The 72,089-nt window shown below is 46.0% G+C and overlaps 1 long non-coding RNA gene across 1 annotated transcript; it reads right to left on the bottom strand.

The window, feature by feature from the left end:
• Positions 1-44,395: 44,395 nt before the first annotated feature.
• LOC138667464 (uncharacterized) lies at positions 44,396-66,726 on the bottom strand. The gene is made up of 3 exons (XR_011318771.1): positions 66,532-66,726; positions 46,982-47,187; positions 44,396-45,445 (listed from the first exon to the last, which is right to left on the bottom strand). It is a non-coding gene; the product is annotated as an uncharacterized lncRNA (long non-coding RNA).
• Between the last annotated feature and the right edge of the window lie 5,363 nt (positions 66,727-72,089).

The raw sequence follows: 72,089 nt of genomic DNA, 5'->3' as shown, positions 1-72,089 counted from the left end.
TATTATTTTTAGATTTTATTTTCTATAACAGAAGAAAAGATAATATATAGATTTATTAGTCGCATCGAAATCTGGTAATATAAAGAAAATGTAATAATAAAACCTCTAGTAGAACATTAAATCCCTAGTAATACTATAACACTGAAACAACGTATTAGCAATTATAACATAATGATAAGAAGAAATTATTAATGATGACTCGTTTCACTGTGCAGGAGAAGCATTTCCACTTTTTTCATATTCCTGGATAATATTTTCAGTTATTGGCCCTCGCTCCTCTTTTCTACACCAGAATGTTATTTGGGGCTCAGTTTAGTTAATGGTGGGCAGCACAGTGGCTCAGTGGTTAGCTGGGGTCCTGGGTTTGCGTGGGTTTCCTCCGGGTACTCCGGTTTCCTCCCACACTCCAAAGACATACTGATAGGGAATTTAGATTGTGAGCCCCATCGGGGACAGCGATGATAATGTGTGCAAAGCGCTGTGGAATTAATGGTGCTATATAAGTGAGTAAAATAAATAAATTGCCATAAAAAATCATCACTTAGTACAAACAGTTTTTGTAAGAAACCAACATAGGAAAAGGGGAAAGGAGTTAGTCAGTGCTCACCAGAGTATCACAGGAGCATGGGTGCCGGGTTCAATGTGACTGGATTCCACTTGTAAATGCAGGCAAAGGAGAAAAAACCAGCGCCAGGTGATTTCCATAAAAATTTTACATTTTTCTTTTATTTAATCCATAGCTTGCAAAAAGTTAAAAACATATGTGTCATTAAATGTCAAGGGGCAAACACCCCCCGCACGCCTGACGTGTTTCGGACTTCATGTCCTTCCTTACTCATAGGCATTCTATGGATTAAATAAAAGAAAAATGTTAAATTTTTATGGAAATCACGTGGTGCTGTTTTTTTTCTTCTTTGCCAGTTTATGTAAGAGTGTCTGCACGTGCCAACTGACCCAATTAAATATTTCATCATATTCTGCAAAATTTATCACGTTTTTCCCATTGCAAGACGGACATTACACTGGTCTTCAGGTTGAGGGGATCTGCATGGTCCAGCCTGATTAGTGGATGTCACATCATCCTGACTAATCCTGTAGGTATCATCTTCATCATCAATAGATGATATCTAGTGAACACAAATTTTGAAAACCTTTGTGGAAGTTATGGGGATTATCAGCAGTATACTAATGCTGCGCTGCACAAGGATCACGGCACGAGGAATCGCACAATGTTTGCAAGAATCTTTAGGGTATATGCCCACGTTGCGGATTCGTCTCTGGAGCTTTCTGTGCGGATTCTGCGTCTCTTGGCAGAAGACGCAGGTGCAGATTTGATGCGTTTTTCTTGCGGATTTTGTGCGCTTTTCCTGCAGATTTTAGGCTATGTGCACACGATGCGGTTTTGCTGCGGATCCGCAGTGGATTTTTCCGCGCAGAAACGCTGCAGCTCCGCACTGTGATGTACAGTACAATGTAAATCAATGGGATAAAAAAATAGCTGTGCAGTAGAGAGTACAGTAGAGAGAGGACCCTGCTGACCATAAGAGGAACACTCTACAGCAGAGAGAAGACCTCACTGACCATAAGAGCTTACACTCTACAGGAGAGAGAGGACTCCGCTGTCCATAAGAGCTTACACTCTACAGGAGAGAGAGGACCCCGCTGACCATAAGACTTACACTCTACAGGAGAGAGAGGACCCCACTGACCATAAGAGCTTACACTCTACAGGAGAGAGAGGACTCCGCTGACCATAAGAGCTTACACTCTACAGGAGAGAGAGGACCCCGCTGACCATAAGACTTACACTCTACAGGAGAGAGAGGACTCCGCTGTCCATAAGAGCTTACACTCTATAGCAGAGAGAGGACTCCGCTGTCCATAAGAGCTTACACTCTATAGCAGAGAGAGGACTCCGCTGTCCATAAGAGCTTACACTCTATAGCAGAGAGAGGACTCCGCTGTCCATAAGAGCTGGCACTCTATAGCAGAGAGAGGACTCCGCTGACCATAAGAGCTGACACTCTACAGGAGAGAGAGGACTCCGCTGTCCATAAGAGCTAACACTCTATAGCAGAGAGAGAGGACTCCGCTGACCATAAGAGCTAACACTCTATAGCAGAGAGAGGACTCCGCTGACCATAAGAGCTGACACTCTATAGCAGAGAGAGGACTCCGCTGACCATAAGAGCTGACACTCTACAGGAGAGAGAGGACTCCGCTGTCCATAAGAGCTGACACTCTATAGCAGAGAGAGGACTCCGCTGTCCATAAGAGCTGACACTCCATAGCAGAGAGAGAACTCCGCTGACCATAAGATCTTACACTCTATAGCAGAGAGAGGACTCCGCTGTCCATAAGAGCTGACACTCTATAGCAGAGAGAGGACTCCGCTGTCCATAAGAGCTTACACTCTATAGCAGAGAGAGGACTCCGCTGTCCATAAGAGCTGACACTCTATAGCAGAGAGAGGACTCCGCTGACCATAAGAGCTGACACTCTATAGCAGAGAGAGGACTCCGCTGACCATAAGAGCTTACACTCTACAGGAGAGAGAGGACTCCGCTGTCCATAAGAGCTGACACTCTATAGCAGAGAGAGGACTCCGCTGTCCATAAGAGCTGGCACTCTATAGCAGAGAGAGGACTCCGCTGACCATAAGAGCTTACATTCTACAGGAGAGAGAGGACTCCGCTGTCCATAAGAGCTTACACTCTATAGCAGAGAGAGGACTCCGCTGACCATAAGAGCTGACACTCTATAGCAGAGAGAGGACTCCGCTGTCCATAAGAGCTTACACTCTATAGCAGAGAGAGGACTCCGCTGTCCATAAGAGCTTACACTCTACAGGAGAGAGAGAGGACCCTGCTGACCATAAGAGCTGACACTCTATAGCAGAGAGAGGACTCCGCTGTCCATAAGAGCTTACACTCTATAGCAGAGAGAGGACTCCGCTGTCCATAAGAGCTGACACTCTATAGCAGAGAGAGGACTCTGCTGACCATAAGAGCTTACACTCTACAGGAGAGAGAGGACTCCGCTGTCCATAAGAGCTGACACTCTATAGCAGAGAGAGGACTCCGCTGACCATAAGAGCTTACACTCTACAGGAGAGAGAGGACTCCGCTGACCATAAGAGCTTACACTCTATAGCAGAGAGAGGACTCTGCTGACCATAAGAGCTTACACTCTACAGGAGAGAGAGGACTCCGCTGACCATAAGTGGTTACACTCTACAAGAGAGAGAGGACTCCGCTGTCCATAAGAGCTTACACTCTATAGCAGAGAGAGGACTCCGCTGTCCATAAGAGCTTACAATCTACAGGAGAGAGAGGACCCTGCTGACCATAAGAGCTTACACTCTACAGGAGAGAGAGGACCCTGCTGACCATAAGAGCTAACATTCTAGTGAAGATTTAGTCAGTGACTCTGGATATGGAAAATGACTCCGCCATTCAAACTGTGCTCCACTTGGAACCGCTGATCTGTGACGGCCCTGGTACTGACCACCGCTGTACAAGGTATGATAATCCGCTAGATAACTGTATGTCATTATGGAGAGGCGAGGTCAACAATGCAAAATGACGTTTGCCAGCTCTTTAATGCTCCAGCAATGCGGAAAAATGGCCGGGCACTTTTTTTCCAAATTGCGAATTGAATGTCAAAATGTTTCCATGTGCTGGAACCACACATTTCCGGTAATTTGACTTGAACTCGATCCTCTGTCAACTGATTCGGTTATCTTTACTTAGGGTTGTCCACCTTACAGGACAGTTTTGTTTTTTTCACTTAAATGCATGTGTTTTAGTCTAAAAATCATTTTTGCAATCAGGTTTCATTAAATCTGTCAGAAGGTTACTGGTAGGGAATCTGACAGCTGTGTGATGTACTGAAAGTCAGCCTGATTCCAGCGATGTATCACTTACTGGACTACTTGGTGCAGTTTTGATAAAATTACTTTTTTTCTCTGCTGTACATGTAGCAGTGCTCAGAATGCTGAGCTGTGTATAACCCTGCCCAAACCACTGAATGGCGGCTTCCTGTGCACATTATTGGCAAGCTGCCAATCAGTGGTGGTGGTGGAGTTACACAGATTACTTGGACTCCCTGGCACAAGAACCGTGGTTCTACAGTGATAATCTCCTTCTGATGAAGCACTCATTTCTTTGAAACTATCAGCAATCTACTGAGTACTGAGCAAGTGACAAATCCTTGGAATCAGGGTCCCTGCCCCTTCAACATGCTGCTCTAAGATTACGGTAAATAGTGAAAACCTGCTGACAGATTCCCTTAAAAATGTAGCACGTTTTTGTTTCTCTGCACAGGAAACTTTGATGTGATCTGTAGTCACAAAACAGAGAGGAGCTCAAAAAAGAGAAATAAAAGAGTCAGGTCTTGTGCACACATTGAGTATTTGCATCGTTTTTCAGTCCGTTTTACTGTAACAGCAAAACTAAACAGATTTCTGAAATCTCATACACTTGCTACTGTTTTTTATATTGTGTATCTTAATTATCAATGCATTTTTTTTTAAAAATCCGTAACATGTCAGTTCTTTCAGCGTTTTTGCGGCATTTTTCACCCATTGAAAAGAATACATGAAAAATGCAAGTAAAAACGCATAAAAACGGGCTGATTGTACGCTCTATTTTTCTGCCAAAAATTGTACTGCAAATTATCAACGTGTGCACATACGCTTGCATACTCCCCATGAGACCATCATAGTTAGCCGACTGACAGATTTTCAGTTAGCCCATTCTGCAGCCGGCAATAGACTGTGCAATACAGAGGATATAGAAAGCAAAAATTGCTTAAAACAAATGACTTTTAGCCCCAATTGCATGGATTTAAAAAAAGACCTGAAAAGTGAACAACACCATTAAAGGGAGTTTGTTACCAAGATTTTGCTACCTTATCTTAGAACGGCATGGTGTAAGAAAAGAGATCCTGATTCCAGTGATATATCACTGTTTACTGGGTGCGGCAGTTGTGATACAATCATAGTTTTCTCTGCTGTAGCTGAGCTCAAAAGCTGCCCCCGCTCACACCCTTGATTAGCAGTTTTACACTGTGTATTGGCAGTAAGCTTCTAATCATGGTTGGGGGAGTGGTTGGGCTAGGGGGCATGAGATAGTCCTGTAGTGATAATCTCCTGCTGATAAAACACTGATTGTATTAAAACAACAGCACACAGCCTAATAAGTGACACATCGCTGAAATCAGTGTCTCAGCCCCTACTTTATGCTGACAGATTACATAGCAAAGATCTGGTGACAGATTCCCTTTGAGGTTGTGCCTGTACCTGGTACCAGAGCTCAGTCCAAACCCAAACATTGGCAGTTCTACAAATCAGACCTGTCCTGTATCTTTGGCTGTATATATTTTTTTACCTTACATCATCAATATTATAGGGCTGTAAATTTTTTTCATAGAGTTGCTTGGTAATAAACTAACATAGAAATGAAGCAGCTAGAGAATTTTCGATTTGCCACTGCTCACCTACCATAAAACCCTAGACTCAATAATACTGCAGAACCATAGCACCCAAATCCTCTGTGCAAATATGATGAAGAAAGATGCTGTCAGGGCACAGCAGGGGGCGCTTTACCAGGTCCTCAGTGGGGGCACTTTACACTTGCCGGACTCTGCATGAGAAGCACATAAAAACATAAGTAACACATCTGCCCATTGACTTACGACCCCGCTCTAGTTTCCTATCTGATCATAATAATGTATAATTAAGACATCCGTTAAAAATCCATAACGCTAATTTAATGAGGAAAATCTAATAAAACGCGATTGGAATTTTTACGTTAAATTAACTTTAACTGGCTTTTAATGTGCGTCTTAATTAGATCTGATTATTAATGACTATATGGAGCAGATTAGAAATGCGGCTGGATAGATTGTGTCTAACGGGAGCAAGATGCCACAGACGAATGTCTCAAGACGTTGCATCAAGTCCAGGCAATAAAAGGCAATGGGTGGATCCAGCACAGTGGACGAAACGCGTCGGTGAGCAGTGGATACCAGGGAATTTGAGTTTTATTATTTTGTGGCTCTGGGAATTTGTATAATGAAGGGATACATGAGTAGTCAGAAGGTAGGTGGTGTGGGCCTGGGACCCCGCTGATATCCGCAATGAATGTCCTTGGTTGATTTTAATTGAGAGATGCGTCAATAGTATAGGGATTGGATCAGGTAAGAGATAGGGGAAAGCTCTATAGTGCCCCCTATAGACAGCATTTTAAAATCGTATTCTAATCTTATGTAACCCATTTAAGTCTTGTACAGTGAAAAGTTTTACAAGTTTCTAATAGACTTTAGCCCATTTCATCATTCTTGTTTCTCCAGTTTTCTGAGGTAATTTGCTCCTTTTTAGTGGCGTTTTTATTTGCGCCTTATTTTCTATACTTTTTGGGTAATTTTTTAAAGTTGTCTCTCTTTTTAAAGGGAAACTGTCAGGTTCCCCATGCCCTCCAACCCAGCACCATTCACTCATGTATTAGTAAATTCCCTATCGAGCCCGGTATAACATTTTTAGGCACAAATTAGGTTTAAAAAAGCTTTGTTAGCGTCCTCATTCTCTATGCTAATTAGGGCTTTGACGAGTCCATTTTGGCGTTGATTGCTCCAGACTAGTCAGCCTTCTTTCCATGTTATCCGGGGCGTGATAACATAATTTGCAGGAGCTGTTGTCGTCATCGTCAGCCAGTGAAATTCTCGCGCAAGCGCGCCACATTTCGTCAGCGTCACTGCATTTCTGCAGCTGGGTGTACGCATCCCGGCTTCAGAGGTACACAGAGGTACACTGTGCATGACCGGAAACCAGGAATGGACTGGGGCTGAAATTCATTCCTGGCATTTGAAATCACACAGGCCCATGTTGTCCCCGTCCCCGAGCACCAGATGGGATATATTACTAATATTGCCCTGGATGGAGGAAAGCAAGATTTACTACAAGTCCAATATTTCTAATGATACCCGTGGCCTGTTGGGGTAAGTGACGGAGTCAGTGACATTGTGCTCTGTCAAAACTTTTAACAGTATGGGTGTCTTGAAAACACAGATTCTGTTAATAATGTAGGAGATGTAACATCCCAGGTAACTGGTTGTTACAGTGATGTTGCCTTCCTCTCGGGGAGGGAGATATCATGCTTGGAGGCAAGGAGGATTTCCTTTGTCAGGTAAGCACCTACATTCAACACAGTCTGAATCCAGGCCAGAAGGGGGAGCTCTGAACCCGGATTCAGGAGAGCTTCCCCACCTTTAAGTATTCTGGTCTGGAGGCGGAGTCAGACAGTTGGTCCAGGGAGACTGTTGTGAGTTCTGTTTTTGGGCTCCCTCTGGTGGTTACTGATGGTACTGGGTGACTTGTCTTTCCTGGGTTTCTGGGTTCCACCTGTTCCATCAGCATATGGGAGTTTCCTATTTAACCTGGCTTTGCTGGCATTTCCTCGCCGGCTCAATGTATCCAGTGTGTCTTGTTACCTCTGCTCCCTGCTCCTAGTACCTTCTGGACAAGCTAAGTTTGGATTTTCCTGTTTTGTGTTTTGCTTAATTTGGTTTTTAGTCCAGCCTGCAGATATGTGATTCTCTGCTGCTGGTTGCTCTAGTGGGCTGAAATTGCTTTTCATGTACCATGAGTTGGCACATGAGTTCAAGTAATTTCAGGATGGTTTTTTGAAGGGTTTTTCGCTGACCGCGCAGTTCACTTTTGTATCCTCTGCTATCTAGCTTTAGCGGGCCTCATTTTGCTGAAACTGTTTTCATACTACTTATGTGCTTTCCTCTCATTTCACCGTAGTTATATGTGGGGGGCTGCTATTCTCCAGTGCTGGTGGAGGGAGAATTGGAGTATGTTGTGGAGAAGATCTTGGATTCTCGTGTTTCCAGACGGAAACTCCAGTATTTGGTCAAGTGGAAGGGTTATGGTCAGGAGGATAATTCTTGGGTGGTTGCCTCGGATGTTCATGCTGATGATTTGGTTCGCGCTTTTCATAGGGCTCATCCTGGTCGCCCTGGTGGTTCTCGTGAGGGTTCGGTGACCCCTCCTCAAGGGGGGGGTACTGTTGTGAGTTCTGTTTTTGGGCTCCCTCTGGTGGTTACTGATGGTACTGGGTGACTTGTCTTTCCTGGGTTTCTGGGTTCCACCTGTTCCATCAGCATATGGGAGTTTCCTATTTAACCTGGCTTTGCTGGCATTTCCTCGCCGGCTCAATGTATCCAGTGTGTCTTGTTACCTCTGCTCCCTGCTCCTAGTACCTTCTGGACAAGCTAAGTTTGGATTTTCCTGTTTTGTGTTTTGCTTAATTTGGTTTTTAGTCCAGCCTGCAGATATGTGATTCTCTGCTGCTGGTTGCTCTAGTGGGCTGAAATTGCTTTTCATGTACCATGAGTTGGCACATGAGTTCAAGTAATTTCAGGATGGTTTTTTGAAGGGTTTTTCGCTGACCGCGCAGTTCACTTTTGTATCCTCTGCTATCTAGCTTTAGCGGGCCTCATTTTGCTGAAACTGTTTTCATACTACGTATGTGCTTTCCTCTCATTTCACCGTCATTATATGTGGGGGGCTGCTATTTGCTGTGGGGTATTTCTCTGGAGGCAAGAGAGGTCTGTGTTTCTTCTGATAGGGGAAGTTAGATCTTCGGCTGGAGCGAGACGTCTAGGATCATCGTAGGCACGTTCCCCGGCTACTTTTATTTGTGTGTTAGGTTCAGGGTCGCGGTCAGCTCAGGTTCCATCGCCCTAGAGCTTGTTTGTATCTGTGCTTGTCCTTTTTGTGATCCCCTGCCATTGGGATCATGACAGGAGACCAGGAGAGAAGCAAGTCGGGAGAGACAGTGGAAGAGTGAGGACTGAGACCAGACAGTGGGGATGTGCAGCCACGAGTGAGCTGCAGCTTCAGGAAAGGAAGAGAACCTAAAGGGTTGGATTGCAGTGAGCATCTGAGGAAAGAAGCACAGGAGAAGGAAAGGGCTTAGAGGGGAACTGTGATCTGGCACCCTCTTGGCTGAAGCGCAGGAAGCTGGCATTGGGAGCCCAAGGCTGATTTGTACTCCAGGTCGCACGGCAGAACCGCACCCACACCTGAAGGTGCAGCAGTACACGAGGAGCCCAGGTCGTGATAGACACCCTATAAAAAGGCTCACACTGCCCACCATATGGGTAACTGTCCCAGGACAGGAGAGAGAGGACTTTGCCAGCAAGCTACAGGCAACAGGGACTTCGCATATGAGCGTGAGTAGGAAGGCTTACGGACCTCACCTGGGAGAGGGATCCACCTTTGCCTCCAGGTCGGCTGGACCATATCACCTGTTCCTGGTACCCTGGACTGTGGCCTGCTACCACCAGTAAACCACCTGTGGGAAGCGTCACCATCTTTGCTGCAGTAACATCACCCCAGAGGACTCCTTTAAGCAGCGTCTGTCCCCTCTGACCTAGAACCACAGGTGGTGTCACGAAGACAAACTTTATTCCTATAATCCCTTTTAAGACTTTACCCTTAACTTGGGTGCCCAGGGCCACAGACATCCCCTTTAAGTACTGGACCCGGTACCGAGTACCCCAAAGCCTTGGCGGGCGACTCACAGACAAGGCAGCCCACAACCCGACAGGCCCTTCTGGCATTTGCCAGAATTACCAGATGGCCAGTCCAGCCCTGCTGGAAACTATCTTCTAAACTTCTGGCCTTGCGCAGTGAGCCTTAGAAGCTGGGTGTATGAATGCCTGGCTCAGAGGCGCCCTGTGCATGACCGGAAGCCATCTTCTGAACTTCCCGTCATGTCAGTGCGCCTCTGAAGCCGGGAAGCATACAACGGCTACAGAAATGCAGTGACACTCATAAAATGAGCAGCGCACATACGTAACATTTTCAAGGGCTGGCGATGACGAAAGCTCCTGCAAATTATGTTGTCACATCAATAGAGGCGCGATAACATGGACAGAGGTCTGACTAGCCTGGGGCAACTAACGCCCCATTGACTAGTCAACACCCTGATTAGCATAGAAAGCGGGGACAATATAAATGCTTAACCTAATTTTTACCTAAAAACATTATACAGGGCTGGTTAGGCAGGGAATTTACTGATAAATAAGTGAATGGTGCAGGGTTGGAGGGAATGGGGGACCTGACAGGTTCCCTTTAAGTCTTTTTTAATTTTTTAACAACTTTGCTTATCCAAACATTTTAGACAGATTTATGAAATGTGAATTTACCAAATGTTGGATTTTTTGGCGCTTCTGGAATGCCCGCCACGGCCATGGGGTACTCGGTACCGGGTCCGGTACTTAAAGAGATGTGTCATGGTGGCGACCTGGTCCGTGGCCCTGGGCGTCAATGTAAAAGGGAAATTGATTAAAATTTATGTTCGTGACGCCACCTGTGGTATTCGGCCAGTAGGGACCGACGCTGCTTAAAGGGGTCCTCTGGGGTAATGTTATGGCAGCTAGGATGGTATAACTTCCCACAGGTGAAGTAGGTCTCCAGGGCTCCCGGTGTATAGGTAAGGTTGGTGAGAGAGGTGCAGTGAAGAACGAGGACACAGGTTTGCAGTCTTTTTACCTGGTTTACTGTAGGCTTCAGGCAACCGCAGTCCAGCGCACCAGATAACAGGTACAGGCAGGGTCCGGCCTGCTTGGAAACGAATCCAGAGTCCCCTTTACCAGGAGCAGATGAAAGCCTTCCTCAAAGCGCGGTGGTGTTGTAGTTCCTTATTGCCTATGGCTTCTGATAAGGTCCTCACAGTTCCTCTCTGTCCCACATATAGGTTAGGACACAAACCCGTATGACAGGTGACTGGAGCCTTTTTACAGGGTCTCTATCACGACCTGGGCCCTATATGTCACTGTGCCTCCTAGGTGTAAAGGCGGACAGGTAACTTAAAGTCCAGATGTCCTGCCGGTTTCTGCTATGCCCCTTAGAGTCCAGCATGGCCTCGGTCTTCCGGCTACCGGAATCTGCGCTAGCCAGGGAAGTAGCCAAATCACTGCTCTGCTCCCCTGGTGTCACTCTCCTGTGCCTTTTCTCTCCTGCACACTTTCCACAAGTTGATCTTTCCTTCTAAGTTTCCTCTCTCCAGGAGCTGTAGTACCTCTGACTACACGGCCCCTTCAGACCTTCTGACACTCTATGTCCGTCTGTCTTCATCTCTGACAGAATGCTCTCTAACTTCCTCTCCAGCCAGAATATATAAGGGAAGTTCCCCTTAAGCCGGGTTCAGAGCTCCCCCTTCTGGCCTGGAGTATGAACATGTTGTGTGTATGTGATTACCTGGTGGAAAGTATCCTTCAACTCTTTCAAGCGTGACATCACTCTCCCCGGGAGGAAAACAATGCCACTGTGACGACCAGGGCCCTGGGGCATCACACTTTTCACACCAGGCCCTGGTTACAGTAAAGTTTCTGGAGGTGTTATCAATTTGGCCCATTTTTGCAGCTTTTTAAAGGACAAAATGCTTTTTAGTCTTGATTTGTTAGGCTATGTGCACACATTGCGGATTAGGCCTCACCGCAAATGCAGGTAAATATAGGTCAGTGATCTACTTTACCTTCATTCTCCGGGGTTTTGATGCAAGGAGCAGCCTGCATTAGCGGAACTCCTTGCTGCAAAATGTTTTAACCCCTTCAGAAGGATTTATATCGTTGGACTTTACAGATCTGCGGAATGTAAGTATATTGTTGGTTTATTATGTTTTTTCTTTTACAGAACGAGGGTCTTCAGTGATTGGATTGGGCGTTAAATAAAATATTACAACAACCTTTGTTTTTATTTCATTAAAATAATTTTTAATAATGTGTGTGTGTTTTTTTTTTAACCCTTTCATTCAATTGGATTAATAATGGATAGGTGTCATAATTGACGCCTCTCCATTATTAATTAGGCTTAATGTCACCTTACAATAGCAAGGTGGCATTAACCCTTCATTACCCCATATCCCACCGCTACACGGGAATGGGAAGAGAGTGGCCAAGTGCCAGAATAGGCGCATCTTCCAGATGTGCCTTTTCTGGCGTGGCTGGGGGCAGGTGTTTTTAGCTAGGGGGGGGCCAATAATCGTGGACCCTCGCCAGGCTATTAATATCTGCCCTCAGTCACTGGCTTTACTACTCTGGCGGAGAAAATTGCGCGGGAGCCCACGCCAATTTTTTCCGCCATTTAACCCTTTATTTTAAGAGCTAGAACGGCCAAATTTTGCAGATACACACTACTAACATTAGTAGTGTGGAATATGCAAAAAAAATGGTGATATGAGATGGTTTACTGTATGTAAACCAGGTCTCATATCATGTCGGGTTTAGGAAGGAGAAAGCAAAAGCCGGTAATTGAATTACCGGCTTTTTGCTATCTCGCGCTGTATGAAGGAATAATATATATATATATATATATATATATATATATATATATATATATATATATGTGTCTACTGACACATATATATATATATATATATATATATATATATATATATATATATAGACAGTATATATGTTTTTATTTTTTTTTTAACACATGGATCCCTTGTATAGGCGTATGTCGGTTTGGCAAGCCTGCGATAAAAACACGCAGTACGGCTGCCATACGGATTACATACGGAGGATGCCATGCGCAAAAAACGGTGACACACCCTGCCTACGGAGGAGCTACGGACCACTATTTTCGGGACTTTTCAGCGTATTACGGCCGTAATATACGGACCGTATTTGCATACGCTGTGTGTGACGCCGGCCTTACAGCCTGGGCTACTATCAGTGAGGATATTAATGGCTGTGTGAGAAATGTTCTGTCACGCTTGGGCAAATCATCAAGATCCCCAGCTGGCAGCTTCTGTGCAATTGTCAACCAATGAGGTCACAGATGTGCTCGACGGGAGACAAGTCCGGAGACGCTCATTCACACATCAGCTTTTCACTTATAGCACTCGCACCTGTGATAGTCTATGGGGCTGTTCAGTTGTCCATGATTTTTTGTAAAACAAGTGGTCCATGCAAAATCGCGGAGACAAGTCCAATGTTAATCCGAGTGAAATGAAAGTCTATGGGTCTGTGAAAGAGATCAGAAAGCATCAGATACCATTCATTTTTCAATGGAGCCATAGATACCAGCAGTAGGAAAAAGATTCTTTTATTTACTCTCCATAAAAAAAATGAAGAAACTGATGAAAATCACTGATGAAACTAGGACCGATTTTCTTGTCCAAGAAAATCATTTCCGTGTGCAAGAGCCCTTAGACTAGGTAGTCTCAGTCCGCACTGCCTAAGAATTAGGCGTTTTAATAAATCTGCCCCAAAGTTTTTTAGAAAGTTTTCGGACGTCTTATTATGCACATGTTAAGGGCATGTTTTTAGAATCTCAATGTAAATAAGCAGCAAAGATATTGAAAATGTCACGACACAAAATCTATTAGAAAATTGCAGAACTTCTTTTTATATGATAGGTTACGTTCAGTTGGTTCTGGCTGGTGACTTGTGGGGTTCCAGCTCCTGTACCCACTAGTGATGATCATGTGACCCCTGACTGACAGGCCAGACTTAAGCAGAATGGGTAAGACCCCTCTCACCATGACTGTTGCTGAGAAATGATGGAGGTGATCGGTTTCCCCCCTGCCGAGCGTGTCACACATCTCTATCTCTAATGCTTTTAGTGTCATCCTTGCTGCCGCCGCTCTCCTCGCCTGTCTGCCATGCTTCCCTTCTATGTATAAGAGATTTATTAAATTTGATGCACACTCCAGGGAGAGGAATATTGAATAATTGTCAGGTTCCACAGCATTACTACACGCCAGGAATTGTGCGCATGATTTATGCCCCTCTGTGTCATGGATTCAATCATTCGTAGAGGCGTTTCCTGTAACGCACCTGACACCCTTTATGTGGTGCTGACAACATCAGCGGAGGAGGGGTGATTCTATCCAATGCAAACACGGCACAGTTGTTGATATTATTCTGCTTATCCAGTAAGATGCAAACATTTTTACATTATTGCTTACATTTACTCCAGTCACATCCGGAGCTGCATTTACAGCTCTGTGAGCATAGAGCTGACAATTCAGAGGCGTAGCTAGAGCTTTTGCCGCCCGGGGCTGCTCCCGAGTTTGGGGCCCCCTCTCCCCCCCCCAGTACACACAAAGTTTACCAAAAATAGTTTTCCTGTTTTGTAGAACTTAACCTGGGCCTAATGGTGTCACCCCCACATGCCAAACCTGTGACTTTTAATTAATTAATATCAGAGAGAACAAGTGACCGCCATACACAACAGAATCCACTATACCAAGACCAATAATATCACATACAGGAAGAAACACCACCACACCATGACCAGACCACATAGTGACCGAATAATACTATATACAAGGGACAAATACCGCCTCACCATGACCAGATCACATATTACCACCACTTGGTGACCAAATAGCACATACAAGGGACAAATACCACAACACCATTTCCAGACCACATATTACCACCACATAGTGACTGAATACTACAATACTGATCAGTAATAAAAAAAAAACACAATACTATCACCATAAGTGCCAGTATTCACAGGAGATCTGTACTTAGTATGCAGTGTCTGTGTAGAGGTAATACAAAGATCACTGGTGGTATTATACACAGGAGCTCTGTATATAATGTATAGGTAATACAGTGATCACTGGTGACATTGTACACAGGACCGCTGTATATAGTATATAGTGTATAGTGTCAGTGTATAGGTAACACTGACTCACTAGTGACGTCTCTAGATGAAGTCCTTCATTCATCTTTCATCCAGCACAGACCGCCATCATTTCTCCCAGCCAGCACTCGTTTCTGCAGGAAATAACACAGTTATCTCGAGCTCCGCTTGCAGAACACATTAATTAATTTTTAACAACTTCTACATTACACCACATGAAGAAAAAAAGGCGATATAGTGTCACTCTGCACAGTAACAGGACCGCCCCCCCATTTAAAACAGTATACTAAAAAAATAAATTAAATACAGTTAGGGCCAGAAATATTTGGACAGTGACACAAGTTTTGTTATTTTAGCTGTTTACAAAAACATGTTCAGAAATACAATTATATATATAATGTGGGCTGAAAGTGCACACTCCCAGCTGCAATATGATAGTTTCCACATCCAAATCGGAGAATGGGTTTAGGAATCATAGCTCTGTAATGCATAGCGTCCTCTTTTTCAAGGGACCAAAAGTAATTGGACAATGGACTCTAAGGGCTGCAATTAACTCTGAAGGCGTCTCCCTCGTTAACCTGTAATCAATGAAGTAGTTAAAAGGTCAGGGGTGGATTCCAGGTGTGTGGTTTTGCATTTGGAAGCTGTTGCTGTGAGCAGACAACATGCGGTCAAAGGAACTCTCAATTGAGGTGAAGCAGAACATCCTGAGGCTGAAAAAAAAGAAAAAATCCATCAGAGAGATAGCAGACATGCTTGGAGTAGCAAAATCAACAGTTGGGTACATTCTGAGAAAAAAGGAATTGACTGGTGAGCTTGGGAACTCAAAAAGGCCTGGGCGTCCACGGATGACAACAGTGGTGGATGATCGCCGCATACTTAATTTGGTGAAGAAGAACCCGTTCACAACATCAACTGAAGTCCAGATCACTCTCAGTGAAGTAGGTGTATCTGTCTCTAAGTCAACAGTAAAGAGAAGACTCCATGACAGTAAATACAAAGGGTTCACATCTAGATGCAAACCATTCATCAATACCAAAAATAGACAGGCCAGAGTTAAATTTGCAGAAAAACACCTCAAGAAGCCAGCTCAGTTCTGGAAAAGTATTCTATGGACAGATGAGACAAAGATCAACCTGTACCAGAATGATGGGAATAAAAAAGTTTGGAGAAGAAAGGGAACGGCACATGATCCAAGGCACACCAGTGTGTCCAGCAATCTGCCCCAATATGTCCAGCAATCTGCCCTAGTGTGTCCTGCATTGCCCCCAGTGTGTCCAGCATTGCCCCCAGTGTGTCCAGAAATCTGCCCCAGGGTCTCCAGCATTGCCCCAGTGCGTCCAGCATTGCCCCCAGTGTGTCCAGCGATCTGCCCCAGTGTCCAGCATTTCCCCAGTCTGTCCAGAAATCTACCCCAGTCTGTCCAGAAATCTGCCCCAGTCTGTCCAGAAATCTGCCCCAGTCTGTCCAGAAATCTGCCCCAGTCTGTCCAGAAATCTGCCCCAGGGTCTCCAGCATTGCCCCCAGACAGACAGAGTCAGACAAAGAAAAAAAAAAAGTAAAATCCTCACCTCTCCCGTTCCCAGCGCAGGTCCGGTGCACTCAACGTCTCTCCGGCTCTGCAACGCTCAGGACAGAGAGGCTGAGCGCGCAGTGATGATGTCATCGCGCCCTCTGCCCTGAGACGTCGCAGAGTCAGAGAGCGCTGAAGACGCTGCAGCTACCGCGCAGCCGCAGGAACCAGGAGAGGTGAGTATTAGCGCTGGCACGGGGGGGGGGGGGGGCGCCCGAAGATTTTGTGGATTTTTAAGAAATTGTGTTTTGTCTGATTTTTCTTTTTATGCTAGAGGATTTGATGCCACCTACATGAAAATGGGTGAAAATCCCAAATTGCTAAATTTTTTTTAGAGTAAAAAGTCACAGAATTCTTTCAACAGAGCGTGTTAGTCGTATATTAGTCTTCAATAGTGCAAAAAAAAAAAAGTTTAGTCCGCTAGGGTACTGTAGTACAATTTGTGCGAAAAAAAAAAATCAAGCTCTGTACAGTCGTCCTATGTTCGAAAAATTAACTGCGCACTACATTATGTGAGCTGAGCTAAGCTGATCGTATGCTAGACAGTAGGACAAGATAGGCTACTTTCACATTAGCGTTTTCTGCAATCCGTCACAATGCGTCGTTTTGCAGAAAAAACGCATCCTGCAAAAGTACTTGCAGGATGCGTTTTTTCCCCATAGACTTGCATTGACGACGCATTTGCGACGGATTTCCACACGTCGCATCCGTCGAGCGACGGATGCGTCATGCTTTTGCGGACCGTCGGGAGCAAAAAACGCTACATGTAACGTTTTTTTCTCCTGACGGACCACTTTTTCCGACCGCGCATGCGCGGCCGGCACTCCGCCCCCACCTCCCCGCACCTTACAATGGGGCAGCGGATGCGCCGGAAAAATGCATCCGCTGCACCCATTGTGCAATGCAGCAAACGCTAGCGTCGGAATCTCTCCCCGACGCATTGCGACGGGGAGATTCCGACGCTAGTGTGAAAGAAGCCATAGAGTTATTTTTTGCTGCTTTAACGAGGTGAATTAGAATTAAGTTTGGGAGTAGCCTACAGTGGGGGGGGGGGAGGGGCTAAGTTGAAGGGAAGAGAGAGAGTTTCCTGGGAGTGCTTAGAAAGAGGACCTAAGGTCCATTGTGAGCAGTGTTACATTTTAGAGTGTGCCTAAAGTGGGAGGAAACTAAAGGATAGAGATAGAGTGTTGTACCAGAGATGGGTCCTGGGAGAGAGCCTTAAGGCCCAGAGTTTATAACTCTCAAAGGTAACGGGCTAAACAGGAATGAGTACATGAGACAAATAGATTGTCCTGGACGGGAATTTCAGCCCCTCAGCTCTAGAGAAGATAAGGATAGCCCATACCGGTATCCTGAGTGGAAAGGAAATGCGGAACCCCAGATCGAGTAAAGGCATCTGCTAAACAGAACTGTAGTCTTAAGCTGGGTGGTAGCGAAGTAGTGAGAACAAGAGGATGAGTAGAGAGAGTAAAAAAGAAAGGTAAACAGAAAGAAAAAAGGAAGGAAACTGTGTGCAAAATGCTTAAAGTGATAACGATGTGAATACTTTTCTGCCCAATGATGACAGACATATTCTGGGAGTGATACCTTTATTGGCTAACCAGAAAATTTTCTGTAATCTTGCCTGAAGAAGGAGCCTCTGTGCTCTGAAAGCTTGCAAACATATTATTTTCTGGTTAGCCAATAAAGGTATCACTCCCAGAATACTTCTGTCATCATTGGGCAGAAAAGTATTCACATCGATTTTTCTGGCTAACACGGTACCACAATACAATTTGTTATTGTACATCATGATAATAGAGTTATAATGGAAATGTTCATAAGACTGTGTGCCCACTTTCTCCTGTATACAGGGTCAGACTGGGGTGTCTGGGGCCCACCAGAGGAAGGGACTCTAGGGGCACACCCTACAGCTATATGCAAATATCTGTCATTATAGCGGAGCATCAGCTGTAAAACACCGGCGGCTGCTGCAAATCTACTGTGTGCCCCAATAACTGAGATGTATAATTTCGGTAGTTTACATTAATGGGGTTCTTGGTTAAAACAAGTTATTATCACCCATCTATGGGCTCCACAGGATAGGTGATCGCTTAGGTCCGACCATTAGAAACTGTACTGATCGGAAGAATGAGGAAGTTTTAGTGGTTAGCACTGCAGCCTTGCAGCGCTGGGGTCCTGGGTTCTAATCCCACCCAGGACAACATCTGCAAAGAGTTTGTATGTTCTCCGTGTTTGCGTGGGTTTCCTCCGGGCACTCCGGTTTCCTCCCACATTCCAAAGACATACTGATAGGGATTCTAGATTGTGAGCCCCATCGGGGACAGTGATGTTAATGTGTGCAAAACTGTAAAGCGCTGTGGAATATGTTAGCGCTATATAAAAATAAAGATTATTATTATTATTATTCCTGACAGGACACTTTTATCCCTATTTTAAAATGCAGCGGCAGGTGGGATGTCTGACCGCAGCTCCATTCATTCTCTTTGGGGCTTCCAGAAAAAAACAAGTGCAGCCACTGAGGGAATGAATATGGACCAGTGATCTAGTCGGACATGCCACTCCAGTCTAATGGGAATAAAAAGTGCCACATTTTGCTGAATGGGTCAAAGCAGTCAGACCCCCACCAATCAGTACGTTATCACTTATCCTGTGGAGAGGTGATTACTTTTTTCCACAGGAAACCCCCTGTAAGTGCATCTCCGCCCCTGTGTACAAAGCATTAAAACTTTAATGGAAATAAAGAATCTTCTCCTAATTAATATCAGAGAGAACAAATGACCGCCATACACAACACAATCCACTATACCAAGACCAATAATACCACATACAGGAAGAAATACCACCACACCATGACCTGATCACATAGTGACCGAATAATACTACATACAAGGGACAAATATCACCACACCATGACCAGATCACATATTACCACCACATAGTGACCGAATAATATGACATATTAGGGCAGCACGGTTCAGAGGTTAGCACTGCAGCTTTGCAGCGCTGGGGTTCTGGGTTCAAATCCCACCAAGGACAACATCTGCAATGTATGTTCTCCCCATATTTGCATGGGTTTCCTCCAGGTACTCTGGTTTCCTCCCACATTTACAAAGACATACTGCTAGGGAATCTAGATTGTGAGCCCCATTGGGGACAGTGGCAATAATGTCTGTAAAGCGCTGTGAAATTAATAGTGCTATATAAATTAATAAAAATAAATATTACCAGCATATAGGGACCAAATGATACCACATACAAGGAGAAATACTGCCACGCCGTGACCAGACCACAAATTACCAACACATAGTGCCCGAATACTACAATATTGATTATGAATACAAACCACAATACTAACAACACTGCTATTACCACCAGTGACAATATACACAGTACTTCTGTATATAGTGTCAGTGTACAGGTAATACAGTGATCACAGGTGACATTATACACAGGAGATCTGTATATAGTGTCAGTGTACAGGTAATACAGTAACCACCAGTGACATTATACACAGGAGCTCTATATATAGTGTACATGTAAATACAATGATCACCATAATTATACACAGGATCTCTGTATATAGTGTCAGTGTACAGGTAATACAGTGATCACCAGTGACGTTATACACAGGAGCTCTGTATATGGTGTATAGTGTACAGGTAATACAGGACCACCGGTGACATTATAAACAGGAGCTCTGTATATAGTGTCAGTGTACAGGTAATACAGTGATCACCAATAACATTATACACAGGAGTTCTGTATATAAAGGTGCAGGTAATACAGTGATCACCAATGACATTATACACAGGAGCTCTGTGTATAGTGTACAGGTAATACAATGATCACCAGTGACATTATACACAGGAGCTCTGTATATAGTGTCAGTGTACACATAATACAGTGATCACCACTGACATTATACAAAGGAGCTCTGTACACAGTATACAGTATATAGTGTAAGTGTACAAGCAACACACTGACTCACCGGTGACATCTGTAGTTGAAGTCTTTTTTCTTCATCCAGTGCAGACCGCCATTACTTCTTCCAGCAAAGACTCATCTCTGCAGAAAATAACACAGTTCGCTATAGCTGACCGCTTCCAGAGCACATTCACCACTATTTTCCTCGATTTCTATACTATGTCAGATGAAGAAAAAAGACAGCGCCACCCTGCACAGTAGCAGGACCCCCTTTTGTTCTCCCAATGGAAGACAGTAAGATCAAAAGTAAATTACAGCGGTAATAATGTCCCCTGAATGGCCCCTACAGTAATTATGTCCCCACTTGCCACCATAAACCAATAATGTATGTTCCTCATCCTGACCTCAATACAATAATTATGTCACACCTTTACTTAAAGGGAACCTGTCACCCCGTTTTTTGAGATTGAGATATAAATACTGTTAAATAGGGCCTGTGCTGTGCGTTACTATAGTGTATGTAGTGTACCCTGATTCCCCATGTATGCCGAGAAATACATTACCAAAGTCGGCGTTTTCGCCTGTCAATCAGGCTGGTCTGGTCAGGTGGGCGTGTTCACAGCGTTCTTTTCTTCCCCAGGTTTCCGTTGGTGGCGTAGTGGTGTGCGCATGTCCAAGGTCCGGATTCCCTGTGCCCACGTGAAGACACAGCGCGCGATCTGCGCTGTCATTCCTTTCATCGGTGCGGGCGGCCATCTTCCTGGGGCCGCGCGTGCGCAGATGTAGTGCTCTGCTGCACGGGGCTTCAGGAAAATGGCCGTGGGATGCCGCGCGTGCACAGAAGAGATCGCGGCGGCCATTTTCCCAAAGCCGAGATGCAAACTCGGCTTTGGGAAAATGGCCGCCGCGATCTCTTCTGCGCACGCGCGGCATCCCGCGGCCATTTTCCTGAAGCCCCGTGCAGCAGAGCACTACATCTGCGCACGCGCGGCCCCAGGAAGATGGCCGCCCGCACCGATGAAAGGAATGACAGCGCAGATCGCGCGCTGTGTCTTCACGTGGGCACAGGGAATCCGGACCTTGGACATGCGCACACCACTACGCCACCAACGGAAACCTGGGGAAGAAAAGAACGCTGTGAACACGCCCACCTGACCAGACCAGCCTGATTGACAGACGAAAACGCCGACTTTGGTAATGTATTTCTCGGCATACATGGGGAATCAGGGTACACTACATACACCATAGTAACGCACAGCACAGGCCCTATTTAACAGTATTTATATCTCAATCTCAAAAAACGGGGTGACAGGTTCCCTTTAATAAGGTGCCAGATCCTTGGCCCCTTTATTTAATGTCTCCATCTTGGACCCCAATGTCCACCTTAATAAGGTCCCTATCCTGGGCCCTTCCAGTAATAATGTCCGCATCCTGGGCCCCTTTATTTAATGTACGCTCCCTGGGCCCCTATGTCCTTCCCTATGGCCACTACCTTGCCCAATTACAGAGGGGGGATTCTTCTCACCTTCTTGCGCTCCCCGCCATCCTCTTGTGGCTTCATATTTGGCGTGGTCGTTACAATGGCTGTCAACTGCAGCTGTGACAGGGCGCTCTGCGTTGTCGGCTCCAGGTTTTCATGGGCCTCGGGCGAAAGAGTATCAGTGGGCCCCTTTAACACATGCCACAATTCCTGATGCACAGATAAAAAAAACATAGTACAATATATAGGCACCACACAGTGCGCCATACAGTATTATGGTCAACACATAGTGCTCCATACAGTATTATGGGCACCTCATAGTCCTCCATGCAGTATTATGGCCAACCACATAGTCCACCATAAAATATTATTGGCCCCATATAAAGCTCCTCCATACAGTATTATGGGCACCTCATAGTCCTCCATACAGTATTATGGCCGACCACATAGTCCGCCATACAGTATTATTGTCCCCATATAATGCTTCTCCATACAGTATTATTGGCCCTATATAATGCTCCTCCATACAGTATTATTGGCCCTATATAATGCTCCTCCATACAGTATTATTGGCCCCATATAATGCTCCTCCATACAGTATTATGGGCACCTCATAGTCCTCCATACAGTATTATGGCCAACCACATAGTCCACCATACAGTATTATTGCCCCATATAATGCTCCTTCATACAGTATTATGGCCAACCACATAGTCCTCCATAAAGTATTATGGGCCCCATATAATTCTCCTCCATACAGCACATCATGGGCCCCCTGTTCCTACATACAGTATTGTGGGCCCCGTGCTTCTCCACACAGTATTATGCCCCCCGGCTCCTCCACACAGTATTATGGGGCCCCCGCTCCTCCACACAGTATTATGCCCCCCCCAGCTCCTCCACACAATATTATGCCCCCCCGCACAGTATTATGCCACCCTGCACAGTATTATGCCATCCCGCACAGCATTATGCCCCCAGCTCCTCCATACAGTATTATGGGCCCCCGCTCATCCACAGTGCTATGGGCCCCCTGCTCCTCCACACAGTATAGTGGGCCCCCTGCTCCTCTGCACAGTATTATGGGCCCCCCGCTCCTCCACACAGTATTATGCCCCCCCAGCTCCTCCACACAGTATTATGCCCCCCAGCTCCTCCATACAGTATTATGGGGCCCCCGCTCCTCCACACAGTATTATGCCCCCCCAGCTCCTCCACACAATATTATGCCCCCCCGCACAGTATTATGCCACCCTGCACAGTATTATGCCATCCCGCACAGCATTATGCCCCCAGCTCCTCCATACAGTATTATGGGCCCCCGCTCATCCACAGTGCTATGGGCCCCCTGCTCCTCCACACAGTATAGTGGGCCCCCTGCTCCTCTGCACAGTATTATGGGCCCCCCGCTCCTCCACACAGTATTATGCCCCCCCAGCTCCTCCACACAGTATTATGCCCCCCAGCACAGTATTATACCCCCCCACACAGTATTATGCCCAACTCCCCGCACAGTATTATGCCCACCCCCGCACAGTATTATGCCTCCCCCCGCTCCTCCATAAATTATTATGAGCCCCAGACATAAAGAAAAAAAAATAGTAAAATCCTCACCTCTCCCGTTTCCACCGCAGGTCCACTGCACTCAGCGTCTCTGCGGCTCTGCAACGCTCAGGACAAAGAGGCTGAGCACGCAGTGATGACGTCATCGCACCCTCTGCCTTGAGACGTCGCAGAGTCAGAGGGTGCTGAAGACACTGCAGCTGCCGCTGGAATGAGGAGAGGTGAGTATTAGAAGCGGGGCCCGATGCCAGAGCTGGCATCGGGGGAGCCCCTGGTCGTGGCGGCAGTCAGTGCCGCCAGAAGATTTAAAGGGACCGCATCCCTTTTTTTCTTTTTCCTTCCTCCTCCTCCTCCTTCTCCTCCTCTCTGGGGCGGGGCCCACCGGGCATTTCACCGGTGTCCCAGTGGGCCAGTCTGACCCTGCCTGTATATATTCCCTACCAAGTTTTCGTTCAGTAAAAAGTTTATTTTCGACTGGAGGCCTTCCTCATTGAACTGTTCAACACCTGGTCCTGGCAAAAGAGCAGCGTCGGTTATATGCAGCCTGCAGGGGTGATGCATTTTAGACTATGGACAGAAATTTTTTCTGCAGGCAAAACTTGCATTGCTGCTCTTTTTTGCTGTGTATTTGCTGCGTTTTTTGCTGTGTATTTGCTGTTTTATGCTGTGTATTTGCTGAATTTTTTGCTGTGTATTTGCTGCATTTTTTGCTGTGTATTTGCTGCGTTTTTTGCTGTGTACTTGCTGTGTTTTTCTTGCATTTCTTTTTTGCATTTTTATTGTCTATTGTGCATGCTGGTAAAGTTAAGTGCACAAAAAAAATGATGCAGCTTCCTTTGGTTTTTCACCCAAAGAGAGCAATGGGTTAGTGCAAAAACACAGCAAAAAATGCAGGTATCACGTTTTGCTGCATTTTTTCACTTACCCTTTGCTATCTATGGGTGAAAAAATGCTGAAAGAAGTGACATGCAGCAGTTTTCCAAATCAGTCAGTAAAAAAAACAACAATGTGTCAAACAAGAAAAGACATTGAAGAGTAACACATAGTTCTACACAAACCAGGAGGAATAAATGTCCTGCTCGCAAGCTTACAATTTATGAGGACATGGGGGGACACAAAAGGTAAAAATCAAAAGCGCTTGTCATGTAGGGTCCAGCCATCAGTGTAATAAATTGGGCATTCAAATAGCGCTGCATAAACCGTTCAGCGTCCAGTATATGTACAAGTACAGGAGCAGAGTGCTACTGAGTGCATGTGTAAGGCTGGAGTCAAACTAGAGAGGAATACGGACGAGTGCTATGCGAGAGCACTCGGACCAATGTTAATCTATGGGGCAGCTCCCATCATCCGCTTTTTTCTCAGTCGTATTACACGTGTGAGTGAAATCGCAGTATGCTGCGATTTGCAGCGTATATCAGCCAAGATGCAAGTCTATGGGTGCGAGAAAAAAACGGATTACACACAGATCATGCATATGACTTGCGAGAAATACGCACCAGTGTCCTTTGAAAAGCTGGCAATTCAGTGCGGTGTGCAGTAAAATCACACTGACAGGTTAGAATAGAATAGATAGAATAAATGTATGCACATAGTATAGGTGTATATATATACACACACACATGTATATATGTCTTTATATTTCATAGACAGATAGATAGCTGGCATTTTCCCACACGCAAGAGTTCATCTAAGTTCAGGCTGTGAGGGAACGCAGCTTCAGTGACGTCACCGCTAGTCACTGAAGCTTCGCTCCCAGCATTTCATTAATTCCCCAGTAGTTTAGAACCGGGCCGGGCGCATTAGCACCGCTCCCATTTGTAAACTTTATATACCCCAGATATGGATTACGGGACTGACTGAATGCCGGACAGGTATGGGTATTTTGTTGTTTTTTTATTTTACATTTTTTACAGGAGATCAAGGGCGTCACATGGATTACCAGTAACAATAAAATGGTCAAACTGTGTTTAGTGTTTTATTTCATTAAAAGACTTTTTCTGGCTGTGTCTTTTTTTATCCCTTTACAAACTTTAGGATTAGTAATGGATAGGTGTCTTATTGACACCTCTTCATTACTAAGCTGGCTTAATGTCACCTTACAATACAACGGTAACATTAACCCCTTATTACCCCATATGCCACGGCTACAGGGCAGTGGGAAGAGAGAGGCTAAGTGCCAAATTGTCGCATCTTGCATATGCGCCTTTTCTGGGGTGACTGGAGGCCAATAAATATGGTCCCTCCCCAGGCTATTAATATCTGCCCTCAGTCACTGGCTTTCCCTCTCTGGCACAGAAAATTGCGCGGGAGCCCACTACAGTTTTTTCCGTGAATACATTCTTTTATTAAATACATACAGGACCCAAATTTTACACAAACATACTACTAACAGTGTTAATCACTGACACATATAAATCTAAGGGTATGTGCACACGGATTCACAGCAGTTTTCCATGCGTTTACAGTACTATGTAAACCTATGGAAAACCAAATCCGCAGTGCCTATGGTGCGGAAACTACCGCGCGGAAACGCTGCAGATTATTTTCTGCAGCATGTCAATTCTTTGTGCGGATTCCGCAGTGTTTTACACCTGCTCTTCAATTGGAATCCACGGGTGTAAACCCGCAGGTGAAATCCGCACAAAAAACTCAGGAAATCCACGGTAAATCCGAGGGTAATCCGCAGGTAAAGTGCAGGGCATTTTACCTGCGGATTTTTCAAAAATGGTGCGTAAAAATCCGCACACGTATCCGCAAACGTGGGCACATAGCCTTACTGTTATGCAATGGTTTACTGTATGTAAACCATGTCTCCTATCCTGTCGGCTTCTGCAATGATTTGACAGAAGCCGACAAATGAATTACTGGCTATTCTGCTATCTGTCTATGAAATATAAAGACATATATCTATAATATAACGCTGGGAGCGTCACTCTGTCCGAAGCCTCTATAGACTGCGCAGGCGCAAGCGCCGGCGCAGTCTGGGCCTCACAGAGTGACGCTCCCGGGAGATCTCCAACAAAGAAGCAGGGACCGCCAGGAGGGTGAGTATGAGCTATATTCACCTGTCCCCGTTCCATCGCTGAGCGCCGCCATCTTCCCGGTCTTCGGCCTGTAACCTTCAGTTCAGAGGGCGCGGTGACGCGCTTAATGCGCGCCGGCGCCGCCCTCTGACTGAAGAGTCACAGCCAGGAGACCGGGAAGATGGCGGCGCTCAGCGATGGAACGGGACAGACAGGTGAGTATAGGAAGTGCTGGGGGGCCGAAGCTGGCGGCGATACCGGCACCTGACCCCCACAGCGTGCCGGTGTCCCCGCCTGCTCAGGCCCCCCAGCACTCGGCGCCGAGCGGGTCAGAGGCAGTATGGGGACGCAGGATGGAGCAGCACATAAGGATGGGGACGCAGGATGGAGCAGCACATAAGGATGGGGACGCAGGATGGAGCAGCACATAAGGATGGGGACGCAGGATGGAGGAGCACATAAGGATGGGGACGCAGGATGGAGCAGCACATAAGGATGGGGACGCAGGATGCAGCAGCACATAAGGATGGGGACGCAGGATGCAGCAGCACATAAGGATGGGGACGCAGGATGCAGCAGCACATAAGGATGGGGATGCAGGATGCAGCAGCACATAACAGGATGGGGACGCAGGATGCAGCAGCACATAAGGATGGGGACGCAGGATGCAGCAGCACATAAGGATGGGGACGCAGGATGGAGCAGCACATAAGGATGGGGACGCAGGATGCAGCAGCACATAAGGATGGGGACGCAGGATGGAGCAGCACATAAGGATGGGGACGCAGGATGGGAGCAGCACATAAGGATGGGGACGCAGGATGGGAGCAGCACATAACAGGATGGGGATGCAGGATGGAGCAGCACATGAAAGGATGGGGACGCAGGACGGAGCAGCACATAAGGATGGGGACGCAGGATGCAGCAGCACATAAGGATGGGGACGCAGGATGCAGCAGCACATAAGGATGGGGACGCAGGATGGAGCAGCACATAACAGGATGGGGACGCAGGATGGGAGCAGCGCATCACAGGATGGGGACGCAGGATGGGAGCAGCGCATCACAGGATGGGAGCAGCGCATGACAGAATGGGGATGCAGGATGGGAGCAGCGCATGACAGGATGGGGACGCAGGATGGAGCAGCGCATGACAGGATGGGGACACAGGATGGAGCAGCACATGACAGAATGGGGACGCAGGATGGGAGCAGCACATGACAGAATGGAGGCGCAGGATGGAGCAGCACATGACAGGATGGGGACGCAGGATGGGAGCAGCGCATGACAGGATGGGGACGCAGGATGGAGCAGCGCATGACAGGATGGGGGCGCAGGATGGAGCAGCACATGACAGGATGGGGACGCAGGATGGAGCAGCACATGACAGGATGGGGACGCAGGATGGGAGCAGCGCATCACAGGATGGGAGCAGCGCATCACAGGATGGGGATGCAGGATGGGAGCAGCGCATGACAGGATGGGGACACAGGATGGGAGCAGCGCATGACAGGATGGGGACGCAGGATGGAGCAGCGCATGACAGGATGGGGACGCAGGATGGGAGCAGCGCATGACAGGATGGGGATGCAGGATAGAGCAGCGCATGACAGGATGGGGACGCAGGATGGAGCAGCACATACCAGGATGGAGACCATATACCAATATAAATGCTCGCCACCCGGGCGTAGAACGGGTTCAATAGCTAGTATATATATATATATATATATATATATATATATATATATATATATATATATACACACCTATTCTACGTGTATATATCTATTCCATCTATTCTATTCTAACCTATTCTATACTGTACGCCGCAGATCATTTGCCGGCTTTTAATCTATCTATATATGTTTTGAAGATTGTTTGGTATTGAAACGATGTTTACAGTTGTGTTTTACAATGTGATTTCAACATGAGCTTGTACATAGAGAGAACTGCTGTATGTAAAAGCTCATGTTAAAATCGCACTGTATACGGATGCCACACTGTTACTAGATGCGAGGAAATCGCATCCTTGCATTGCAAACGGATTACCGTACATACGGATCACTGTTCGGGAATATTTGTGCGATTCTCGGCTGTCAAAATTGGACCGATTTTTTTTATACGGTAAATGTGACTACAGCCTAAGGAGGAGAACCGGACCATGGGTACCTGTCCTATGTCGGGTCTGGAACTGTCGGGCTGTCTTCTCTGTTGTCCGGGGGAAGGAGTAAAAGACCAGACAGACATTTGAACTCGCAAATAGGGGGTGTGGCTAAGTGGCAACAGCCACAGCGTGCGTGGAAGCAGTCAGTCTTGGGGGGAACAGGCAGCGTGCGGCACAGAGAAAGAAGTGCTCCGGCCCATGGGCACCAGGGCTGCCCCGGCCCGCATCCATATATTCCCACTGTGACCAGCAGGGATTGCAGAGAGAGAAATGCAAGCGCGCCTGGTAACTGGCAGTGAGCGTGGTGTCGTGCGCATCATGACCGTGAGTACAGCGCACGTGCCGCAGAGAGAGATCAGGTTACTGGACAGACGTTTGCAGCCTTACCACTATACACCTTCCCACCCACGGGGGCCTCTGGTCGTGCTGCGACCTTGTTTCCTTCGGCCGCATATGTTCATGGACTAGGTGTTCAGCGGAAGATACTGGTGACCTACCACTGCCACCAGAAGATGGACCGCCATTACCAGCTGAATCTCCTTAGACAAACACCGCTCCAGCTGTTGACGGCGCTACCAACCTCCAAGTGATACCTGCATTCTGAAGAACTTCTGACACGATAAGTGCACAACAGAATTACTGCCACTTTGCTTATTTACTCTGCATATTCCCCTCACTTGGACTGCTATTCCCCTGTTTAACCCTTCATCTCCCTGTGAGGAGTTAACCTCCTGTTAAATTAAAACAGTTACATTTGTTAACCCTTGCTCTGCCTTCTGTCTGTCACTGCATCCCGCAACCTGCTTACACGTAGAAGAGAGAACAGGGGATAGTAAGTTAGGCTAGTGAGGTGAGGTGAGGTGATAGACCAATCTAAAGAAATGTGTTTTTAAAGCGCGCTTGAAACTGTTGATACTGGGAATTTTAAGCAAGATTGGTATATAAAAGTCAGTCTTAATTAATTCCCCCCAAATTGTCTCAACTGTAGAACTTCTCATTTATACACTGATAAATCAAGTTTCATTTATCAAGACTGGAAAAAAAAACTTTAAGGGTACTGGCATGTAACATGGCACTGAATGGTGCCCATGGACCCTTGCAGGCTGCATATAATGTTGTGAATTCTGTTGTCGAACTCCCTCCTGTGGTCGTGAATGGTACTTCGGCGAGTTCTGTCCATGGACTCCCTCTGGGGGCTGTGAGTGGAGCTGCTGCTTCTGAGGTTCCTTCCACAGGTGACGTGATTTATTCTTTGGTTGGCTGCTCTATTTAACTCCACTCAGATCGTTACTCCATGCCAGCTGTCAATGTTCCTGCATTTGTTCAGTTCGCTCTTGGTTATTATTTGTTTATTGTTGCCTTGTCCAGCTGGATATCATGATTTTGCCTTACTAGCTGGAAGCTCTGGGATGCAGAGTGGCATCTCCGCACCGTTAGTCGGTGCGGAGGTCTTTTTGCACACTCTGCGTGGTCTTTTGTAGTTTTTTGTGCTGACCGCAAAGATACCTTTCCTATCTTCTGTCTGTTTAGTAAGTCTGGCCTCCCTTTGCTGAAACCTGTTTCATTTCTGCGTTTGTGACTTTCATCTTTTCTCACAGTCAATATTTGTGGGGGGCTGCCTTTTCCTTTGGGGAATTTCTCTGAGGCAAGGTAGGCTTTATTTTCTATCTCTAGGGCTAGCTAGCTCTTAGGCTGTGAAGAGGCGTCTAGGGAGAGTCAGGAACGCTCCACGGCTATTTCTAGTTGTTGTGATAGGATTAGGGGTTGCGGTCAGCAGAGCTCCCACATCCCAGAGCTTGTCCTGTGTCAGTTTAACTATCAGGTCGTGCCGGGTGCTCCTAACCACCAGGTCCATAACAGTACAGCTGGCCCAAAGTATTAATGCATCTCAATAGAGGGATAAGAGAAGTTCTGAGACCTTTTTTTTTTCTTTGCACTGTGTTTTGTCTTTCTTTTCCCCTAAACCTTTGGGTGGTTCAGGACACAGGTGTAGATATGGACATTCAAGGTCTGTCCTCTTGTGTGGATCATCTCACTGCAAGGGTACAAAACATTCAAGATTTTGTGGTTCAGAATCCGATGTTAGAGCCTAGAATTCCTATTCCTGATTTATTTTCTGGGGATAGATCTAAGTTCTTGAATTTCAAAAATAATTGTAAACTGTTTCTAGCTTTGAAACCCCGCTCCTCTGGTGACCCCGTTCAACAAGTAAAAATCATTATTTCTTTGTTGCGTGGTGACCCTCAAGACTGGGCATTTTCCCTTGCGCCAGGAGATCCTGCATTGCGTGATGTTGATGCGTTTTTTCTGGCGCTTGGATTGCTTTATGATGAACCAAATTCAGTGGATCAGGCAGAGAAAATCTTGCTGGCTTTGTGTCAGGGTCAGGATGAAGCGGAGGTGTACTGTCAGAAGTTTAGAAAGTGGTCTGCGCTTACTCAGTGGAATGAGTGTGCCCTGGCGGCAATTTTCAGAAAGGGTCTTTCTGAAGCCCTTAAGGATGTCATGGTGGGATTTCCCACGCCTGCTGGTCTGAATGAGTCTATGTCCTTGGCCATTCAGATCGATCGGCGCTTGCGTGAGCGCAAAGCTCTGCACCATTTGGCGGTATTCTCTGAGCATAGGCCCGAGCCTATGCAGTGTGATAGGACTTTGACCAGAGCTGAACGGCAAGAACACAGACGTCGGAATGGGCTGTGCTTTTACTGTGGTGAATCCACTCATGCTATCTCCGATTGTCCTAAGCGCACTAAGCGGTTCGCTAGGTCTGCCACCATTGGTATGGTACAGTCTAAATTTCTTTTGTCCGTTACTCTGATTTGCTCTTTGTCGTCCTATTCTGTTATGGCATTTGTGGATTCAGGCGCTGCCCTGAATTTGATGGATTTGGAGTTTGCCAGGCGCTGTGGTTTTTTCTTGGAGCCCTTACAGTATCCTATTCCATTGAGAGGAATTGATGCTACGCCTTTGGCCAAGAATAAGCCTCAGTACTGGACCCAATTGACCATGTGCATGGCTCCTGCACATCAGGAGGATATTCGCTTTTTGGTGTTGCATAATCTGCATGATGTGGTCGTTTTGGGGTTGCCATGGCTACAGGTCCATAATCCAGTGTTGGATTGGAGATCTATGTCTGTGTCCGGCTGGGGTTGTCAGGGGGTACATGGTGATGTTCCATTGTTGTCAATTTCGCCTTCCACTCCTTCTGAGGTCCCTGAGTTTTTATCAGATTACCGGGATGTATTTGAAGAGCCCAAATCCGGTGCCCTACCTCCTCATAGGGATTGCGATTGTGCTATTAATTTGATTCCTGGTAGTAAGTTTCCTAAGGGCCGACTGTTTAATTTATCTGTGCCAGAGCACGCCGCTATGTGGAGTTATATAAAGGAATCCTTGGAGAAGGGTCATATTCGCCCGTCGTCGTCATCATTGGGAGCAGGGTTCTTTTTTGTGGCCAAGAAGGATGGCTCTTTGAGACCTTGTATTGATTACCGCCTTCTCAATAAGATCACAGTCAAATTTCAGTATCCTTTGCCGCTGCTGTCTGATTTGTTTGCTCGGATTAAGGGGGCTAGTTGGTTCACCAAGATAGATCTTCGAGGGGCGTATAATCTTGCGCGAATTAAACAGGGCGATGAATGGAAAACAGCATTTAATACGCCCGAGGGCCATTTTGAGTACCTGGTTATGCCATTCGGGCTTTCTAATGCTCCATCTGTGTTTCAGTCCTTTATGCATTACATCTTCCGAGAGTACCTGGATAGGTTCATGATTGTATATTTGGATGACATTTTGGTCTTTTCGGATGATTGGGAGTCTCATGTGAAGCAGGTCAGAATGGTGTTCCAGGTCCTTCGTGCGAATTCCTTGTTTGTGAAGGGGTCAAAGTGTCTCTTTGGAGTTCAGAAGGTCTCATTTTTGGGTTTCATTTTTTCCCCTTCTACTATCGAGATGGACCCTGTTAAAGTTCAGGCCATTTATGATTGGACTCGGCCGACATATGTGAAGAGCCTGCAGAAGTTCCTGGGCTTTGCTAATTTTTACCGTCGCTTCATCGCTAATTTTTCTAGTATTGCTAAACCGTTGACTGATTTGACCAAGAAAGGTGCTGATGTGGTCAATTGGTCCTCTGCGGCTGTAGAGGCTTTTCAGGAGTTGAAGCGTCGTTTTTCTTCTGCCCCTGTGTTGTGCCAGCCAGATGTTTCGCTCCCGTTTCAGGTCGAGGTTGATGCTTCTGAGATTGGAGCAGGGGCTGTTTTGTCGCAAAGAAGTTCTGATGGCTCGGTGATGAAACCATGTGCCTTCTTTTCTAGAAAATTCTCGCCTGCTGAGCACAATTATGATGTTGGCAATCGAGAGTTGTTGGCCATGAAGTGGGCATTCGAGGAGTGGCGACATTGGCTTGAAGGAGCTAAACATCGCGTGGTGGTCTTGACGGATCACAAGAATTTGACTTATCTCGAGTCTGCCAAACGGTTGAATCCTAGAGAGGCTCGATGGTCGCTCTTTTTCTCCCGTTTTGATTTTGTGGTTTCATACCTTCCGGGATCTAAGAATGTGAAGGCTGATGCCCTGTCAAGGAGTTTTGTGCCTGACTCTCCGGGTGTTCCGGAGCCAGCGGGTATTCTTAAAGAGGGGGTAATTTTGTCTGCCATCTCCCCTGATTTGCGGCGCGTGCTGCAGAAGTTTCAGGCTGATAGACCTGACCGTTGTCCAACGGAGAAAATGTTTGTCCCTAATAGATGGACTAGTAGAGTTATCTCTGAGGTTCATTGTTCGGTGTTGGCTGGTCATCCTGGAATCTTTGGTACCAGAGATTTGGTGGCTAGATCCTTTTGGTGGCCTTCTTTGTCACGGGATGTGCGTTCTTTTGTGCAGTCCTGTGGGACTTGTGCTCGGGCTAAGCCCTGCTGTTCTCGTGCCAGTGGGTTGCTTTTGCCCTTGCCGGTCCCAAAGAGGCCCTGGACGCATATTTCCATGGATTTTATTTCTGATCTCCCTGTTTCTCAAAGGATGTCGGTCATTTGGGTGGTTTGTGATCGCTTCTCTAAGATGGTCCATTTGGTACCCTTGTCTAAATTGCCTTCCTCCTCTGATTTGGTGCCATTGTTTTTCCAGCATGTGGTTCGTTTGCATGGCATTCCGGAGAACATCGTCTCGGACAGAGGTTCCCAGTTTGTTTCGAGGTTTTGGCGGTCCTTTTGTGCTAAGATGGGCATTGATTTGTCTTTTTCTTCGGCTTTCCATCCTCAGACTAATGGCCAAACCGAACGAACTACTCAGACTTTGGAAACATATCTGAGATGCTTTGTTTCTGCTGATCAGGATGATTGGGTGTCCTTCTTGCCTTTGGCTGAGTTCGCCCTTAATCGGGCCAGCTCGGCTACTTTGGTTTCTCCTTTTTTCTGTAATTCTGGTTTCCATCCTCGTTTCTCTTCAGGGCAGGTTGAGCCTTCGGACTGTCCTGGTGTGGATACTGTGGTGGACAGGTTGCAGCAGATTTGGACTCATGTGGTGGACAATTTGACATTGTCCCAGGAGAAGGCTCAACGTTTCGCTAACCACCGGCGCTGTGTTGGTCCCCGACTTCGTGTTGGGGATTTGGTTTGGTTGTCATCTCGTCATGTTCCTATGAAGGTTTCCTCTCCTAAGTTTAAGCCTCGTTTCATTGGGTCATATAAGATTTCTGAAGTTCTTAATCCTGTGTCATTTCGTTTGGATCTTCCAGTTTCTTTTGCCATCCATAATGTATTCCATAGGTCGTTGTTGCGGAGATACGTGGCGCCTATGGTTCCCTCCGTTGATCCTCCTGCCTCGGTGTTGGTCGAGGGGGAGTTGGAGTATGTGGTGGAGAAGATTTTGGATTCTCGTGTTTCGAGACGGAAACTCCAGTACCTGGTCAAGTGGAAGGGTTATGGTCAGGAAGATAATTCCTGGGTTTTTGCCTCTGATGTTCATGCTGCTGATCTAGTTCGTGCCTTTCATTTGGCTCATCCTGATCGGCCTGGGGGCTCTGGTGAGGGTTCGGTGACCCCTCCTCAAGGGGGGGGGGTACTGTTGTGAATTCTGTTGTCGAACTCCCTCCTGTGGTCGTGAATGGTACTTCGGCGAGTTCTGTCCATGGACTCCCTCTGGTGGCTGTGAGTGGAGCTGCTGCTTCTGAGGTTCCTTCCACAGGTGATGTGATTTATCCTTTGGTTGGCTGCTCTATTTAACTCCACTCAGATTGTTACTCCATGCCAGCTGTCAATGTTCCTGCATTTGTTCAGTTCGCTCTTGGATCTTTCTGGTGACCTGTCTACTCCAGCAGAAGCTAAGTTCCTACCAGTTATTATTTGTTCATTGTTGCCTTGTCCAGCTGGATATCATGATTTTGCCTTACTAGCTGGAAGCTCTGGGATGCAGAGTGGCATCTCCGCACCGTTAGTCGGTGCGGAGGTCTTTTTGCACACTCTATGTGGTCTTTTGTAGTTTTTTGTGCTGACCGCAAAGATACCTTTCCTATCTTCTGTCTGTTTAGTAAGTCTGGCCTCCCTTTGCTGAAACCTGTTTCATTTCTGCGTTTGTGACTTTCATCTTTTCTCACAGTCAATATATGTGGGGGGCTGCCTTTTCCTTTGGGGAATTTCTCTGAGGCAAGGTAGGCTTTATTTTCTATCTCTAGGGCTAGCTAGCTCTTAGGCTGTGAAGAGGCGTCTAGGGAGAGTCAGGAACGCTCCACGGCTATTTCTAGTTGTTGTGATAGGATTAGGGGTTGCGGTCAGCAGAGCTCCCACATCCCAGAGCTTGTCCGGTGTCAGTTTAACTATCAGGTCGTGCCGGGTGCTCCTAACCACCAGGTCCATAACAATATAAACAATGTTGCTGGTTGGGTGTGTGGACTTGTGCTGTGAAAGCGCCACACCCCGGCAGGCTACATATATCCAATGTTGCTGTTTTGCCAGGACCAGGTGTTGAACAGTTCAATGAAGAAGACCACCAGTCGAAAATAAATTTTTTACTGCACGAAAACTTGGTCGGGAATATATACATAGTGGCACACTGTCTTATGAACATTTCCTTTAAAACGCTGAGCATTTTCCACACAGTTTCCTTCCTTTTTTTCTCTATGTTCACCTTTCCTCTTTACTCTCTCTACTTGTCCTCTATTGCCACTGTTTCTCAATGCTTCAATACAACCTAGCTCAAGACTACAGTTTCGTTTAGCAAGAGTCCTTTACTCAACCCGGGGTTCCGCATCTTCTTTCCCCTCAGGGTGCCAGTATTGGCTATCCTTACCTTCTCTAGTGCTGACGGGCTGGAACTCCCACCTGAGACAATCTATTCGTCTCACATACTCAGTCCTGTCTAGGCTCGTTACCTTCAAGAGTTACAAACTCTGGGCGTTATTGTTCTCTCCCAGTACCAGTCTCTGGTAGAACACTCTCTCTCAGTCACTTCTGCTTCAGATCTCGCTATTTCCATGCTTTGGTCTCCTAATAAAATGTTGGGGGATCCCAAGTCATTTTTTTTCCAGAAAATAATTTAGTACAGTACATGTACATGTACAGTAAGCTATACAAGCACTGTACTAATGTCACTGACATTTTTATATCTATCTATTCTATGTGTATATTTCTATTCTACCTATTTTATCCTGTCAGGTCATGCTGTGATTTTACTGAACAGGGCACAAGAATTACGAGAGCAATCACAGCATGCAGGGACTCAATAGATTTACATTGTTCAGAGTGCGAGCCGATTCTTTATTGGAATACACTCATTCATTTTTGTCGCAGATGAGTATGAGCCCTAAGTCATAGTATGTCAAACATATCCATGAGATCTTCTTTTAACAGAAACAGGAACCAATAACCTTCAATCATGGGTGTAACATACAGCAACCAATCAGGCAAAAGCACCACTGATCATATGCGTCACAGAATGTTGAAAATATTTCATTGCCATAAAAAACACAAATGCAGAAAAAGAATGCAGAACAAAATGCAGTAAAAAAGTGCAGAAAAAAAAAACACATAATCGGAAAAGAAACTTTTGCATTAGTATATATAAAAAAGATCATTTCTGAAGTTCATACCTTTTGGAAATTTTGTGTTGCCCAATGTAAGAATTTTAAAAGCCTCACGTAAAGTGAGATGTCTTCGCCAGCTACCGCTTATGGCAGGATGTTTAACCCTCTCAGTGCCAAAAAATGTTAAATGTGTAATGTCTCCATTATGTGAGGTAACAAGGTGCTTGGCAGCACCAGAATAACTATTCTTTGATGTATATTGGCAACATGTTCTGTTATACGCTTTTTCAGTCTGCGTGTAGTACAGACTATATACTGTAATGTAGCACAAATTACAAAGGATGCATTCTATACAGTATACTACATAGTGTGTATAGCAGTTGATAAAATCCAAAATATCATTGAATCTACCATCTGGTGATGAAAATATGTGAATCTTATTTACTGCTTGGACACACATGTTATAGCCATTGCCCGCTCATTTAAAGAAACCTTTGAGTTTGAGCCAGGTCAACTTCGCGGTCAGGTTTTGAAATAAACTGAAAACAGAATGTTTCCTAGAGATCTTCCTCATTCACATGTTCAGTATTTGGTCAGTATTTTACCTCAGTATGTGCAAGCCAAAACCAGGAGTGGGTGATAAATACAGAAGTGGTGACTAGTGTTGAGCATTCCGATACTGCAAATATTGGGTATCGGCCGATATTCGCTGTATCGGATTTCCGATACTGAATTCTGATACTTTTATGATATCGGATACCGGAATCAAAAGTTCCTATAGTGCAATGATGCACTATAATGGAGTGTGGGTGGTGTGTGGGTGGAGACTGCGTGTCTGTGTGTGCAGGCGGGGTCTGTTCGTGACCATTGGGGGTCTGTGCGGGCCTGCCGGGGGTCTGTACGGGCCTGCCGGGGGTCTGTGCGGGCCTGCCGGGGGTCTGTACGGGCCTGCTGGGGGTCTGTGCGGCCTGCCGGGGGTCTGTGTGGGCCTGATGGGGGTCAGTACGGGCCTGCCGGGGGTCTGTGCGGGCTGCCGGGGGTCTGTGCGGGCCTGCCGGGGGTCTGTACGGGCCTGCTGGGGGTCTGTGCGTGCCTGCCGGGGGTTGTGTGTGTGTGTGCAGGCATCGTCCGATGGGACTACAAGCCCCATCAGGCTATGCCTGCTACAATGACATTGATTGACACATTAGCCAATGATGGGACAGTAGTAGTCCCATCATCCGACTAATGTGTTGAATGTAAAAAAAAAAAAAAAAACACAAACATACATACTACATACATACAACATATATACTACATACATACAACATACTACATACTACATACATACTACATACACACTACATACATAGTACATATTACATGCATACATACTACATACATACAACATACATACTACATGCATACTACATACAACATGCTACATACTACATACATACAACATACATACTACATGCATACTACATACATACTACATACATACTACATATATACTACATACACACTACATACAAACATACATGCTACATACATACATACTACATACATACAACATACATACTACATACATACTACATATATACTACATACATACATACTACATACATACTACATACATACATACTACATACATACATACTACATACATACAACATACATAAGACATGCAACATACATACTACATACATACTACATACATACATACTACATACATACTACATACAGGAAAGGAATTTTCACCAGAGTATATTGCACAGAGTGAGATAGAGAGGAGTATCCATATTGGCTCTGGAATAGTGTGGTTCATAGGACAGTAGTAACATACCAGCATGCATTATCAGATCTGGCCCAGCTGGCCATAAAGTGTATAGTGAAAATGCATTGATAGATCAATAAGTATATAATAGCCACTACATACCCATCTAGTACGCCAGTCCTCAATACCTCAAGCCCCCCGACGTGCGTTTCGCATTTCCGGTTTCTCAAGGGGAAGATATGCATACCATGTATGGTATCCATACTCACACACTAGCCAATTATGTCACGCGCATGGCACCACCTCCCCCGAGTTTCAGGTGCATCTACCTCCGGCACTAAAACTCGGCGCGCGAGGAGGAAATCCCCCGTGACGTCATATCCGCACGCCGAGAATGAAAGAGGCCTTCAGAAGATGCCGGACATCGGGGCGTAGTGCACATGCATGTCGCCATTTTGTTGGAGGCCTGAGTTCACAATAAAGGGAACCCTTCAGTGTCTCAGTACGCCGGTACCGAGACAAAGTAAGTCAATTTAATTTAAGCTTATACCAGCGCGTATGGCACCCCTATCCATAGGGGTCCCAATCTACCCACAAAATCTCGCCTTTAAACAAAAAATCAAATAGATATCAATATACTCATATACCACATTATAATTAAATATCAAAATTAGACATAAAAAGAGAATTTGGAGCAATAACATATAGGCTTGTTTAAATTGCAAATATCAGCAAGAACCACGGCAGAGATGATACCTTGTATAAACAGGTTAATATAATGAAAAAAATAAAAAACAATAAAACATACATTCAAGACATGACAAAAGTTAAAAACATGCAGGGAATTATAAATACGGAGCAAAGCTCAGTTTCTCATTTAGTCAACTGGGGACATAGTACCCAACTCCACAATCCACTTAGTTTCGGCCTGTGCTAGCTTCTGTTTCAGATTTCCACCCCTAATCCCCCCATATATTATATTAATCCCTCTCACTTTAAGGCCACATGGATCTGAATTGTGGTATAACTTAAAGTGCCTGGGGAGAGTCTTCAATGAGGAGAGATCTTCCACCTCCCTTCCCGCCATAATGTCCCTCACATGCTCCCTAACTCTAATGTGCAGTTCCCTAGATGTGAGACCAATGTGAGTTTTAGAACAGGGGCATTGCACAAAGTAGACCACATATGAGGTAGTACAAGAAATATAGTGGGTAATCGTATATTCCCGGGTACCATCCATACTCATAAAGGTCTTAGCTCTTATAACATTACGCAAATTGCACGCCATGCAATTCCCACAGGGAAAACACCCCCACCTGTATTTCGAGTTACCAAAGACATTTTTCTGGGGAGCCACATAGTGGCTTTTCACCAGCTGGTCCTTAAGATTCCTACTTCTTCTTGCCATAATCAAAGGTCTTCCAGAAATTCCTTATTCAATATGGGATCGGTTTGAAGAACAGGCCAATGCTTAGTTAGAATCTGGTGGATGCTATCCCATTGACAATTATAAGTTGTAATGAATCTTATTGGGGGATTGCCCTTATCTTTCATCCTCCCACTCTTACAGAGCAATCCCTGTCTTGGAGTATATTTCGCCCGATGGTATCCTTGTTTAATATTCCTCTGGCTATACCCCCTTTCCAGACACGATCCCTTAGATTTTTTGCCTGTTCCTCAAACCTATCCGATGTAGAGCATGTTCGCTTGGCCCTTAAGAACTGGCCAGTGGGAATGGCCTTTATGGTAGAATAGGCATGTCCAGACGAGGCGTGCAAAAGTGAGTTAACCGAAGTTTCCTTTCGATAAATGTCTGTCTGGACGGACCTGGAGTCATCGACCACCAAACAAATATCCAAAAAATCAATCTTGCGCTCATGCCACTTGTATGTTAATTTAATATTATAAATATTATTATTCAACGTGGTCATGAATGCTTCTAACTCTGAGACCGGGCCCTGCCAAATGATCAGGAGGTCGTCAATGTATCGAAACCAGCACTGCACATGGTCGGCGGCGCATGCCCCCTCCCCGTGGAGCACCTCCCTCTCCCAATGGCCGAGGAAGAGGTTCACGATGGCGGGTGCACACGCCGCCCCCATGGCAGTGCCATGCCTCTGCAGGTAAAACCAGTCCCTGAATGTAAAACAGGTATGGTATAGAACAAATTGCAGTAACTCCAAAATTAAATCAACCAGGGGTCTGTCCATACTACTCATCTCCAAAAAGAACTTCACAGCATGCAGACCATGAACATGGTCAATACAGGTATAGAGGGACTTGACGTCTGCAGTGACAAGGAGCATATCGGAGTCCAAAGAAAGACCATCGACCCTAACCAGGACATCCACAGAGTCCCTGACATAAGAGGGCAGCGTCTCAACCAAAGGTTTTAAATAGTAGTCAATATATTTACATTCTGGGTCACACAGCCCTCTTATGCCAGAGAATATGGGACGCCCCTGGGGGGTCGATAGGGTCCTTATGGATTTTTTGGGAAGGAGGTAAAAGGTAGGAATTTTAGGAAATTTTGTCGTAAGTCAATCCAGAACCTTTTTGGGAATGATACCCTTTTCCCAAGCCTGGATCAAAATTAAATCAAGTTGTGATGAGAATGCGGTCAAAGGATTTTGAGGGAGAAGGGAGTAGTTATTCTTATCTCTAAGTTGTTTAAAAGCCTCCCTCTCATATTTATCTATTGGCCAGATCACGACGTTTCCCCCCTTGTCCGCTGGTCTTAATGACCACATCTTCCAATGATTTAAGTTGCTTCAAAGCACATCAGTGATTAGAACTGAGATTATCTCTTTTTATTTTAGTGGACACTTGTTTAAAATCTTCAGTGACTAAGCGTGCGAAGATGTCAATTTGTGGGCAAACGGACAAAGGAGGAAACGCCGCCAACCTGGGCATAGCACACTTGGGAAATTTGACCACACTCTCAGACTCCTGTTCATTAAGTAAATCCTCCAGTACCTCATACAACATTCTACATACATACTACATGCATACTACATACAACATACTACATACATACATACTACATACATACAACATACATGCAACATACATACTGCATACATACTACATGCATACTACATACAATACATTCATACGTTACATACAATACATACATACAGACATACAGTACATATAACATAGATTACACACCATCACTTGTCAATTTGTTCCCTGAAGCCAGTGTCATCTTTTTAACAAATATTAAAATAACAAACAAACAATATACTCCCTGATACGCAGAATTCCACGAGTGTCCCACGACGATCTCCCGTGGAGAACGGCAGCATCAGCAGATGCGACCGCTCTCTAGGGGCTCCAGGAATACAATGCCGGTTGAAAGGTATCCTTCCGCACTGTATTCCTCCGCCACTGTAAAAAAAATAGTCCCTAGTCTCACTTTTGGCATTGCTGTGTGAGAAATTTCCCACGCAGCAATTGCCATAAAGAGAGACTTTGAACTAGAGTAACCTCTCAGTGATGCACTGCAGGATCCATTGTCTCCTGTCAGTGTGTCACTGAATGTCCTATAGAGCAGTGACATCACCTGATGTCACTGTTCTATAGGGGAGATTGTCGTGGGACACTCATTATTAATTGGACTACGGCGGACAGGTAGTATACAGTTTATTATTTTACGTTTTTTGCAGGCGCTGAAGTATGGTAAGTATGGTTAAATGAAGAATATTAAAATACTTTTTTCCTAATGTGTGTGTGTTTTATTAACCATTTATAGTATTGGATTAATAATGGATCTTATTGACGCCTTTCCTTAGCAAGGTGACATTAACCCCTTATTACCCCATATCCCACCGCTACATGGGAGTGGGAAAAGAGGGGCTAAGTGCCAGAATTGGCGTATTTTACAGATGCGCCATTTCTGGGGCGGCTGCGGACTGGTAGCCAGGGGGACCCCTTGTCATTTTTTTGGGGGTCCCCTATTTTAATAGCCAGTAAAGGCTACGCAGACAGCTGCGGGCTGATATTCAGAGCAGGCTACAAATATTGGCCCCCGGCCGTCGGCTTTCCCCCTCTGGTGCAGAAAATTGCACGGGAGCCCACGCTGTTTTTTTCCTTTTTTTTAATTAAACACTCATTAAGGCCTCTTTCACACTTGCGTCGGTATGGGTCCGTCGCTATGCGTAGCGCCGACGTACCGACGCACGTTGTGAAATTTGTGCATGACGTGGGCAGCGGATGCAGGTTTTCAACGATGATGGTGAGTATGTAATCTATGTTATATGTACTGTATGTCTATATGTATGTATTGTATGTAATGTATGAATGTATTGTATGTAGTATGTATGTATTATGTATGTTGTATGTATGTACTATGTATGTAGTATGTATGTACTATGTTGTATGTATGTAGTATGTATGAAGTATGTATGAAGTATGTATGTTGTATGTATGTTGTATGTATGTATGTTGTATGTATGTATATAGTATGCTGTATGTATGTTGTATGTATGTATGTTGTATGCATATATATATGTAATATATAGTATGTTGTATGTATGTTGTATGTATGTGGTATGTTGTATGTATGTATGTAGCATATAGTATGTTGTATGTATGTTGTATGTATGTGGTATGTTGTATGTATGTTGTATGTATGTTGTATGTATGTTGTATGTTATATATATGTATGTAGTATGTATATAGTATGTTGTATGGTTGTATGTTGTATGCATGTATGTATGTAGTATGTATGTAGTATGTATGTAGTATGTATGTTTGTGGTTTTTTTTTACATTCAACACATTAGCCGGATGATGGAACTACTACTGTCCCATCATTGGCTAATGTGTCAGTCACTGCCATTGTAGCAGGCATAGCCCAATGGGACTTGTAGTCCCATCGGATGATGCCTGCACACAAACACAAAGACCCCCGGCAGGCCGCACAGACCCTCGAGAGGCCCATACAGACCCTCGGCAGGCCACACAGACCCCCGGCAGGCCATACAGACCCCCGAGAGGCCCGTACAGACCCCTTGCAGGCCCGCACAGACCCCTGGCAGCACGCAAAGACATCCGAGAGGCCTGTACAGACCCCCGGCTGGCTCGCACAGACCCCCCACGATCCCACACAGACACGCAGTCTCCGCCCACGCACCGCCCACACTCTTCCCCTTCCGGAACAGGATGTACAAGGACAGAAAGGGCTTATTTTCATTCCGATATTTGTGCCCCATTCACTTGCATTGGTTTCCGGTATCGGTATCGGCGATATCCAATATTTTGTGGATATTGACTGATCCAATCCGATCCCGATATTTCCCAATATCGGACAGTATCGCTCAATACTAGTGGTGACGTGTTTCTATTATACTTTTCCTCTGATTTTTCCTCTCCTGATTTTGGCTTACAGATACTGATATAAAATACTGATCAAATACTGAATGCTTGAACGTGGTCTAAGAGTGTCATCTTGATTTACTATTGGTAAATATTTTAAAACAATGTTTTATCTGATTTGATTGTAAATGCTTTGGAGTAGAAAAAGTTACTGATGTCCTGGACCAGGTTCAATTGCAAGCTTTCGAGACTATTCAGGTCTGTCTATGCCTTCTTTGCTTCTATGCCTGATGAAGAGACCTGAGTAGTCTTGAAAGCGTGCAATTTGTTACCATCTTTTCAGTTAGCCATTAAAAGGCATCAACCACTGAGGACTCTCAAATCTTAATATTTTTGTAGGGTATATTCATTGTTATTGATGTACTTGATGAAATTGGGGATATTAGATGTATTTCCTGACCATAGCATTAGGAGGTCATCTACATAACGTCCATACCATTGTATATTATTAGGCCATAAAAAGGATAACAAGTGAAGGTGAAAATCTAGACGCTATCAGGGCACCTTCTATCTGCAGAAAAAACTGGGAATCAAACATGAAATAATTGTGTTCCAATAAATACTGTAAACTGATGAGTATTCTGGAAAATTGCCACTCCGATCAAACTCCAATTAAACTCTGATCAGAATAATTCTCTTGGATCTTATAATGTAAAAATAGAAATTAAAATATGAAGCTAAAAAAAGTTGTTGGAAAGATTGAAAGTTGTATTCATGCAGAAGTTCAATAAAACTTTTAATAAATCCAATAAATATGAATAATTTAATGCATTCATAACAATGTAATAGAACATCATTAAATATTCAATAAATAATAAATACACCAAAAATAATAAACAGAGAAAAATCTAATAATAATAACAACGTAAAAATAAAGAGCTGACGTTGGGTCAATTCATTTTGCTTTTTATCCCCCTTCAAAATGAAAGAATCCCATTACAAAGTATGGTAGAGGAAGAGTTTACCAAGCAAAAAATCCCCGGTTTCTAAAAAGGTTAATGGCAGCCGCAGACATTCCTTACAATCCGTTCACTTCTTCTAGATACATTTTTTTTTCAAATACATAAAACGTATAGATCCTGACATATCACAGACCGGGAAAAAAAAGTCATAAAGCAAAGAAAAAAATAATGAAATGAAGCAAATGTCTGGCAGGCGCGCAGTTAAGCGTTAGCATTCGGACAATCTGCACTGGAGATTAACATTGTTCGGGGCTTTTCTGGCTCCAGCTCTGTTTTAAGTTAATAATTCTTCCACTTACGGTGATGTATCGATCCCCAGCGAGACGCCGCATGGGCCAACCCAGGTGCAGCAGTAACAGCCGATGTGAATAGAAACATTTCCTTTAGACAAACTATCCCACAGGGCTTATAAATAGAAAATGGACGTTACAATGTAAAGCCAGGCGGCGATGGGGCCGGATGCTGAGCGGCAGCCGAAACATTCAACTCTGAAAAATGCCCCCCTCCTCCCAGTCACGAGCCACAAATAGATGAAATGAGGAGCAGTAGATCAGTGTTTGCAGTCATTATCTTTACCTCAGCCGCACTTTGTATCGGTGACAGCGAGAAAAAGGGACAGTGGAGACTAAAGTGCCCGGCGCAGTTTATCAGCGGGAATCTAATATGTTCCATAAGTAGGCAAGTGAAAATCAATATTTCATTACCAAATTGTTAGTCGGGATGAAGAAGAATGTCCGCAGCCTTTTTACCGATCGTGAGGACAGATGGGGTGAGAGGAGACGGCTGGATCAGTGATGGAAGGACTTGTAGGGGAATTATCCAGGTGACAAAAAGTCACAGATCCTTCACCGGGGACTCGATGAATTACAAGGTGTCAAGAAGAAGAAGAAGGAAGGTTCCTTATAGATAGAAGTCCTTGAATCATCCGCTTCCTAGGAAAAATGAACGACTATTAATATGGCTCCATTACTTCTTCCATTGAAATTCTGGAAAGGCCAAGTTATATCCTTGTAAAATAATGTAATGGTGACTATATAGGATGCCACCCAGGAGTAGATTAACATGAGACTTGTGGACCCCAAAACAAAATCGCTAACAGGTTCATTACAAAATCGCTAACAAATCCAATACAAAATGGCTAACAAGTCCAATACAAAATCGCTAACAGGTCCAATACAAAATAGCTAACAGGTCCAATACAAAATAGCTAACAGGTCCAATACAAAATCGCTAACAGGTCCAATACAAAATCACTAACAGGTCCAATACAAAATGGCTAACAGGTCCAATACAAAATCGCTAACAGGTCCAATACAAAATCGCTAACAAGTCCAATACAAAATCGCCAACAGGTCCAATACAAAATCGCTAACAGGTCCAATACAAAATGGCTAACAGGTCCAATACAAAATCGCTAACAAGTCCAATACAAAATCGCTAACAGGTCCAATACAAAATCGCTAACAGGTCCAATACAAAATGGCTAACAGGTTCAATACAAAATCGCTAACAGGTCCAATACAAAATGGCTAACAGGTCCTATACAAAATCGCTAACAGGTCCAATACAAAATGGCTAACAGGTCCAATACAAAATGGCTAACAGGTCCAATACAAAATGGCTAACAGGTCCAATACAAAATGGCTAACAGGTCCAATACAAAATGGCTAACAGGTCCAATACAAAATCGCTAACAGGTCCAATACAAAATCGCTAACAGGTCCAATACAAAATGGCTAACAAGTCCAATACAAAATCGCTAACAGGCCCAATACAAAATTGCTAACAGGTTCATGCGTCAATAATAGTATTCATCTTCCCATATGGTCATTTGAGCCTCCCCAGGTGTAATCCGGGGCTGCAGCCCCAGCAGCTGGTATACAATGACTCAATCCTAGGGCTCGTTCACACTAGCGTATTTTGAGCCCAAGGGCTGTCAGTGAAAAAACTGGGGCCAATGTTACTCAAAGGGGCAGAGCAGGTGATTAATTTTTTCACTGACTGTGCGCTAGATTCTTTCATAAATCGGATGAGACTCGCCCATTCAAGCCAGTGGATGCACAAAAAATCTGATGACGTACGGAGTCACAGTATAACATCTGATTATTATGAATACATTGCAATTCTGTAACAGAAGAAATGATAAAGTCTTGTACAATATTAATAGCTGCTGGTGTAAAAAACGGATTGTACGCGGAAGATAAGTGAGAAATCATCGCACTTTTCTGGATGAAACTGAACAATTTTTTATTCGCTTGAGTAAACCTGACTCTATAGTTACTTTCTTTACAGAACTTCTATCGAATGCAAAAGAGCACCACCATTGTTCAAAGACCGTGTCTGCCATTGCAACTCTTTTGAATGTGAATTAATAGGAATTACCTGCACTACAAGGCACAGCCTATGAAATAAGATGGCGCTGTTCGTTTATTTAAAAAAATAAAAATCATCCTTCAGCACCTACTCACAAGCGACTGTTCATTTGATGCACATTCTCCAATTTTTCTATGCTGTTCTCAATACAAATAACGTTATAGTGACCCTCCACCATGGGACTGAAGAGTGACGTTACATTTCTCATCCACTGCACTCCCCATGCCAGTGCGGCGACCATCTTGGAAGCAGAAGGAACAGAATGCCGATCTTCTCAGTCGCACTGTAAGTAAAGATTGCACTAAAAAGACAAAAACAGAAAGTGAAACAGAAATGTAATCAAATGATTTATTATTACAAATTTTTTTATCAATAATTTCACCCTAAAATCTCTTCAATAAGGAGAACTTCAGCCAAAAAAGAAAAGTTGTTTGATCCTACCCTAACAGGAGACGTGCTACCTGATGGGATGACTGGAAAATTCCTTTAGAGGGAATCTGTCAGTAGGTTTTGCCATGGAGCAGTATGATGGCGAGACAGATACCCTGATTCCAGCGATGTATCACTTATTAGGCTGTGTGTTGTAGTTTCCATGAAATCACTGTTTAATTAGCAGGAAATTATCATTAGGGGACTAGGTGTATAGTGCCATGATCCATCCTACTCTGTGTAACCCCGCCCCCAACACTGATTGACTAATTTCTGCCTATGCACAGAGTACACAGAAAGCTGCCAATCAGTGGTATGTGCAGGGTAATACAGAGCTCAGCATTCCGAGAACTGTTAGATCTGCAGCAGATAAAGCAGTGATTTCATAAAAACTGTAGCAAGCAGCCCAGAAAGTGATACATCACTGGAATCAGAGACTCCTCCCCAACATTATGCTGATTTCAGATTACGTTGCAAAAATATGATGACAGATTCCCTTTAACCCCTTTCTGACATTAGACGTACTATCCCGTCGAGGTGGGCCCGTATGCCCACCGATGGGATAGTATGTCATAGCGAGCGGCCGCGCTCACGGGGGGAGCGCGGCCGGGTGTCAGCTGTCTATCACAGCTCACATCCGGCACTATGTGCCAGGAGAGGTCACGGACCGCCCCCAGCACATTAACCCCATGATCGCAGTGTTCCGGCGGTATAAGGAAGCATCGCGCAGGGAGGGGGCTCCCTGTGGGCTTCCCAGAGACCCTCGGAGCCACGCGATGTGATCGCATTGCTCCGAGGGTCTCCTACCTTCTTCTCCCTGCAGGCCCCGGATCCAAAATGGCCGCAGGGCTGCATCCGGGCCCTGCAGGGAGGTGGCTTTACAGCGCCTGCTCAGAGCAGACGCCGGGAAGCCTCCCTGCTGTGCACGTCAGATCGCTGATCTGACACAGTGCACAGCAAGTGTCAGATCAGCGATCTGTCACTTTACTGTGATGTCCCCCCCTGGGGCAAAGTAAAAAAGTTAAAAAAAAATATTTCCATGTGTAAAAAAAAAAACAACTAAATAAATAAAAAAAAATACATATATTGTTCCAATAAATACATTCATTTATCTAAATAAAAAAAACAATAAAAGTACACATATTTAGTATCGCCACATCCGTAACGACCCCACCTATAAAACTGGCCCACTAGTTAACCCCTTCAGTGAATACCATAAAAAAAAATTTTTTAAAAACGAGGCAAAAAAGCAACGCTTTATTATCATACTGGCGAACAAAAAGTGGAATAACACGCGATCAAAAAGGCAGATATAAATAACCATGGTACCGCTGAAAATGTCATCTTGTCCCGCAAAAAAGGAGCTGCCATACAGCATCATCAGTGAAAAAATAAAAAAGTTATAGTCCTTGGAATAAAGCGATGCAAAAATAATTATTTTTTCTATAGAATAGTTTTTATCGTATAAAAACACCAAACATAAAAAAGATATAAATGAGGTATCGCTGTAATCGTACTGACCCGAAGAATAAAACTTCTTTATCCATTTTACCAAACACGGAATGGTATAAACGCCCCCCCAAAAGAAATTCATGAATAGCTGGTTTTTGGTCATACTGCCTCACAAAAATCGGAATAAAAAGTGATCAAAAAATGTCACGTGCCCGAAAATGTTACCAATAAAAACGTAAGCTCGTCCCGCAAAAAACAAGACCGCACATGACTCTGTGGACCAAAATATGGAAAAATTATAGCTCTCAAATTGTGGTAACGCAAAAAAATTTTTTTTGCAATAGAAAGAGTCTTTTAGTGTGTGACAGCTGCCAATCATAAAAATACACTAAAAAACCCGCTATAAAAGTAAATCAAACCCCCCCTTCATCACCCCCTTAGTTAGGGAAAAATAATAAAATTTAAAAAATGTATTTATTTCCATTTTCCCATTAGGGTTAGGGCTTGGGTTAGGTCTAGGGTTAGGGCTATGGTTAGGGTTAGGGTTGGGGCTAGGGTTGGGGCTAGGGTTGGGGCTAGGGTTAGGGTTGGGGCCAGGGTTAGGGTTTGGATTACATTTACGGTTGGGATTAGGGTTAGGGGAGTGTCAGGTTTAGGGGTGTGGTTAGGGTTATGGTTGGGATTAGGGGTGTGTTGGAGTTAGGGGTGTGGTTAGGGTTGGGGTTAGGGGTGTGGTTACTGTTTAGGCACATCAGGGCTCTCCAAACGCGACATGGCGTCCGATCTAAATTCCAGCCAATTCTGCGCTGAAAAAGTAAAACAGTGCTCCATCTCTTCCGAGCTCTCCCGTTCGCCCAAACAGGGGTTTACTCCAACATATGGGGTATCAGCGTACTCAGGACAAATTGGACAACAAATTCTTGGGTCCAATTTCTCTTGTTACCTTTGGGAAATTAAAAATTTGGGGGGCTAAAAAACGTTTTTGTGGGACAAAACAACTTTATAAACACAACACATCTAGATAAGTTCCTTGGGGGGTCTAGGTCCCAATATGGGGTCACTTTTGGGGGGTTTCTACTGTTTAGGTACATCAGGGGCTCTGCAAATGCAACGTGAAGCCTGCAGACCAATCCATCTAAGTCTGCATTCCAATTGGCGCTCCTTCCCTTCCGAGCTCTGCCATGCGCCCAAACGGTGGTTCCCCCCATACATGGGGTATCAGCGTACTCAGGACAAATTGGACAATAACTTTTGGGGACCAATTTCTCCTGTTACCCTTGGGAAAATACAAAACTGGGTGTTAAAGATAATTTTTGTGGAAAAAGATGATTTTTTAATTTCACGGCTCTGCTTTATTAACTTTAGTGAAACACTTGGGGGTTCAAAGTTCTCACAACACATCTAGATAAGTTCCTTGGGGGGTCTAGTTTCCAATATGGGGTCACTTATGGGGGGTTTCTACTGTTTAGGTAGATCAGGGTCTCTGCAAATGCAACGTGACGCCTGCAGACCAATCCATCTAAGTCTGCATTCCAAACGCGCTCCTTCCCTTCCGCGCTCTGCCATGCGCCCAAACGATGGTTCCCCCTTTCATATATGGGGTATCAGTGTACTCAGGACAAATTGAACAGCAACTTTTGGGGACCAATTTCTCCTGTTATCCTTGGGAAAATACAAAACTGGGTGTTAAAGGTAATTTTTGTGGAAACAAATGATTTTTTATTTTTACGGCTCTGCGTTATTAACTGTAGTGAAACACTTGGGGGTTCAAAGCTCTCATAACACATCTAGATGAGTTCCTTAGGGGTCTACTTTCCAAAATGGTGTCACTTGTGGGGTTTTTCTACTGTTTACGTACATTAGGGGCTCTGAAAATGCAACGTGACGCCTGCAGACCAATCCATCTAAGTCTGTATTCTAAATGGCTCTCCTTCCCTTCCGAGCTCTGCCATGTGCCCAAACGGTGGTTACTCCCCACATATGGGGTATCAGCGTACTCAGGACAAATTGTACAACAAGTTTTGGGGTCCAATTTCTCCTGTTACCCTTGGGAAAATACAAAACTGGGGCTAAAAAAATTTTTTTGTGGAAAAAAAAGGATTTTTTATTTTCACGGCTCTGCGTTATAACATGTAGTGAAACACTTGGGGGTTCAAAGCTCTCACAGCATAGCTAGATAAGATCCTTAGGGGGTCTACTTTTGAAAATGGTGTCACTTGTGGGGGGTTTCAATGATTAGGCACATCAGGGGCTCTCCAAACGCAACATGGCGTACCATCTCAATTCCAGCCAATTTTGCATTGAAAGTCAAACGGCACTCCTTCCCTTCCAAGCTCTGCCATGAACCCAAGCAGTGGTTTACCCCCACATATGGGGTATCAGTGTACTCAGGACAAATTGCACAACAACTTTTGGGGTACAATTTCTTCTGGTACTCTTGGGAAAATAAAAAATTGGGGGCGAAAAATTCATTTTTGTGAAAAAATATTTTTTATTTTTACGGCTCTACATTATAAACTTCTGTGAAGCACTTGTTGGGTCAAAGTGCTCACCACACATCTAGATTAGTTCCTTAGGGGGTCTACTTTTCAAAATGGTGTCACTTGTGGGGGATTTCAATGTTTAGCACATCAGGGGCTTCCCAACGCAACATGGCGTCCCATCTCAATTCCAGCCAATTTTGCATTGAAAAGTAGAACGGCGCTCCTTCCCTTCCGAGCTCTGCCATGCACCCAAACAGTGGTTTACCCCCACATATGGGGTATCAGCGTACTCAGGACAAATTGCACAACAATGTTTGGCGTACAATTTTTTCTGGTAACCTTTGGAAAATAAAAAATTGGGGGCAAAAAGTTCATTTTTGTGAAAAAATATTATTTTTTATTTTTACGGCTCTACATTATAAACTTCTGTGAAGCACTTGGTGGCTCAAAGTGCTCACCACATATCTAGATAAGTTCCTTAGGGTGCTACTTTCCAAAATGGTGTCATTCGTGGGGGTTTCAATGTTTGGGCACATTAGTGCCTCTTCAAATGCAACATGGCGTCCCATCTGAATTCCAGCCAAGTTTGCATTGAAAAGTCAAATGGCGCTCCTTCCCTTCCGAGCTTTGCCATGCGCCCAAACAGTGGTTTACCCCACATATAGGGTATCCGGGTACTCAGGACATATTGTGCAACAACTTTTGGGGTCCATTTTCTCCTGTTACCCTTGGTAAAATAAAACAAATTGGAGGCAAAGTAAATTTTTTGTGAAAAAAAATTAAATGTTCATTTTTTTTATACATTCCAAAAATTGATGTGAAACACCTGAAGGGTTAATAAACTTCTTGAATGTGGTTTTGGGCACGTTGAGGGGTGCAGTTTTTAGAATGGTGTCACACTTGGGTATTTTCTATCATATAGATCCCTCAAAATGACTTAAAATGTGACATGGTCCCTAAAAGAAAAATGGTGATGTAAAAATGAGAAATTGCTGGTCAAATTTTAACCCTTACAACTCCCTAACAAAAAAAAATTTTGTTTCCAAAATTAAGGACGTGACAAAAGACCACAGGCGCTGGCTGATTTCAAAACAGTGCTGAGGAGGTGGCGCCCGGCCACAGTGGTCAGAAATGTAAAAATTGGCCCGGTCATTAACGTGCAAACCACCCCTGGGGGAAAAAGGGGTTAAGATGTTTGTCAAGTTCTGGAATTTTCCTACTTGTCTGTATTTTTTTTAAGAAAACCTCACTGATTCTAACACCATGATATAACTTCTTATTTCCAGTGAAACAATGTAACAAACTTTTAAATGTATAGAAAAATGCAAGCTACGAGGGCACCGCTATTAAAGGGATCAAACTTTCACATACTTAATGATTAACCATTTAAGACAAAAATAAAAAGAAGTATATGAAGTGTGAAAGGGATCTCCATTAGTACGAATGAAAGATGCAAGTACAATTGGTGACAAGGAGCCGGCGTGCTGCACCTTCTGTGAGCTCTGAGATAGGCCGACTCACAGGAATTACTTGGTATTCTTGGAGTGACCGTTTATGGACACATCTGGTACTTTTCTGCTGCAGATTTATCTGCATTGAACTTGCCAATAGATGGCGATTTTGCAACAAATTCGCTGTTGACAAATACATGGGGAAAATATGCCACAAGTGACCTTAACCCATAGTGCAGCAGGAGTAGCGTAGGCCAAGACAGTATTTAGCCTTTGAATATAAAACTCTGGAGTATAATACAGGATGTAACTCAGGATCAGTACAGGATCAGTAATGTATATACATAGTGACTGCACCAGCAGAATAGTGAGTGCAGCTCTGGAGCATAATACCGGATGTAACTCAGGATCGGTACAGGATAAGTAATGTAATGTATATACACAGTGACTGCACCAGCAGAATAGTGAGTGCAGCTCTGGAGCATAATACCGGATGTAACTCAGGATCGGTACAGGATAAGTAATGTAATGTATGTACACAGTGACTGCACCAGCAGAATAGTGAGTTCAGCTCTGGAGTATAATACAGGATGTAACTCAGGATCAGCACAGGATAAGTAATGTAATGTATGTACACAGTGACTGCACCAGCAGAAAAGTGAGTGCAGCTCTGGGGTATAATACAGGATGTAACTCAGGATCAGTACAGGATCAGTAATGTATTTACACAGTGACTGCACCAGCAGAATAGTGAGTGCAGCTCTGGGGTATAATACAGGATGTAACTCAGGATCAGTAGAGGATAAGTAATGTAATGTATGTACACAGTGACTCCACCAGCAGAATAGTGAGTGCAGCTCTGGAGTATAATACAGGATGTAACTCAGGATCAGTAGAGGATAAGTAATGTAATGTATGTACACAGTGACTCCACCAGCAGAATAGTGAGTGCAGCTCTGGGGTATAATACAGGATGTAACTCAGGATCAGTAGAGGATAAGTAATGTAATGTATGTACACAGTGACTCCACCAGCAGAATAGTGAGTTCAGCTCTGGAGTGTAATACAGGATGTAACTCAGGATCAGTACAGGATCAGTAATGTATATACACAGTGACTGCACCAGCAGAATAGTGAGTGCAGCTCTGGAGTATAATACAGTATGTAACTCAGGATCAGTACAGGATCAGTAATGTATGTACACAGTGACTGCACCAGCAGAATAGTGAGTGCAGCTCTGGAGCATAATACAGGATGTAACTCAGGATCAGTACAGGATCAGTAATGTAATGTATGTACACAGTGACTCCACCAGCAGAATAGTGAGTGCAGCTCTGGAGTATAATACAGGATGTAACTCAGGATCAGTAATGTAATGTATGTACACAGTGACTCCACCAGCAGAATAGAGAGTGCAGCTCTGGGGTATAATACAGGATGTAACTCAGGATCAGTACAGGATCAGTAATGTATGTACATAGTGACTGCACCAGCAGAATAGTGAGTGCAGCTCTGGAGCATAATACAGGATGTAACTCAGGATCAGTGCAGGATAAGTAATGTAATGTATGTACACAGTGCCTCCACCAGCAGAATAGTGAGTGCAGCTCTGGGGTGTCATACAGGAAGAGGCGGAGCCTGTTTGCCGTGTGCTCTGTGTGCTGCCTAGAGAGAGCTCCTGGGAAGGGAGGTAAAGTTTTCCATCCAGGACTTTTTGGAAAGAAGGCTCATTTTGGGACTGGCCTCCGGGGCTGGGCCCCCGGCTCCCACCTCCCGGTCCAAGCCGGCGGGGGGTGGGAGGACTCCAACTCCGGCTAGGGCCACAAGATCTGGCCAAGGATCCAACATGAAGACCCGGAGGACCCCTGAGGCCGCGGCGGCTCCTTCCCCCGGAGGTAGGCCGAGTACGATCAGGGGTGCTGCAGCGGTGCCTCTTGGTTGGGGCACCAAGGCGGCTAGAGAATCTGCCCTGGTCTATGGTTCCCGTGTCCATGCGCACCTCTGCGAGTATGAGGACGCCTCAAGGAAGCTAAAATCCCTCTGGGGGGAGTTGAGGGTAGCTAAGGAGAGGTCTGACAGGGCCTCCGGCAATAAGAAGGCCGAGCTATCCGCCGCGGTCAAGAAGATCAAGAAATCCATACAAGACCTGGAAAGCCAGAGATGTAAGATCCTGGATGGCAGCGGGCCCTTCCGTGAAAAGCTGGAGAACGATGACCGGTTCAGAGCCATGGCCGGTGGGGCTCTGGAGGGGTCACGGAACTCCGGCCAGGTGGTGGAGGAGGAGGTGGTGGAGGAGGATGATGAGGAAGAGGAATGTGAGGAGGAGGTCGTGCCCTACCCACCGCCTGGTGGCCTGGTAAGAGATCTCCAGGCGTCGCATAGCGGGATAGCCCCTGAGCAGGTGGCTCTCCCGTCAGATTCTGGCCCTTCAGGGGACAGCGGGAGCGAGGGGGAGGATGAGGATGGTGGGAGTAGTAGCAGTGAGGGGGGCTGCCTCGTCATGCAGCAGATCCGGCAGATCGAGTCCCCGATCCGTTTTAACCAGCTGAGGTTCGGGGATGAGATCTGCGAGGACGAGGCAACCAGGAGGGGGATGAAGAGAAAGGCTAAGAAGAGGAATAAGCAGAAAACATCTACTGTGCAGAAATTCGTGTATGTCCCCCTCTCTGGGGCCCCCCGGTCCCGCTGTGCGGCACCCGCTACCCACCCCGGCTCGGCCTCTGTTGTGGGTCCGCAGCGAGGGAGCGGGTAGATTACAGGCCATGACACGCAGGGCGCTGCCTCTGTTTGTGGTAACGGAGGGGGTAGTGATGTGTCTGATATGGAGCATGATGTGGAGGGTGGCCCAGTGGTGGGCAGGAGAGTGACAGCCGGGACCGCATCTCCGGCGGTGAGCGCTGAGGTGTCTGGGTCCCCCACTTACGGATCCGTTAAAGCTGGATCGCTTCTGGAGACCCAGGCACCTAGTAAAGTAAAGGGTAAGGGGCCTGCGGCTACGGCTGAACAGGCTCATAAAAAGAAAATGGTGGAAGCTCCCCTGGCGGGGTCTGCGGTGAAGTCGGGGTCTCCTGCATTGGGGGCACCGCCGCTGGTGGATGCTGAGGGGGAGTGGCCTAGCCTGGGGCCATCCGCTGGAGTTGCTGTGGCCATGCTGTTTGTGGCCCAGGGTGTGGTGGTGGGGGGTGCTGTGCCTCGGGGGACTGGTACCGCTGGGGGGATTCCTGGGGGTGGATCCAGCTCTGGGTCGGCTCTGGGGGTCCCGCTGCGGCCGGTCTCAGGGGGCGTGGCCTCCTAGGCACCCGCTGCCCATGTAGGAGCAGCTTTGGATAGCTGTGCTGTGCAGCTGGGGGCGTGGCTTCCAAAGCAAAAGAAAAAAAAATGGTCTTAGCTGCGGTCAGCAATGGTGCAGGAACTGCAGCTGCAGCAGATAGCAGCAAGGGTGCCTGCCTGGCGGGGTCCCCTGTGTCGGGGGGCTTACCTGCGGTGGGGGCTCTGGCCACAAGGCAGGATGGAGCTGGAGGCGGGTCTGCTCCTGACTTCCTACCTGCCAGTGAGGGAGGAAGCTCTGTGCCTGCTGTGGTGGAAAGTCAGACAGTGCTGCTTAAAACCAATGGCAGCAGGACTCTTAAAGGGACAGCAGCACTGTGTGTTCCAAACCCCCGAGCAGGGAAGATGCCACCAGTAGGTGACGGTAGCAGTGGGAAAACAAAACCTGGAAATACCCAAAAGGTGAGGCAAAATAGTACTGACCCCAGTGTGCATGTGAGTGAGAGTGCGGTGACTGATGGAGTGGATGAGGAGGGTGCGGGTATGGAAGTGTCTGTGGTTGAGGATGCGAGTGGCAGTGCGTCTGAGGTGGCAAGTGTGAATATCGTGGCAAGTGTGAGTACGGTGTCTGATGGTAGTGGGAGAAGGGGGGAGGGGGCCGGTCCATCTGCCCCCCCGGCCACAGGTCCTCTGAGTTATTCGGGGGTGGTGGTTGGAGCCTCGGGGTCTAATCAAGAGGTTTCCTCGCCTCTGGACCTCAGGGATAGCATCTTGTGGCGCTGTTTCCTGGAGGCCCTCAAAAAGGGAGAACGGACGATCGAAGTAGAGGGAAGAGTGGTGGACTTGGCCTTTTGGCTGGATAGACATGGCCTGGCTGCCTTCCAAGATAAAAGGGAAGGGGAAACGGTTTGGTCCCTCCCGACAGCCGGGCAGGGGGTGGCCAGGCGGAATGTGGTCCGTCTTCGGTGGAGGGGCAGTGAAGCGTGCCCGCCAAGGGCGAGGGTTGTGGAGCTCCTTCTGAAGATGGACTTCAGGGCAACGGACATCTTTGCCCTGATTCATCCGTTTGGCACCTCCTTCTTCGATGTCAGTTTTGTTCGGCCGGAGGGCTTGGAGCTTTTCTGGTCGAATTTTGAACTGGCAAAGGGGGAGCCCGGCTGGCGAGACTTTGCCGTGCAGGCGGTGTCTCGTCAAAGTAGTGTAAAGAGGGTGACCGTTCTGACAAGTAACGAGTCACTCTCTGGGGTCGACATAATGACGTGGCTTTCCCGTTATGGGGAAGTCACCGAGGTCCCTAAGAAAAATAGGGACGAGTTTGGCATTTGGTCAGGGGGCTGGACCTTCATGGTAAAGTTGAAGGTTTCAGGAGGTACGGTCACCCACATCCCCTCCTCAGCATTTCTGGGGAGGGACAGAATCCAGATCTTCTACCAGGGGCAACCGAAGGTCTGCCACAGGTGCGGTGATCCCCGCCACTTCAGCGCAGGCTGCAAGGTGCAGAAATGTGCCTTGTGTGGCGGGGTAGGCCATCTTGCCGCAGCCTGTGGTGACATTAGGTGTCACCTGTGTGGTGACCTAGGTCACCCGTATAGCCGCTGCCCCCGTTCCTTTTCCAGCACCATCTCTGGCCCGGCAGGAGGGAGCCCCGGGGGGGTCCCTGGTGGTGCAGCTTCTGCTGGGGCTGAGGGTGGAGGCTTGAGGGGAGCTGAGGGGTCAGTGAGGAAAGGCGAGGCTGGTACATCTGCCCACCAGTGGCAACAGGTGAGGCGCCGTAAGGGCAGGGGGCAGGATAAGCCTCAGGCAACTGGGGTGATGACTGCCCCCAGCCTGGACGCGGCAGCCGAAGCCTCTGAGGCCCTGGGGGAGAAGGCGGTGAGCGAGGAGATCCGGAGGATGGAGAGGGAGGAGTTGGCTGCTTCTGATAACTCTTCCCAGTATGAAAGTCTGGATGAAGAGGTGGTGGAGCAGCCTAAAAAAACGGGTGACAATCGTACTGGTAAGAGTCGGAAGAAGAAGAACAAGGCTAAAAAATCTAAGCCCCCCCCCTGGCCACTGGGGTGCCTACGGAAGGGCTCACCGACTCCCCTCTGATCCCCCTCTCCAATCGGTTCCAAGCCCTCGATGACTCTGCTGTGTCGGAGGTCGGGGGTGAAGGGCCGGACGCAACATCTGGGGTGCCTTCGGGGAATGGTGAGGTCTGTCCTCCGGGGGATTCACACTCCTCTGGGGGGGGGACTACCTCGGGGTCCAGGGGCGAGGAATCTATTTCTGGGAAGCCCAGTACTGTAAAGGAGGATATGGACACCTCGGTGTCCTTAAAGAGGAGGGGTGAGTCGGGCTCCTCCTCAGAGGGGAAGAGGAAATCAGGGGGTACGGTTAAAAAACAGGCCATCTAACTCAATCACCCATGATGGCGGAACCTACCCCGTTGACTCTGGCGTCAATTAATGTCGCCAGCATAAAGTCAGATACGGCTAGATTTACGGCCTTTGATTTTTTTCACCCGGGTTGAAGCTGATATTTTATTTTTGCAGGAGACCAGACTAACGGACCTGGGGTCCATCTACAAAGCAAAGAGGGAATGGAGGAGTGGGCCCTCATACTGGTCTCTTGCGGCCGAGCCGTATAGCGGGGTAGCGGTCCTTTTTAAGAACGCGGAGGTGGAATGCAGACGGGTGATTGAGATAGAAATGGGGAGATGTTTGGTCCTTGACGTCTTCATGAGGGGACAGGAGCTTCGGCTCATCAATATCTATGGCCCGCAATCTAAGTGGGACCGTAAAGGTACCGTCACACTTAGCGACGCTGCAGCGATACCGACAACGATCCGGATCGCTGCAGCGTCGCTGTTTGGTCGCTGGAGAGCTGTCACACAGACAGCTCTCCAGCGACCAACGATCCCGAGGTTCCCGGTAACCAGGGTAAACATCGGGTAACTAAGCGCAGGGCCGCGCTTAGTAACCCGATGTTTACCCTGGTTACCAGCGTAAAAAAACAAACAGTACATACTTACATTCAGCTGTCTGTCCCTTGCCGTCTGGTTCCTGCACTGACTGCTGGCCGTAAAGTGAAAGTGAAAGCACAGCACAGCGGTGAGTCACACAGCGGTGACTCACCGCTGTGGCTGTGCTCTGCTTTCACTTTACGGCCAGCAGTCAGTGCAGGAACCAGACGGCAAGGGACAGACAGCTGAATGTAAGTATGTACTGTTTGTTTTTTTACGCTGGTAACCAGGGTAAACATCGGGTTACTAAGCGCGGCCCTGCGCTTAGTTACCCGATGTTTACCCTGGTTACCAGTGAAGACATCGCTGAATCGGTGTCACACACGCCGATTCAGCGATGTCTACGGGGAGTCCAGCGACGAAATAAAGTTCTGGACTTTCTTCCCCGACCAGCGACATCACAGCAGGGGCCTGATCGCTGCTGCCTGTCACACTGGACGATATCGCTAGCGAGGACGCTGCAACGTCACGGATCACTAGCGATATCGTCTAGTGTGACGGTACCTTAAATGTCTCTTCCTGAGGATCAAGCCCTATCTTTTTACAAGCCGGCAGGTGGTCTTCGGTGGGGATTTTAATACTGTAACCAGACTCCGTGATAGGGGAGGCCCCGGAGACTGGCTGGCTTATGATAGCGTAGCCTTGAATAGCATAGTAAGTGAAGCTCGCCTGGTGGATGTCCACATCCGGCACACCCCAGGTCACGGGGGTTTCACCTTTTTTAGGGGAAGCTGTAGGTCTAGGATAGATAGGTTTTTTTTTAAAGGAGGAAGCCGTCTCTTCTGCAGTGTCCGCTGTTGAGGTGGAGTTCTCCGATCACTGTTTCATTTTCTTTACTTTGAATGTTACAGAGACCCCCCGCATGGGGAGAGGCCTATGGAAGCTGAATTCGTCCCTTCTGGAAGAGGCGGAAGTAAGACAGTCCTTTGAGGAATTTCTTCAGAGCCAGGTACCTCTCTTGGGTCTTTGTAGCAGTAAGTCTGAGTGGTGGGAGATCTTCAAAAGAAGGGTCGCGGGGTTCTTCCGTCAGCTCTCAAGCCTCAGGGGCCTGAACAGGTACCGCCTGTATCGGGAGCTGGGGAGGAAACTCGAGCAGCTCGTCTCGACTGGAGGGGACCGAGAGGAAATCTCCAGGGTGAAGACCTTGCTCAAGGGGTGCCAGTATGATAGGCACACATCCTTGGTTTTTGAGAGGGATTTCGGGAGGTACCGCTCGCCCGACCCTTACAGAAACTGCAGGTTGTCAGTGAATTGTAAGATGGTGAGAGGACTGATTGACAGTACGGGGTCCCTGAACAGATCCAAATCGGGGATTCTGGAGGTGGTCAGATCCTTCTACTTGCACCTCTTGGGGAGGAGGGATCCTGATCGAGATGAGATGTCAGCTTTCCTGACTGAAACCATCCCTGAGCCAGGGGATGACCCCTCTCTTCATGTTTTGACAGAAGCAATCAGGGAAGAGGAAGTGAGACGGGCGATTGATGGGCTCCGGCCCAAAAAGTCGCCCGGTCCGGATGGCTTAACATCCGAGTTCTACAAGACTTTTAGGGACTCTTTGGTCCCCCTCTTGACTGAGATGTTTAATGAGTGTCTCTCCTCGGACATTCTGCCCAGTTCAATGAGGAAGTCAGCCCTGATTATCCTGTCAAAGGGTAAAGACTCGTCCCGTATTGAGAATTGGCGTCCCATAGCGCTTCTCAATATGGACCGAAAGGTTTTGGCAAAGGTGCTTTTTAATCGGTTGGTGCAGTTTGCGCCCCGGCTCATTTCGGGGGCCCAACACTGCTCTGTTCCAGGCCGCAGTACATTTAGTGCTGTGCTCGGTGTCCGGGAGGCAGTGGAGCAGGGCAGGGCGGGTCACTGGAAGGGGTACTTGCTGTCCTTAGATCAGGCGAAGGCCTTTGACCGGGTTAACCATGAGTACCTCTGGTCCGTCCTTCTGAGATATGGTCTGCCTGGGAGGTTTGTTGATTGGTTGAGAGTTTTATACAATGGGGCAGAGACTTTTCCGCTCGTGAACGGTTGGGTCGGACACCCTTTTGAGGTGAGGTCTGGTGTCCGCCAGGGCTGTCCTCTGAGCCCACTGTTATACGTGTTTGCGATCGACCCCCTTTTAAGGAGGGTGGAGCGTGGACCGTTGGTGGGAGTCAGGATGGACCAGGCGGATCCTGAGGCCGCCTTGAGGGTAGTGGCGTACGCTGACGATGTTTCCCTTTTTGTATCCTCGAGAGAGGAAGCAGATTGGGTGATGTCTGAGGTTGAACGCTACTCGGTGGCATCCGGATCCATGATCAACCGGGACAAGTGTGAGAGTCTCTGGCTGGGAGGGGGAGATCCAAGTTTTGATCTCCCGGACACCCTTCCAGGGCCTCAGGCCACAGCAAAAATATTAGGCATCAGTTTCGGCCCGGGGGACTATCCCCAGCAAAACTGGGAGGGCAGACTTAAGATTGCCGCTCAGAAGGTGAATCAGTGGAAGGGTTGGTCTTTGACCCTAAGGGAAAGGGTTAGTCTTGCCAAGGGCTATTTGCTTCCTTTGCTAATATATCTGGGCAGCGTCTGCATCTTGCCAGAGCCTCTTTGGACACGGGTTTACAGCCTGTTTTTCCAATTATTATGGGGAAATAGGCTGAACCTAATCAAGAGGGAGGTCACGTACCGCACGAGGAGACTAGGAGGGTTGGGTATGGTCAACCCAGTGGTGTTTCTAGTAAACACCTTTCTTAAGGCAAACATCGCCAACCTCTGGTTAGAGAGGGCTCCTCTGTGGGTATTCTCCTGTAGGGGGTGGTTTCGGCCTTTCTTCCAGGAATGGGAGACAGGAGGGCAGGTGAAGGACCTTCGTACACCTCATGGGCATCTTCCGGCTTATACTACCCCAGTTCTGAAGGTGATTCGTCGGTGGGGTCTGGGAGTGTGGGAGATCAGGACCATGTTGAGAAGGTTTCTTGACAATAGGGTCCTGTTGACCCACTTTCAGAAGCCCCTGGCGCTCAGGGATTGCCCAAGCTGGGATCTGGAGGTGGGGCTCGGGTTATTGAACTCTAAGAGGATCCCCTTGAAGTTTTGGGACTTGGCTTGGCGCTGCTTCCATGGGAAGCTGTATGTGAGGGACAACCTGAAGTGCAGACGCTCTGATGACCGGGATTGTCCCCGCGAGGAGTGTGGCGGCATGCTTGAAAGCATGGAGCATTTCCTGCTTCGGTGTCCCTTTAATACAGAGGTCTATAGCAGGGTGGGTGCTTCCATTGGCTGGCCCAGGCTGGCAGGCCTTTCCTATGCGGAGTGGGCCTATGGGGCATTCAGGTCCCTTGGTGGCCGAGATCGGGGCACTGTTTTCTTAGTTAGTTTAGTAACTAGGTTCCACACGTGGAATGCACGGTGTCTAGTGTCTACTCAGCGGAAAGTCCTCCCCAGGGAAGAGGTGATTAGGAACATCCTGGGTGACCTGGCAAAAGTGCGCGTGCTGGAGTTTGAGAGGCTGGGTGCAGGGAGGGCCTCTCTTCTATGGAGGGGTTTCTCCTTTAATGTGCCCTAGGGAGAGTTAGGTTCTGTGTGCCTATGATAGGGTTGAGTTTTATCCTTTTATCTTTATTTTGTAGGGTCAGATAGATGTGTAGGGACAGGGAGGGACAGATAGGGACAGTCTTTAGGGACAGGTAGTTAGTATTAGGTTGGTAGTGAGGGTCAGTGAGGGACAGATAGGGGCAGGTAGGGAGAGATTGGTAGGGCTATAGGGACAGGATTTTCTCTTTTGTGTTGTTAGGGAGGGTCAGGGTGATGTGCGGTAGATTAGGGTGAGAGCCTCTGGTCTCCAGTTCCTGGTGGTGGGCTGTAACCCTCACTTACAGATTTTTGTTTTGTAATTGGTAACCTGGGTATAGGGCTTGCAAGCATTGAACTTGGGCCTGTTCTTTGGTCATGGTTAAGGTGTGTAGTGGTTATTATTATTATGTTATTATTGATATGTTATTATAAGGTTGTATATATATGTTACATGTGTACTATGATGCGTGTAGGGGGATTTAGTTTAGGTGGGGGGGCGGGTTTCTTGGGGGGTGGGGGAATGGGTTTTGGAGAATGGACGTCCGGCGGGATGCCAAGAAGAGGAAAAAAAAGGCCATAAACTTTTATGGACCTTGCTGTATAGGAAAGGCCACAAACTTTGGTGGGACCTGGTGTGATAGGCCGCAAACTCTCGTGGGACCTGGTGTGATAGGCCACAAACTTTCGTGGGACCTTTGGGGGAATGGTGGTGGTATAGTTTAGGAGAGGAAAAAATAATAATAAAAAAAATTATAAAAAAATATATAAAATAAAAAAATATATAAAAATATATGATTAAGTTTCGGCCAGGTGGCCTATTTACTTTGTTTAGGGCAGTTGGCCGACTTGTTTATTTTTCTAGGGATGAATGCGTGGGTATGTGTGTATGAGGGGGAAAAAGGATATAGGTTGAGGTCTCTTCCCTTGCTGGGGGTATTAATGAAATGGAGGAACATTTTGTTTGTATAAATCTGCTGGACATTGGACTTTTTGGGGATTGTAAATAATTTGTTTTGTTATTGAGTTTGTCTGTAAGCTTTGCCTGTAAGTTTTGTTTTGTACTTTTATAATAAAAAGAGATACAGTATGTAACTCAGGATCAGTACAGGATAAGTAATGTAATGTATGTACACAGTGACTCCACCAGCAGAATAGAGAGTGCAGCTCTGGGGTATAATACAGGATGTAACTCAGGATCAGTACAGGATAAGTAATGTAATGTATGTACACAGTGACTGCACCAGCAGAATAGTGAGTGCAGCTCTGGAGTATAATACAGGATGTAACTCAGGATCAGTACAGGATAAGTAATGTAATGTATGTACACAGTGATTCCACCAGCAGAATAGTGAGTGCAGCTCTGGAGTATAATACAGTATGTAACTCAGGATCAGTACAGGATAAGTAATGTAATGTATGTACACAGTGACTCCACCAGCAGAATAGTGAGTGCAGCTCTGGAGTATAATACAAGATGTAACTCAGGATCAGTAATGTAATGTATGTACACAGTGACTGCACCAGCAGAATAGTGCGTGCAGCTCTGGAGTATAATACAGGATGTAACTCAGGATCAGTACAGGATAAGTCATGTAATGTATGTACACAGTGACTCCACCAGCAGAATAGTGAGTGCAGCTCTGGAGTATAATACAGGATGTAACTCAGGATCAGTACAGGATAAGTAATGTATGTACACAGTGACTGCACCAGCAGAATAGTGAGTGCAGCTCTGGAGTATAATACAGGATGTAACTCAGGATCAGTACAGGATAAGTAATGTAATGTATTTATACAGAATTCAGAGTTATGTTCTTCTTATTACTTTGGTGTAGTCTATATTTTTCTGAGAGAATTCATCACCAATACACAGAGTGGACCTGAGATGTAATATGGATGTCTCGGCTGCCAGGTCATGTCAGCAGCTTGTGACGACTTAGTATGAGTATTAAACAATCATAATAGGGGGGGTTTACGAGCCATGTTTAATAATATTCCTCATCGCACACAGCCCATGAGTCACGTCTGCGTCTTGTAACACTGAATTCTCGGTGCCGCGAGTCTGTCATTAGTTTGGCTCAGATGCACGGATATAAGGCAGATGTGAGTCCATATTATGGGGAAAGCTTTCTTCTCGCTCTCTCCTTCCACTGTGTGTGGAAAGACTGGCACCCACAGAACCTTTAATTAGGTCTAATGAAAAAGCACCGGATGAAAACTTTCCTTTATGAAATAATATAGCAGGGAAATCCGCCACCGCGACTTATTTCTATGTGTTTAGTAAAATCTGTCAGAATTCGGAAGGTTGGGAAAAGTTTCAATGAACCATAAAAGGGATTTATACCAGTGAGCGCATGAGTACGGTCGAACAGCCTCCCTCCATCTTACGGGGGGTCGACCGATGTAACGTTTTCCAGACTAAGCAACGACTTGTGAGGTCAGATGGTTTCATCTTAAGCTCAGGAAAGGGGTACATACTTTATATTTCCACAAGATTTATTCTCTTATATTGTCATGTAGCGTATGCACCATGATCTGCAATCTGCTCAGATCTTGATCTCATCCCAATAGGTGTCAGATATAAAGTAATAGAATGTTTGTCTAAATTCTTTATCATTTTAGAAGCCCAGTTTGGTAACTTGGCTCGTAATTCCATTATGATTAACTAATATTCATGCTAAGTCATCACACGCTGCTGACATGACCTGGCAGCCGAGACAGCCAATTTATATATCTTGGGGTTGAGAAGAAAATGACTCTGAATTTTGTACAAATACATCACTTATCCTCTACTGATCCTGAGTTACATCCTATATTATACCCCAGAGCTGCACTCACTATTCTGCTGGTGCAGTCACTGTGTACATACATTACATTACTTATCCTCTACTGATCCTGAGTTACATCCTGTATTATACCCCAGAGCTGCACTCACTATTCTGCTGGTGCAGTCACTGTGTACATACATTACATTACTTATCCTGTACTGATCCTGAGTTACATCCTGTATTATACTCCAGAGCTGCACTCACTATTCTGCTGGTGCAGTCACTGTGTACATACATTACATTACTTATCCTGTACTGATCCTGAGTTACATCTTGTATTATACTCCAGAGCTGCACTCACTATTCTGCTGGTGCAGTCACTGTGTACATACATTACATTACTTATCCTGTACTGATCCTGAGTTACATCCTGTATTATACTCCAGAGCTGCACTCACTATTCTGCTGGTGCAGTCACTGTGTGCATACATTACATTACTTATCCTGTACTGATCCTGAGTTCCATCCTGTATTATCCTCCAGAGCTGCACTCACTATTCTGCTGGTGCAGTCACTGTGTACATACATTACATTACTTATCCTGTACTGATCCTGGGTTACATCCTGTATTATACTCCACAGCTGCACTCACTATTCTACTGGTGGAGTCACTGTGTACATACTGTACATTACATTACTTATCCTGTACTGATCCTGAGTTACATCCTGTATTATACTCCAGAGCTGCACTCACTATTCTGCTGGTGGAGTCACTGTGTACATACATTACATTACTTATCCTGTAATGATCCTGAGTTACATCCTATATTATACTTCAGAGCTGCACTCAGTATTCTGCTGGTGCAGTCACTGTGTACATACATTACATTATTTATCCTGTACTTATTCTGAGTTATACATCCTGTATTATACTCCATAGTTGCACTCACTATTCTCACTAAACCTGGCTCCCTCTTATGACTCTTCACAACACATCACATTTCACTTTGTGGAGAAAACTCATATAGTTTGTGCCTACACATACCCTCTGTACTAGTAATGAAGAAAAAATGTTTTTAATAGATCTGGCTAAAAAATACATAAATGTATCCATCCCCTAAAATGTCATTAATATATATAAAACCTGCAGATTGGAGTCCACTTAATTCAATGCAGATTTTTCTTAATCCAGCTATTCCTGCACATCAATAAACTCCAGATGGGAAATATTGCGGGTTTTTTTACCTTATTTTTAAGGCGATGTTGGAGTCCAAAGTGAGGTTGCTTAAATCCTCCTTGCGTCCCCCTTGGTTCATATAATGGTCGAAATGTAGAAAACACAACAGCAGCTCAGGAACCAGATATCTTCAGGAGCGCTGTCTCGGTCGGTGACAAACACTCCTGCGGCACCCCAGGGTCCTGGTCGTCGCAGTGGTATCGCTTTCCTCTCGGGGAGAGTGATGCTATGTTTGGAGGCAATGAAGGAGAACTGTTTGTCAGGTAACACAATGCATGCAACATGTTCACACTCCAGACCAGAAGGGGGAGCTCTAAGCCTGTTTAAGGTGAACTCCCCTATGAGAACATCCTGATCTGGAGGGAAAAGGTTCAGTTCCTGTCAGAAAGACAGAGGGAAAGGAAGCAGAGGAGCCCTGCGGCCTGAAGTGCTGCAGCTCCTAGGAAAAAGACAGATAGAAAGCAGAACATATTGCAGAAAGCGTGAAGGAATGCAAAGCAAAGGAGTGGATATCAGAAGGAGAACAGCCCTACACAGGCTGCCTCCTTCTGAGGCGCAGGATCCCGGTAGCCGGAACACCGAGGGAGCAACGATCCTTTATGCCTTGCTTCAGAGACTGGCAGGACAGCTAATTTCATGTTACCTGTCCGCCCCTACACCCAGGAAGCAAGGTGGCACTCCTTAGAGGCTGGGGCATGATAAAGTCCCTGTAAAACGCCTCAAGCCACCGATCATACGGGTTGGTCCTAACCATCTGGGGGACAGAAAGATACATACTGTAACATCTGTAACATCTTCAACAGTTGTGAGGACCTTATGAGAAGCTTAGCAGTAAGGTACTACAACACCACGGCACTAGAGGAAGGCTACTGATTTCTACCTGGATAAGGGAACTCTGAATTGCCTCCAAACCGGCCGGACTCTGCCTGCCCTGTGGTCTGTGCTCTGGACTGTGGATGCTGAAACCTTCAGTAAAAGGTAAAGAGACTGCAATCTTGTGTCCTCGTTCTTCACTGCGCCTCTCACCAGCCACCATCTACACACTGGGAAGCCCTGGGGACACACTTCACCTGTGGGAAGGTATACTGTTGTGAGTTCCGTTCTGGAGCTCCCTCCTGTGGTTGCTAATGGTATTTTTGCGAGTTCTGCCCTTGGGCTCCCTCTGGTGGTTTCAAGTGGAACTGCTACTCCGTTACGTAGTTGTAGCAGCTGCCTTCACTTATCGCCTTGCCTGGGTTTGTTATTTAAACCTGCTCTGGGCTTTAGTCCTTGCCTGCTGTCAATGTTCTTGGTTGGATTTGATTCTTCCCTTGGATTTCTCATATGGCCAGTCCTTGTCTGCAAAAGATAAGTTTTGATAGTTTTGTTTGTCCATTTGTTTGGACTCTATTGCTTTGCATTTTGTCTCTTTTGTCCAGCTTGTCACTATGTCTTATTCAGGCTAGCTGGAAGCTCTGGGAAAGCAGATTTGCCCCTCCACACTGTGAGTCGGTGTGGAGTTCATTTTTGTAAACTCTGCGTGGATTTTGTAGTTTTTAATACTGACCGCACAGTATCCTTTGCTCTCTGTCTATCTAGTTTAGTTTTGGCCTCCCTTTGCTGAAATCTAATTTCATTTCTGTGTTCGTCATTTCCCTCTCCTTTCACAGTCAATATTTGTGGGGGGCTGTCTTTCCTTTTGGGGGTTTCTCTGAGGCAAGATAGCTTTCTATTTCCTTCTTTAGGGGTAGTTATATCTGAGGCTGTGACGAGGTGTCTAGGGAGTGTCAGGAACATCCCACGGCTATTTCTAGTTGTGTTGTTAGGATTAGGGACTGCGGTCAGTAGAGATACCACCTTCTCAGAGCTCGTTCCATGTTGCGTTTTAGCCACCAGGTCATTTCAGTGTGGCCTCTTAACCACCATGTCATAACAGTACAGCAGGCCAAGAATGAATTGAATGCATCTCAAAAGAAGGAAAAATAAAGAGTTCTGAACCATTTTTTTTCTGTGCTCTGTTCTGTCTTTTTCCTCTTGATATCTGGGTGGTGCTGGATATGTGCTCTGGTATGGAGGTTCAGGGTTTGTTTTCTCGTGTGGATCAACTTGCTGCAAGAGTCCAGAGTATCCAAGATTATATTGTTCAGACTCCGGCTGTAGAGCCAAGAATTCCTACTCCTGATTTGTTTTTTGGGGACAGATCCAAGTTTTTGAACTTTAAAAATAGCTGCAAATTGTTTTTTGCTTTGAAACCCCGTTCTTCTGGTGATCCCATTCAGCAAGTGAAAATCATCATATCCTTACTGCGTGTTGATCCTCAAGACTGGGCATTTGCTCTTGAAACAGGGAATCCGGCATTATTGAATGTAGATGCATTCTTTCAGGCGCTCGGATTGTTGTATGACAAACCTAACTCTGTAGAGCATGCTGAGAAAACACTGTTGGCCCTGTGTCAGGGTCAGGAAGCGGCAGAGTTATATTGCCAGAAATTTAGAAAATGGTCTGTGCTCACTAAATGGAATGAAGAGGCGCTGGCTGCTATTTTCAGAAAAGGTCTTTCTGAAACCCTTAAAGATGTTATGGTGGGCTTTCCTACGCCTACCGGTTTAAGCGAATCTATGTCTCTAGCCATTCAGATTGATCGGCGCTTGCGTGAGCGCAAGGCGGTGCACCATATGGCAGTGTCCTCTGAGCGAAGTCCTGAGCCTATGCAATGTGATAGGATTTTGACTAGAGCAGAAAGGCAGAAATTCAGACGTCAGAATGGCCTGTGTTTTTACTGTGGTGATTCAGCTCATGCTATTTCTGATTGCCCTAAGCGTACAAGGAGGGTTCCTAGGTCTGTTACCATTAGTACTGTGCAACCTAAATTTCTCTTGTCTGTTACCCTGATTTGCTCATTGTTGTCCTTTTCTGTTATGGCATTTGTGGATTCTGGCGCTGCCCTGAACTTAATGGACTTAGAATTTGCCAAGTGCTGTGGTTTTTCCTTGGAACCTTTGCAGAGTCCTATTCCCTTAAGGGGGATTGATGCTACGCAATTGGCCAAGAATAAACCTCAGTACTGGACACAGTTAACCATGTGCATGGCTCCAGCACATCAGGAAAATATTCGTTTTTTGGTGTTGCATAATTTGCATGATGTTGTTGTGCTGGGTTTTCCATGGTTGCAGGTACATAATCCAGTGCTGGATTGGAGATCTATGTCTGTGACTGGTTGGGGTTGTCAGGGGATACATAGTGATATTCCTTTGATGTCCATTTCCTCGTCCCCTTCTTCTGAAGTTCCTGAGTTTTTGTCGGATTTCCAGGATGTATTTGATGAGCCCAAGTCCAGTTCCCTGCCTCCTCATAGGGACTGCGATTGTGCCATTAATTTGATTCCTGGCTGTAAGTTCCCTAAGGGCCGACTTTTCAATCTGTCTGTGCCAGAGCATGCCGCTATGCGGACTTATGTAAAGGAGTCCTTGGAGAAAGGGCATATTCGCTCGTCTTCGTCACCGTTGGGAGCGGGGTTTTTTTTTGTTGCCAAGAAGGATGGCTCCTTGAGACCCTGTATAGATTATTGCCTTCTCAATAAGATCACTGTCAAATTCCAGTATCCGTTACCTTTGCTTTCTGATTTGTTTGCTCGGATTAAGGGTGCTAGTTGGTTTACTAAAATCGACCTCCGAGGGGCGTATAATCTTGTGCGTATTAAACAAGGTGATGAATGGAAAACAGCATTTAATACGCCTGAAGGCCATTTTGAATATCTTGTAATGCCATTCGGGCTCTCTAATGCTCCATCGGTATTTCAGTCCTTTATGCATGATATCTTCCGGAATTATCTGGATAAATTTATGATTGTGTATTTGGATGATATTTTGGTTTTCTCCGATGATTGGGAGTCTCATGTGAAGCAGGTTAGGATGGTGTTTCAGGTCCTTCGTACTAATGCGTTGTTTGTGAAGGGGTCTAAGTGCCTCTTTGGAGTTCAGAGGGTTTCTTTTTTGGGTTTCACTTTTTCTCCCTCGGCTATTGAAATGGACCCTGTTAAAGTCCAGGCCATTCATGATTGGACTCAACCTACATCTGTAAAGAGCCTTCAGAAATTTTTGGGCTTTGCCAATTTTTATCGTCGCTTTATTGCTAATTTTTCTAGTGTGGTGAAGCCTCTGACCGATTTGACGAGGAAGGGCGCTGATGTGGTGAATTGGTCCTCTGCGGCTGTTGAGGCCTTTCAGGAGCTTAAACGTCGTTTTACTTCTGCCCCTGTGTTGCGTCAGCCAGATGTTTCTCTCCCTTTTCAGGTTGAGGTTGATGCTTCTGAGATTGGGGCAGGGGCCGTTTTGTCTCAGAGAAATTCTGATGGCTCTTTGATGGAACCTTGTGCCTTCTTCTCCAGAAAATTTTCGTCTTCTGAGCGTAATTATGATGTCGGCAATCGGGAGTTGTTGGCTATAAAGTGGGCATTTGAGGAGTGGCGACATTGGCTTGAGGGAGCCAAGCATCGCGTGGTGGTCTTGACTGATCACAAGAATCTGATTTACCTCGAGTCTGCTAAGCGGTTGAATCCTAGACAGGCTTGGTGGTCTTTGTTTTTCTCACGTTTTGATTTTGTGGTCTCGTATATTCCTGGATCTAAGAATGTGAAGGCTGATGCCCTTTCTAGGAGTTTTTGCCTGATTCTCCGGGAGTTCTTGAGCCGGCTGGGATCCTCAAGGAGGGGGTGATTCTTTCTGCCATCTCCCCTGATTTACGGCGGGTACTTCAGGAGTTTCAGGCTGATAAACCTGACCGCTGTCCTGTGGGGAAATTGTTTGTTCCTGATAGATGGACTAGTAGGGTAATTTCTGAGGTTCATTGTTCGGTGTTGGCTGGTCACCCTTGGATTTTCGGTACCAGAGATTTGGTGGCTAGGTCCTTTTGGTGGCCTTCCTTGTTGCGGGATGTGCGTTCGTTTGTGCAGTCCTGTGGGACCTGTGCTCGGGCTAAGCCTTGCTGTTCCCGTGCCAGCGGGTTGCTTTTGCCTTTGCCTATTCCTGAGAGGCCCTGGACGCATATTTCCATGGATTTTATTTCTGATCTTCCTGTTTCTCAGAAGATGTCTGTCATCTGGGTGGTTTGTGACCGGTTTTCTAAGATGGTCCATTTGGTGCCGTTGCCTAAGTTGCCTTCCTCTTCTGATTTGGTTCCATTATTTTTTCAGCATGTGGTTCGTTTGCATGGTATTCCGGAGAATATTGTGTCTGACAGAGGTTCCCAGTTCATTTCTAGGTTTTGGCGGTCCTTTTGTGCTAGAATGGGCATTGATTTGTCTTTTTCTTCTGCATTCCATCCTCAGACAAATGGCCAAACGGAGCGAACCAATCAGACCTTGGAAACCTATTTAAGATGCTTCGTGTCTGCTGATCAGGATGATTGGGTGACCTTTTTGCCGTTGGCCGAGTTTGCCCTTAATAATCGGGCTAGTTCGGCTACCTTGGTTTCGCCTTTCTTTTGTAACTTTGGTTTTCATCCTCGTTTTTCTTCAGGGCAGCTTGAGCCTTCTGACTGTCCTGGTGTGGATTCCGTGGTAGACAGGTTGCAGCAAATTTGGACTCAT

Source organism: Ranitomeya imitator, chromosome 2 (genome assembly GCF_032444005.1).
Source record: "Ranitomeya imitator isolate aRanImi1 chromosome 2, aRanImi1.pri, whole genome shotgun sequence".
Taxonomy (NCBI): domain Eukaryota; kingdom Metazoa; phylum Chordata; class Amphibia; order Anura; family Dendrobatidae; genus Ranitomeya; species Ranitomeya imitator.
This window is presented reverse-complemented; position numbering and strand designations above follow the sequence as displayed.